General features: G+C 38.0%; 4 protein-coding genes across 4 annotated transcripts in view; 1 reads left to right on the forward strand and 3 right to left on the reverse strand.

The window, feature by feature from the left end:
- The first annotated feature begins 1383 nt into the window (after positions 1-1383).
- Positions 1384-10055, forward strand: stk35 (serine/threonine kinase 35). The gene is made up of 3 exons (XM_053482905.1): positions 1384-2021; positions 4562-5298; positions 9438-10055. Exons 1-2 carry the CDS (start codon positions 1538-1540, stop codon positions 5269-5271), a joined length of 1194 nt encoding a protein of 397 aa, XP_053338880.1. The 5' UTR covers positions 1384-1537; the 3' UTR covers positions 5272-5298; positions 9438-10055.
- Positions 10056-31328: 21273 nt separating this feature from the next.
- Positions 31329-43460, reverse strand: LOC128510793 (peptidase inhibitor 16-like). Its single transcript, XM_053483311.1, has 6 exons — positions 43165-43460; positions 40907-41052; positions 40743-40812; positions 39374-39477; positions 36733-36821; positions 31329-32949 (listed from the first exon to the last, which is right to left on the reverse strand). The coding sequence occupies exons 1-6, from the start codon at positions 43318-43320 to the stop codon at positions 32801-32803; spliced, it is 714 nt and encodes a 237-aa protein (XP_053339286.1). The 5' UTR covers positions 43321-43460; the 3' UTR covers positions 31329-32800.
- Positions 43461-48703: 5243 nt separating this feature from the next.
- On the reverse strand, positions 48704-56700 carry LOC128510092 (peptidase inhibitor 16-like). Its single transcript, XM_053482095.1, has 8 exons — positions 56454-56700; positions 53928-54073; positions 53736-53805; positions 53385-53494; positions 53091-53182; positions 51944-52018; positions 51728-51790; positions 48704-49982 (listed from the first exon to the last, which is right to left on the reverse strand). The coding sequence occupies exons 1-8, from the start codon at positions 56607-56609 to the stop codon at positions 49843-49845; spliced, it is 852 nt and encodes a 283-aa protein (XP_053338070.1). The 5' UTR covers positions 56610-56700; the 3' UTR covers positions 48704-49842.
- A 1794-nt stretch (positions 56701-58494) lies between these two features.
- Positions 58495-59222, reverse strand: part of LOC128510090 (peptidase inhibitor 16-like) — an 8988-nt gene continuing 8260 nt past the window's right edge. The window contains exon 7 of the mRNA XM_053482093.1: positions 58495-59222. This exon is cut by the window's right edge and continues 191 nt beyond it. The gene's annotated coding sequence lies outside the window, so the exon portion shown is untranslated.

Here is a 59222-nt window from a genome sequence, read left to right on the forward strand (position 1 = left end):
GGCTTAGTAGTTAACACTGTTGCCTTGCACCTCCAGAATCTGGGTTCAAATCCCGCCTTGAGTCTTTGTGTCGAGATGACAACCCGAACCGTTAAGTAACTGCCACAGAAATTACAGATATATCTCCAAGGTGGAGAGTATCTTTCACCCAATGAACCAGATGGCAATTTTTACCTTTTAGGGAAAGGATCTCTTATATCTCTAACCTTTTTGCCTTAATATACTTCTTCACCTTGTTGCTTGTGCAATTTGTGAACTGGCTGCTGTAACAAATTCCTCTTGTGATTAATAAAGTAATCTATCTATTTAACTATCTATCTTCATCTATCCAACTAGGAACCTCTGTAGTCCAACTAGGTACCGTGGAGGCCAAAGGTGATTACCATTGTATTTATTTACATTTTTGGAAAACGCAAACCATATGCACACACAGACCCGAGATGGGAATCGAACCCAGACCCTAGAGGTAAAAGGTGACAGTGCTATGAATCACATGAAGCCACTGTGCTGCTATCTATCTATCTAGCTATTTTTTAAGCCCGCACAGTTTCTACCTTAATGTAAAATGAGAACATAATGGAAAATAAAATGCCTTTCCCTAATTATAGGTTTTATTCCAATAAGTTCTTTCAACACTATCTGTAATTGGTGCATTTTATCGTATGACCTTATAATTCATGAATAATCCAACAACCAATAATTTCTAAACTTAATATTTAATAGTTTGTATTTCACAAACATTCTAAAAGAAGAAGAAAAATCACTATTGTATAAAGTTTTATTTGACACCATTACCACTCTTAATGCTGTGTGTGTGTGTGCTTGTGCAGTACACATGACCACGTGGTGGCGAGGGGTTTCATGCTGAACCGCACGTGCGCATCCGTCACGTGCGCTTCCATGTTGCTGAAAAATCCAGACCATTCTGGATGTTTCTTGCTCGCGCATGCGCGTGAGCCTCGGCTAAACCTTATTCATGTCAAATTTAAACGTAAACTCGTGCTTTTCAACATGCTTAAACTACTTGTAATGTCACGTAACTACACTACACTTTCGCGCATCCTGTTTTAAAATCAGCGCTGGAGTACGTTTGTAAATAATGCCTCCTCCCTCCACGAAGAAAAAAAATAGACTCTTCTGAATCACAGATGGACGAATACATGTATTGTGTGTGTGTGTGGGGGGGGGGGGGGTACGTAGATATGACAATTTTGAATACCTAAAGAGTTTTGTTTTTGGTATGTATTGGTATTAAAATATTAGAATTTTATTTCTTTTAATGAAAGTAATCGCGTATTTGAATGTATGTGTAAGAAAAAGCTTTAAATATTGAAGTCAGCGTCCCCTTGTTTTGTCCTTTTTGTGATCGAATGGTACGCTCCGGTGGAACCACGCCCACTTTTGGTTGCTAACGCTAGGATTGAGATTTAGAATGAACCTGTTGTTGTTTACGTTTGAGAGGCGTAAAGGGAAGAATGAAGTCGGGAAAGTGATGAAAACCGGTACATAAACATTGTTCGACATATATATAAATCTCATGGAGCTACGGAACGCGACACGGAGGCGGTCAGTGTTGAGAAGCGCGAGGCGAGGAGTGGTGAAGCGGGACGCGGGTAAAGTTCTGCGCTCGCTCCCGCTGCAGGGTAACGACGACCTCGGGGACGCGCACGCTCAAGAAGCCTGCTTCACCTTGGGCTGGTGCGGGAAGTCCAGCGCGCTGACGGCGCCGCGCTACAGCCTGATCCGGGAGGTGGGTCGGGGAAGCTACGGCGTCGTCTACGAGGCTGTGGCCCGGAAAACCGGCGCCCGGGTGGCGGTCAAGAAGCTCCGCTGCGACGCCCCGGAGAGGGTCGAGCTGGCCCTGGCTGAGTTCTGGGCCTTGGCGAGCTTGGAGAAGAAACACGAGAACATCGTCCAGCTGGAGGAGTGTGTGCTGCAGAGGAACGGCATGGCGCAGAAAATGAGCCACGGCAACAAGAGCTCCAGGCAGTACTTACGATTAGTGGAAACTTCATTAAAAGGCAAGCTCTCTCTCTCTCTCTCTCTCTCCTTCTCTCTCTCAGATTCTCTAATCTCATTCAGCTCTTATGAAACCAGCTTCCCTACGCAAAACACTCACACACTTTCTCCCTGCATGGATGAATATCTTTTTCACTTATTATGTATTAATTATTATTATTATATCTGATCTGATCTGTTTGGATCCAGCTTCCCTGTACAAAACACCTTTAAACACTCTGTCTATAGACCACCAGCCATAATGTATACCTACAAAATCACCTACATCACTACATGCATGCATATCTTATTAGTCATCAGTTATTTTTATCATTTTATCTATTTAGATCCAGCTTCCTGTTTTTTTTTTTTTTTTACTTCCTGTTTATGATGAATGGCTTTATGCAAATAACCTGTATCATGTTTCTCTTCTCTCACCCTGTATTTACCCATATAGGGGTAAATATTTTTGCACAGTAGTTCATTCACACTTCTTGTCTTGCATTGTCATGGAATGTTTTTTTTTTTTTTTGCTGTTGTTGTAATGTAGTGTTGTGTAAGCTTTCTATAACCCCAGCTAGCAGCCTGTAAGGGAACATGATGTTCCAAGCTTTCTCACTTTAACCCCTTCCTTCCTGGCTCGTACCCGTTAACCCTCCTGTCCCCCTGCCCCGCTTTTCTCCTACAGGGGGTTGTTTTGATGGCTGTTCACTCCCTCCACTCTGCCATCAAAATAAAGGGCGACAACAATGATAGTAATGTTAATCGGAGTAATTTATTATTACTATTATTGGATAAGTTGTTAAGTTTTAGGTCTTTTTGTTGAAATTGTCTAGGTAGATTTATTTGCATTTGTCTCATTTTTCTCTCATATTTCTCTTTCTCTCTCCTTTTTATATATATTTTGCTCGGTTAGGTGTGTGGTTTTTGCAGTAGCATTTATTGACCTTATTTATATTTCAGATTATGTAAGCGTCAGATTTTTTCCAGCCCTGGTCTACAAAAAGGAAAAAGGCAACCTGTGACAACCTAAACAACAGCTTAAATAACTTCAGTATTTCACGATCTGCTAAACAGAAAATGTTTGAAACATGGCACATAGTGCCTGGTTCACTGCTGCTAGAGCTGCACGATTTATCGTGTGTAAAAAGAAAAAAGAAAAAAAAATCGTGATACGGACCTGTGCCAATATATGTGTAGTGAGAGAGTTTGTCAAAAATGTAATCATTCTTTTAAAAATGTGATGATAAATAAATATTGGCGAGCATTCTTTCGTTAATAAGTCATTTATACCGTTATTTGAATTTTTATATATATATATATATATATATATATATATATACACACAGTATAAAACAGAGATACTGTTTGGCCGTTATAACAGGTGTTCCTAACCGAATGTAACAGTAGGCAGCGCATACGATGGGCAGAATTGAGAGCTGACGAAACATTTGAGTGGCTTCATTCGCAGGTAATGGTGGCACACTGGCATCAGGATCAGCACGCGGACGAAGCAGTCGGTAACACTGAAAAATTACCTATCGTAGTTTAGATACCGATCTCAATTTATTAATTTTTTTTCTGACTCAATCGTGCAGCCCTAACTGCTGTCGTCGCACTTTTAAGTTAATTAAACTAATTACAACACACCAAGACAAACCCTTGTCAGGACTGTATGTATTGTAAGATTCAAGATAAGTCCAAACATTCTGTTCGTGATCGTTGCCTTAGTAGCGTTCTGTCAGCTTGACGCTTTAGTACTGACATAATAGTAGTAAAGACCGGGCTAGACAGCTGCACACCAAAGAAAGCTCTCTCCAGAGCCGTCGGACTGGACTACTTTCTAGCCCAAAAGCCAAAAAAAAAAAAAAAAAACACCCCAAACCCATCTCATTGCTGAAGTGTCCATTGAAGATCAAACAACGTGCAATGATGGTTCAATGCATGTTCAGTGCTCTTCAGGTTCATTTTTGTGACATACAGGCTTATCAGTTTGACACCAGATATGAATTCCTCAGAAGAAAGCTTGAAGCACAAAACACACACACACACACACACACTGAGTAGATACAACTGAATTGTTTACCAAAACTTGTTGGTTAAGCCCAAAGTGTTTCTCCACCCTTCCCAACGTTCACTTGCTACTTCCCTGGGGGTAAATCTCCATTGCCATGTCAAAAACCCTCTCAAGTGTACTTCTGTTCGTTCAAGTGAAATTTTATTGCATGACATCCTGTATACCAGAGGTCTGATGTGAAAGCTGGATCTGGCGCAATTTCCTATTTTCAGTGAAAATAAACCTTAAAACTTTTCTGATTTTAATTCTAAAACTAAACCAGTCCAGCAGTTCCACCTGAGCTGTAGTCATTGCGTTACAGTAACTAATCTAGCAATTAATCTAGCAAGCCAGGAAAATTTAGAGGAATTTAGATATAGATTTCCAAGACAACACTATCATGATGCAAAGAATGTATTCATCTCATTGTTATCGTCTGTCTAAAATGTGCCATTATTTATATATATAAAATATATATATATGTTTGTTTTTTCTTGCCATTTGCAGGCGAACGAATCCCTGGTTACCTCGAGGAACCATGCTACCTCTGGTTCGTCATGGAGTTCTGCGAAGGCGGCGACCTCAACCAGTACATTCTGTCACGACGCCCTGATTCCCGAACCAACAGGAGCTTCATGAAGCAGCTGACCAGCGCCGTTGCCTTCCTGCACAAGAACAACATCGTCCACCGTGACCTCAAACCCGACAACATCCTGATCTCGCAGAAGTTCGGGACGCCTGTCATTAAGGTGGCCGACTTCGGCCTGAGCAAAGTGTGCGCCGGGCTCGGGGGATGCGTTGAACCAGAGTCTGAAGGACACGTCGAAAAGAGCGTAAACGTCAACAAGTTCTGGTTGTCGTCGGCGTGCGGTTCAGACTTCTACATGGCGCCCGAGGTATGGGAGGGCCACTACACAGCCAAGGCGGACATCTTTGCACTCGGCATCATCATTTGGGCCATGCTCGAGCGGATCACATTTATCGACGGCGAGTCGAAGCGCGAGCTCCTGGGCACGTACATCCGTCAAGGCAGTGAGATCGTGCCTGTAGGCGAGGCGCTGCTCGAGAACCCCAAGATGGTCCTTCACATCCCACAGAGACCACGAAGCTCAATGTCCAACGACGTCCGGACGCTTTTACGCGACATGTTGGCTGTTAATCCAGAAGACAGACCGGACGCTTTCCAACTCGTGCACAGGGTCACATGTGCTACATGAACCAGAGCAGTGGGAATTTCAAGCTTGGTGGGTTTTTCAAAACTTCACAAGGCATGTGAATCTTGAGTAGTGGATAGACTTCTGAAGTTTTTATCATCTTACAGTATTTGAGGTCTTTTATGGGTGGAATACAGTCCTTAGATCAGTTTCTAAAAGTTATATTAAAGCAAGCTTGGTCAGATTTCAGACCTTGTGACAGTTTCAGACAGTTTCCTGGAACCTCAGTAGATAACTCAAGTTGTTTATTAGATGTCGAGATCTACTCAATGCCACCTCCGAGATAAAAGCCAAGTACATTGGATTCATAGCGTGAGCAAGATTAGACCTCAGAGCCCTGCGTGGACTCAATTCTGTTTATACCTCACTGAGATCTGACTCATATATAGTTTGTCTGTTTGTTCGTGTAAACAAAGCAAAGCTCAACAAAGTTGTGCAGTGCTTGGACCCCTGTGAATGTTTGTACTTATCGCTTCCTGGACACTTGTAACCCAGTTAAATGTCTTCTCAAAAGATCAGGTCCGTTTTAGAGGAAGCCGCGCTACATCACTTCGCTAACGTTTTAGCCTTCCGCGGGCATGGCTGGCGTTCGATGAGTCACAGTTAACTTTAATCCGCGCCAGGCTGCACATGTCTGTCCGAGGTATGCTGCCTGACTTCACCTTGACACGTGCATTGTACATCTTCTATTCTTTTGCGGTTCAGGAATTTCTGGTGCCGCCCTCCATTATGCGTCGCCTCAATTATAAATCCAGAACGCTCATGGCTGCGGGGGACGAGTGTGTTTACAAGGCTTTTTCCCAACTCTCTCTTTCTCTCTCTCTCTCTCTCTCTTTCTCTCTCGGATGTTTGAACCTCACGACATTTCACATGTAATTAGACAAACAGGATCAGACACCTTTTGCACACGTGAACAGGCTCCCAGCTAACTTATCACGAAGATCCTACGTGTGAAACAGAAAACCGTCGCATGTTTTGTTTTGTTTTTCTGTTGTTGTTTTTTTTTTCCCAGCGTGACGTCATGTAGCTTGAGTTCATCGCTCAAAGTATGCTGCTGTTTCAAATAATAATTTCCCACTTGATCAGGATTAACCGGCTTTTACCTGAATTGTTGGCATGTGTCGCACCTTGAACACCAGGAAGAAGTCATGACATTTCGAGTATTGCAGATAACCTTCAGAAATAGTTGAGAGGCCCAGACTAGCTTTCAGATGTACCTAATGCTGAAAAAGAAATTATTGGACACGTGTTTCCGTGATAGAGGAGGTTTAAGGTTTAAACGCGTATTAAGTTTGATTTAAAGTTTAAGCTTTAAAACCTACGACATTGCCTGACACGCGCCACACTCTGAAATGCGCCTGCCTACACATCAGGGTGATTCAGCCTGCAAAAACTGAAAGTATAAATGCTCATATGTCATAGGCCACTTGCGTAGGCTTTAACTAGCCAGAAATATAAACAGATTTTTTTGTTGTTGCTCCGAATGCTGGCTGGACCTAATAAGCTTTACGTTTGGATGTACCACATACACGGATTTTCTTTCTTTTTTTTTACTTACACAGTCATGGGTGGTGTCTGATAGACAATGAGTAAAGATCTTAAGATTTTTAACAAACAAGCTGCTTACTGCCGCTTTGAACCTGTTACTACACATCAAACTGTACAAGATCTCAGTGACAAACTCTTACATGATAAAAGTTTTCTCACAGTAGACGTTTACATTTCTTTTTTTTTTGTTTTGTTTCAGTATCTCTTCAGCTGTGTTTAGCCGTGCATGCCTTCTGCCGATTAGTGAATCGTTCAAGTGATCGTCAGAGCAATTAGACCTTTTCGTCTTCATTTTTTAAATTTCATTTTTAGTGGCACTGAATCATCCTCTAATAACATGCGAGTACTTGACATCCTGCATGCTTTAAGAACTCCAGTGTCATTGCCTGGAAATATCTACGAGATATTGGCTTGTATTTGTCATCAGTAACACGTTGACGATAGCTTTTCCACTCTGGATGTCAAACATGACTTTCTTCCCTTACAATAAGGGTACATACACATAGAGAAACTCCTCGTGTCCTCTTCTTCACGCCCCGCTGTACCTCAGTCAGGACAAGCTTGTGTATGGCGGGGTGCGATCACCCAGGCGAGTGTTCCACAGGTCCAGAGGCTGGAGATTTTGACTCTGTCCTCATCAGTTTAAAGTAATTGGGACAGGATTGTGAGTGAAAGGAGGGGAACTGCAGTAGCCTATAGGAAATCCCTCCCCCTGTTCTCCATGAGACACCACAGAGCACCGATCGCTCACGCCAGGAACATTTTGTCCTCACGCAGCAATGTTTGTTATGTATAGGTCACGCCACACACCCCAGCTCTGGGCTGTGTCTGCAGTTATTTAGGCCATTTTGCTAGAGTTAAAAAGCATGCAGTTACGTAAATCCTGTGCATGTAAGCTTAGAGTGTTAGGTTTTATTTCAATATTTATATGTTATTTTTACACAGTTGTGGTAAATTTATGCTCACGTTATTTATTGTACATTTGTTTATTTTTATTTTATGAAGCTATAAAAAAAGCTTAAATGGTATTAAAAATATTATTAATATGCATTAAATTAACATCTATATAGCTGTTTTATTTTCTGTCTCACTGCAGTGTTTTGGATTATTGTTATTAATACTAATGATATTAGTATTTTTATTAAAATATGAAAAAGTAGTAAAAGTATGAAATATTTAAAATTATATACAGTACAGTCGCCACACTGACTTAAATATATTTTTTTAAATAATTATTTAAAATTACTTTATGTGCCTCTATTTAATCTTCCTCTATAATCCTGCCAATGTTGTGTGGTAGGAATGATTCTTTTTGATTTGCCATGGTTGTTTAAAAAAGTAAAAAAAAAAAAAAAAAGAGAAACCTTTTTTTTTTTTTTTTTAAATATATTATTTATAAAACATTTTGATACTAACAGAATCGGCAATACAAATCGAATCAGCACCTACCTGTAGCTATCGGGATAATATTTTATCGGCTGGTCCCTGGTGATTCCCATCTCTAGTGTGCATATAATCATCTACTTAAACTATTACTTACAGCATATAACACAGTAGTAATAATTACTATTACAGTTTTCAAGCAGTTATTGTTGGCGGTGTTAAATATATCAAATCGCTGATTTAAATTCATATATAAAAGAGTCAAATTTAAGACATTTTAAATATCTTTATCATCACTGGTTCAAAAACTCAGCATAAAAACTCCCGTATAAATAAACAACATACTTGACTGATAAATGATTCAGATTCCTGTTTTTGATTCTGATTTTAATTTAAAGCGTCTGAGCCTGACTCTGATTCCAGTTCTGATTTCGGCCCACATGATTCTGATTTTGATTCCAACTTTAATTTGTCGATCCCAACAAATAAGTTATGTAAGACAAATTCAAAAGAGTAATAATCAAATAAACAAATAATAATAATAATGAAAACAACAACATCATCGCTGTAATAGTTCGTAATCCATAATAAAAATCTGTGTTCTGTCGACTCCCTCCTGGCGGTTTGGCCCGCATGTGAACTATAGATGAACTGCTACATTTCCTCATCATAGTTTTTACTAAGAAATGAAGGCCAAATATAACCGCGTACGGCAGAAGTAAAACTATTTCGGCCTGTTTTCCGCATAGGGTTATCGCTGACTATTAATTGATACCTTTATTTTTTTAAGAATAGTTAAAAAAAAAAAAAAAACTCAACCTGAGAGTTTTGTGATCTAATTCACCACTTAACTGTTGAAAATATTGCTATTGTCTGTCTGTCTGCTCAATAACACAACGTCCAATATTACTCCTTCATCGCCAAAATTGTAAGTGGCGCTCGTGTACTTCACAAGTTAATAGATATGCGAGATACGGAGAATTACTATGCAAAACAAATAACCTGTTAACAGATCTTAAGAATATAATCGTTTTAAATTTGTTGGAACTGGATAACATTATTAATCTTATTAAAATGTGTTATGACTGAATGTACTGGTCATAGTATCACTATTATTATTATTATTACTATTAATGGTAGATTCATATTATTTTCGATGATTTTCAGCCTAAAACCGCTGAGTTATCAGATTACTTTTATTCTGTCTTAAACATCACTGTTGTTTTGTGTCTTTTCAGGTTTGAAAGCTGAACGAGCGTCCGATCGCTCAGCAGGACGGAGAAGAGAAACTAGGAATTTTAGGACTGTGAAGCATAAGAACAGGAAATTAAACTCTTCAGAACGATCGTGCCTGAGAAGTCTGGCTTCTTCGTGTCTGGCCTTCAGTGATTTCCTGGGTTTTTCCTTCTTCTCAGCACTCGTCCCAGGGTTTTTACGTTCTGTTTTGTTTCACTGTCGTATTGACCGTGCTGTTCTTCAGAACCACAGACTGGAGGGAAGACAACATGTTGCACTTTGTACTCATCTCCTCTGCACTCCTCACAAGATTACAGTGTCTGCAGATGATGACGGTCCAGATTCCAGGTTGTTCTGAAATGTTCTTGAGGATGTCGAGGACCATTGAAAGATGTACTGTGAAAGAAGTAATGTGAACACTCAATCCAGTGTGTGTGTGTTTGCGCGCGCGCAACAACTTCCTGGTTTACAGTCTCAGTTTTGTGCCTTATTTAATTTTTATTTGGCAGATTTATGAATCTGATGTTCTGAACCGAATCTTCCATCACTTTACGCGCTCGCATGCAAAAAAACAAAGGAAGAAAAAAAGGGAGTCAGATTTCACTGTTTAAGGACATTTATACTTTGTGTAGAGCTGCACCGTTCGATAAAAAATCACATCATATTTTGTGTTCAAACTTTTGATATTGCTAAATAACAGAACACAGTTATGAGAGTAAAAACGCCCTTTATTTCTCTATATGATATAATCCCCTGCTACACTAATGTACTTATCCCAGTGTTGAATACCATCAGGGTAGAAAGCTTTCTCTGCCTGCTTTACCTCTGAAACCCTGGCCTCCCAGGAACTCCTTTAACATCCCAAACATGTGGAAATGTCTACAGTATACGTCTCTCTAGTCAGGACTATACAGGGGGTTGTGACAATAACTCCTGTAATGTGCAAGTGGTGTTGGTGAATGATTGTGTGTACAGTTCTTACAGACAGATGCGCCTCCTACGCCGGTTCGTGATTTGTTCCACTCGCTGAACGTTCACTCCAGAAATTTCATTAAAGTCCCGGTTTGATTTGAACACCGCTTGTAAATAAATTTCCACATACAAATGAGCAAGCCAGAGGCGACCGTTATGAGTATGACATGACTGGGTGACACCAGTGCAATTCAGTCACTGGGTTCCAGATGGTCCAAAAGCATGATGGTGTAACCTGGAACTTGAAGAAAACTGACTTCAGTTTAATATAATGACATTATTAATATCAGCTGTTTACTGATGGAGACTTGAGTGTAGAAATGTTCAAACGAGATCTTCATGGAGAAAGCTGTTCTTCATGATAACAAATTGAATTCACACGGTGTCTGTATGGGGCCAAAGTCAGCTGTAGCAAGTGACAAGAACCCCAAAATTCTAATGGTTAAAACATCGGACCAGACAACATTTATGTATTTTTCTCGAACCTAACAATCAATCAGCGGGACGAGCTGGAGGACTGACTGCAGCTCGGACACCCTTGCCTCATCATCAGTATGTGAGCTCACTAATGCTCTGGTAGCTGCATGTCGTAAACCCTTCAAAAGTGTAGTATGACACGGGGAAATGAATCTGGAGCAAGATGTCCACATACTTTTGTCCATATAGTGTATTAACTTGTGAGCTGTATGATGTGAAAAGGGAACAAACTGACCACACCTTGAGGAGCTTTGGTTTTGGTTCAAATACTACGTGAACTCCCCTGAAACACGCTAGACACAAAGCCAGTTCTACTATTTTCTGTTCTTCATTTCTGAGCTCATGTATATTCAGAGCGGCTTGTGTATATTTATCTGGTTAACTTGTTCGATGGTTCCTACCTCATTCATTTTGTTTTATTGTTATACAGTCTCATTTCTCTCTTAATGGTTGTTAAAGAATTTGGGGGCTAATGGCGTTTGTTATGTTTTGACAAAAATGTACGAGGAATCGAATTAGGCCCGGGTTTAGGAGCGGTGTCCTAATTTCCATGACTGTAATTGTACAGTTCTGAGTTTTTCCAGATTTCGACATATCCGTTTTACGTTGCTTTCTCATCTCTGATGAAATGAATTATGCAAAAGAATGACAAATCTTTCCTTTAATTGTCCCTTTAAATGGTTGCTTTCTGAGAAGAAAAGGCTTAATGATATATCAGGTAGAAAACCCTCTTCAGTCAGACACGTGGATGGAGTGGGATATGTAAGGAAGACAAAATGCTCAGGGGAATTCTGTTTTAGGGGAAATAATCAAGATTAGAGATTGTCTTGCAATAGCAGCATGGCAGATTTGCGCTGTATTAGTTTCCTAGCTCAAGTGCTAGCTTGTTATTTAAACACACAAATAAATGACATCGCACAGGACCTGGATGATTAATAGGGCTAGAAAAAAGATTTAACCAAAGCTGATGATTTAATTTTTTTTTCTCGACACACACTCCCCTTCCTGAAGAAAAGTCCACTCCAGATCACGGTTACTGGGATCTCCTCGTGTCTTTCATCCGATGTGCAGAATATTTCAACCCGCTGTAACGTCGTGTTTTCTGTAGGCTAAGATTAAGATTCCTCAAATGAAATGTTTGCAGGTCAAACACAATTAACTGTCAAAGATCCTTAGCGGGGATAAAGGGACAAGATGGAAAAATATGTCCCGACATTTCATTACAACTGCTGTGAACAGAGAACTTACACTTCACTTACAGATACTTCTTTCCGTTCATGAAATAAAGATTTTACTTTATTGAGACTTTCAGTAAAGTCAGTATAAGATGATTTGCTAGCAATGATATTAAACACTTCAGTTTTTTTTTTGAGTATTTGTACTCAATTATCATGTACTGTTTTTTTCTATATAAATAAACTTGTCCTTTTATTTTAATTCTTGAATTCATACCTCTATTTTTTTTTATTGAATCAGCCACCTCTTCCTAAACATAATTATTTTAATTATCAATTTACCTATACTAAAAGTTCACTTAAAAATGTAAACATTTTTTTCCATGTATTTTATTAATTAATTTATTTAATGTTAATGATTATTATCACCGGTTGTGAGACACTGAACAACTTTTTAAGCTCAGTTTCTCAGTGGTGTGATAACTTTTGCCCTTGATGCTATGTGAACTATCAATATGCTAATATGCTATTATCGAGATTAAACACACATTTAGGTTAAAAAAAATAAATAAATTTGGACAACAAACAAAAAAAAAAACATTTAAATTACAGTAATAATAATAATAATAATAATAATAAATGCCACAATAATTTTTGTATTAATCATTTGTATTAAAACCAAACTAGCAAATGAAAATGACAATTTTTTTTTCATTTAATCATTAATTTATTGTCTGGTCTATAAATATTTAGATTTTTGATTTAAGAGCACTTTTGAGACTTCTAGCTTTGTTCTAAAAGTTTAACAGAACTTTGCAATAACCTTTGAGATACTACTGACATTTTATGTCGTTTATACAAGTCATTCTATGTTCAATGTTGATTCTAGGCTCAAAAGTAATTGGACAAAATTTACATTATCAGACATTTTTACATCCCTTTTAAGATTATTTAAATTACTGAGATGAAAATTGCAGTCAGTGCCTGCCTAAAGTCTGGAACCCATGGACATGACCGAATGCTGAGTTTTCTCCTTTGCCTTTGCTTTACTGCAGCTGCCTGTTTGTGGGTTTCTCTGCGTTAGGTTACATCTTCAGGAAGTTTAAAGCAGATCAGTTGGATTGAGGTCAGGTGTCTGACGCTGTCCTATAAGAACATTCTATTTTTGTGCTTTTGGGTGCTTTCATGGTAAGTTTTGTGTCGTTATCTGTCAGTACTGTGAAGAACTGTGTTCCACTGTTTTGCAGCATTTGACTGAACATCAGCAGAAAGTAGAGCTCTATACGCTTCAGAATTCATCCTGCTGATAGAAGCAGTTACATCATGACCAAACCCCGGAGACGCAGTTCCATACACGCCCGTGCCACAACACTACCTCCAACATGTTTGGTAGATGATGTGGTACGCCTTTTGCTCCTAAGCCCTTCCTTTCCTTCATATTCTTCTCTCACGGTCATTTGGGTAAATGTTACTTTTGTATCAAGAGTCATCTTTTAATCTTAGACTTTGACGATGATACTCTTACCTCCTCTAGAGTGTCTTTGACATGGCTAGACATTGTGAACAGAACCCTTTGATCACCCACTTCCTCCTTTTTAAGAACATATTTGATGGTTAATTGTGCTACTCCTAAAGTTTCAAAGTTCCTTTCTCTAATTTTGTCGTAAAATAACCAAAAACAGGCAACAACCAGCCATTAGACTGCTTCAACCCATCAGCTGTCCAATAATTTTTTAATCTGTGAAAATGGAGAGAAAAAGTGGATGTAATTCCTAAGCAGCAATTTCATTTCATTTTATTTTATTTTATTATTATTTTGGGTAAGAACCTTGAATTAAGGCTAAAAGTCCACACTTCAGTCAGATTCTGATTGCTTCAAATTCAAATCCATCCCGGAGATTTCGTAAATACACGTCCAAATACTTATGGACTGGACTATTAAAACAATTACAGATCCACTGTAACATTATTATTATTATTATTATTATTACTATTATACATTTTATTATTAATGAGTGAGTGATCTGTTGTCATGGTAACACTCCAGTTGCACCTTTTATTCTCTAAATTTCAGATTTGCTGTTTCATACCTGAATGTTGTGTCAGTGTCAGAGCTAAATCAGCGTGACCTTCATGTTCAGTCACCGTGTTCAGGAGGTCATTCTGGAGGGAAGAGCATTGGCGACGTCATGAGGCATCGAGATCGTAATGAGATTATCAGTTCATGAACTGAAGTATTCATTTATTTCCAGACATTAATGTTGGAGCTGAGAAGGGTGTTGAAGAGGATGAAGAGTGGAAAGGCTGTTGGCCCTGATGACATACCTGTGGAGGTATGGAAGTGCTTAGGAGAGGTGGCAGTGAGTTTCTGACTGGTTTGTTTAACAAGATCTTGGAGAGTGGGAGGATTCCAGAGGAATGGAGGAGAAGTGTATTAGTGCCGATCTACCAGAACAAGGGAGATGTGCAGAGCTGTGGCAATTACAGAGGTATAAAGCTAATGAGTCATACAGTGAAGCTTTGGGAAAGTTCAATTAACATCAGCTATTATAGCTGAACTGCCTCCCACCCTACACACTGTATAAATGCAGATCATTTACTGTTTTCTGTTTCACCCAAATGAGGATGGATTCCCTGTTGAGTCTGGTTCCTCTCAAGGTTTCTTCCTATTACCATCTCAGGGAGTTTTTTCTTGCCACTGTCGCCCTCGGCTTGCTCACCAGGGACAATCTGACCATTTTGATTCATACACACTTACATTCCATACAGACTTAATTCTTTTGATTGTGTAAAGCTGCTTTGCGGCAATGACAATTGCTAAAAGCGCTATACAAATAAAATTTAATTGAATTGAATAGTGGAAGCTAGGTTAAGGGCAGAGGTGAGCATTTGTGAGCAGCAATATGGTTCCATACCTAGGAAGAGTACATCAGATGCAGTATTTGCTTTGAGGATGCTGGCGGAGAATTACAGAGAAGGTAATAAAGAGTTGCATTGTGTCGTTGTGAATTTAGAGAAAGCGTACGACAGGGTGCCGAGAGAGGAGCTGTGGTATTGTATGAGGAAGTCTGGAGTGGCAGAGAAGTATGTTAGAGTGGTGCAGGACATGTATGAGAGCTGTAAGACAATGGTGAGATGTGCTGTACTGTAGGTGTGACAGAAGAGTTCAAGGTGGAGGTGGGTCTGCATCAAGGATCGGTTCTGAGCCCCCTTTTTGTTTGCTCTGATGATGGACAGGAAGACAGATGAGGTAAGACAGGAGTCTCCATGGACTATAATGTTTGCAGATGACATTGTGCTCTGTAGCGAAAGCAGGGAACAGGTGGAGGAAAATTTGGAGAGGTGGAGGTATGCTCTGGAAAGCAGAGGAATGAAGGTTAGCCACAGCAAGATGGAATACATGTGTGTGATTAAGAGGAACCCAAGTGAACCAGTGAGGCTACAGGGAGCAGAGGTAAAGAAGGTGCAGGATTCTAAGTACTTAGGGTCAACGGTCCAGGGCAACGGAGAGTGTTCAAAGGAGGTGAAGAGGCGGGTACAGGCAGGTTGGAATGGATGGAGAAAAGTGTCAGGTGTGTTGTGCGATAAAAGAGTATCAGCGAGAATGAAAGGAAAAGTGTACAGGACAGTGGTGAGACCAGCAATGCTCTACGGCTCAGAGACGGTGGCACTGAAGAAAAGACAGGAGGCAGAGTTGGAGGTAGCAGAGCTGAAGATGTTGAGGTTCTCCTTGGGAGTAACAAGGATGGATAGGATCAAGAATAAGTTTATCAGAGGGACAACCCACGTTTGATGTTTTGGAGATAAAGTCAGAGAGGTCAGATTGAGGTAGTTTGGACATGTTCAGAGGAGAGATTGTGAATATATCGGTAGAAGGATGCTGAGGTTAAAACTGCCAGGCAGGAGGTCTAGGGGAAGACCAAAGAGGAGATTTATGGATGCAGTGAGAGAGGACATTGAAGTTAGTTGGTGTGAGAGAAGAGGATAGGGTTAGATGGAGGCAGATGATTCGCTGTGGCGACCCCTGAAAGGGAACAGCCGAAAGACAAAGAAGTAGTATTTATTTAAAAAAGATCTTATTATGAAGTCCCTTCATGTACTTTTTCTATTATAAGTATAAAAATAAAAAAAAAAGTATGTATGTAAGTATGTGTTATGGTAAAGTTCCTTTATTTTATATTTAACGTTTACCCTTCTTCTATTTTTCTTCAAGTTTAAGTAGTAGTAGTAATTAAGTATAACAGTACAGTGCCTCCATATAATAATATAGTAAGTATGATATATTTCAGTGGTGTGAGGAAACAATGTATAACATGAAAAGAAAAAATCAAAATGAGGAATAGCGTAAACATCTTTTTTTTTCTAAACAGCCCAAAAAAAATTCTTTTTCTGTTCTGTACTTCCATTTTAACCGTTTTTAACAAAGATCCTTATTTTTTTTTATGATTTTACAAATAAAATACATAGTCAGATTTATTTACAAAATCAGTTGAAAATCAATCAATTATCCTTAATGACACAATTTATGTAAAGAAAGTTTGTTTCTCACATACTATTTCAGTTTATTTCTTTGTAAACACATTTATAAGACAGCAGCGCAGTCACAGAGGAATGTCCCGGCCATATTATGGTATATTAATAATTTATTTAGAAGATAAAAAGCTTTAAAAAAGAAATAGATAGATAGATAGATAGATAGATAGATAGATAGATAGATAGATAGATAGATAGACAGATAGAACATTGATTCGGTTACTATGTATACATAGAGGGAGAGGGAGAGAGAGAGGGAGAAATGGACGGAGAGAGCGAAAGAAAGTGTGTGTTTTTATGTCAACAGGAAACACAGCTTATAGAGGAGGGGCGGCCTTAGAAGCTGAACGTCCCTGAGAACAGAGTGTTCTTTAGCAGATGGAGAGCAGTTGCATGCACAACATACACACACACACACACACACACACAGAAAGAAAAATCCAGTCCCACACCTCTAACGCCAGTCTCCGATGTGAGCTACACCTGGGAGATTTACACATTCATATTTCTGTACATTTATATTTAGCACAGTGTGTCACAGCTTCTAGGTTCTCTCCATACCATGTCGGGCCACAATTCAATTTTCAATTCAATTCAATTTTATTTATATAGCGCTTTTAACAATGGTCATTGTCTTAAAGCAGCTTCACAAAAATATAAAAAAGGAAATTTATGGAAGTGTGTATGTGTGAGAAAAATGTGTGTAGATAATAATAAGATAAGCAAGCCAAGGGTGAAGGTGACAGTGGCAAGGAAAAACTCCCTGAGATGGCAATAGGAAGAAACCTCTGAAGAACCGGACTCAACAGGTCTCCTCTGGGTTCTCCAGCTTCCTCCCAAAACTATACCATTAAGTTGACTGGCTGAGACCACGCTCGTACTGGATTGTGTTTAAGAGTGCCGACATCAAGTCTAAGACCAGGATTAGTTTAGAGTCAAGAATGCAATAAAGTTCAACTAACACGTGTAACAACGAAGAAAACACTGTAGACTTTAGGATTCCTTCTTGTAAACTTAAGAAGGTCTTCTCAAACTCGAGTTCAGCAAGTGAAGTCACAACAAGAGTTAACAAAGGAGCCCTTTCTAACTTTAAACAAGTTATACTGTGGATTCTTTAGAAAAAAAAAACCCTAGGGACCTATTTTTAAAAAATGCTAAACCGTTTTTTTTACGCAAAACTTTATTATACGCCTAACTTTAGTTTCTGCTACATCTGATAAATTACTTCATATGAAAATGTTAAAACTAAAAGTTCACAATTAAAAAAGACTTTTATTATTATTATTATTATTATTATTATTATTATTATTTACTCTTACTCTTAATTGCAGACAAAATTCTGACAGAAAGTTAAATGCAGCATTAATGCTGTTGAGGTCACGACCAAGTCATGATCAAGAAAAAAAAAGTGTTTTTATTCGTTCATAACACCAAGTTCTTAGTGTATCTTTTAATGCTCTTTTTTTTTTTTTTTGCTTGAGCAACAACTTGTGTTTACAACAAAATAATATAGAAATTGTACATTTATGGCCACCTTTTCTGTTGGTCCTGTTCGCATTCAGACACTTTTACTTATTTCCAGTCTGCATTCACGTCACTTTGTGCCTCATCTTGTGCCGGGTGAATAAATGGAAATAGAAATGCTAACAACTGAAAGGTAATGGATTTTTTTTTTTTCCTCAAATGTCGCTGTCACCGTGACTCTGTTGCATCCACGTTGTCTTACCTAATCATGATATCAATTAAGGCAGGACAGAAAGGTTTTTCAATCTGCATCCTCCATAAAAAGAGGGTATAAGGGCCAGTTACATACATCCTTCAGGACATTGTGGTCTTAATGGATATCTCTTTCAAGTCAAGTAAAAAAAAAAGAAAAGCGAGTTCTCACAAGATGTCTGAAAGGTATTGCTCATATTCTCCGTCTCGCTCGCTCTGATTAGTGCCGTGAATAAAACCAGTGTATCAGTTTGAATCTTATCAAAGTCAGAATGAATCACAGAAAGCTTCTCCATCGCTTTCTGAAAGAGATGAGAAGTGCAGCGAAATGAAAAGGCGCGAACCTAATGGAGCGTGTGTATTATACGGAGCCGCCGCGTTCTCGATCCCTCGTCAGGGGGAACACAAGGGGAACGAAACGGCGCCGACTCAAACACATGGAGATTAACAAAAAAGAGGTCGGAGACCTGTGTGGCTGCAAACTTTCTGTTTGGATATCACTCTGATTATGAGCGATATTTTAATGGTAACCTTTAAAGGCGGAAACGTAAACTACATGTAAGCACAGTCGTGATGGCTCCTGAACATTCATGGAAATTAACGGGATGCCAGCAGGATGCGAGATGCATGTAAACCGTAGTGGCAGTGTCAGGCCCGTCAGAATAATGCATGTCAAGAATGACAGAAAGATTTAAAAAGATGACAATACCATCATCACCATATGATTTTTACATATACTGTGCAATAGTTGAGGTCGTTACATAAACAACTGATTTATTTATTTGTTTCTTTAAAAAAAAAAAGTTTTTGGGTGCTGATGACAACTCGGTCCACTGTGTTGCTGAACCCTTCATCACTTGTAGGAGGCTTCACGCTAACCCCATCACCAGCTCCGCGATTATCCCACATGTATGACCACATAATCTTTACCGCTGCACAGTGACAAACATCCGTGTCGAAACAGCTGTCATGAGAAGTACTTAATCTCCACCATCAACATGCAAACTAAGCTACTCAACTGTCACCATGTTTGTTTACTTTATGTAAAAAAATTCTCTGGTGTGCCCCCTACAGGAATCCCCTGGTAACTCGCTGGACTGTGGGAGGAAACTGGAGTAACCGGAGGAAACCCCGGGAGAACAAGGCGACCGTGCTAATCACTACGCCGCCGTGCTGTCTCGTATTAATGCGTGATCTTTTCTATAGAAACAACTTGTTCACAGTGACTTGCCTGACAGAGTGAAGCTATTAATCCTGGTTTAAATAATCCTAAAAGCTAAAACAGATGGATAAACATTGCTGGAATTGGGGTCGGCTTCATTAATGCAGTAATCGTAGGGCGGGAACAGGACATCCCAGAACATAGAGACCAGCTGTGTGTGTGTGTGTCTGTGTGTGTGGGTGTGTGTGTGTGTGTTTAGGCATGAGTGTTTATGCATGTGCATATTCTTGAGAGACAGTATGTTTCAGTGGGCACATGGTATGTCCTTGTACTCACACATTCATAAGATCCTTAACATCTATTAACGCTTAAAAAACAATAGCTTACCTTTTTCACTGGGTTTAGGGATTGTATCGTATATGATATTTAGACTAATAAAATATGAAACAATGACACCAACATCTTCGCGGAATTTATTACTGTTTGTTTGCATTTCATTATTTCCAGCTTCATGTCAGCCCTGTTTCTGATGCAAATATTATTATGAGCCCTAGCCACGTGACTCAGTAAAGAAAAAAATATGTTTTCGTTTTTTCTACATTTGTAACAATTTTTGGGGAGATTTGTCATAAATACATCTGTATGGTGGCCGAGAAGTGCAAAACAAAATAACAAAACTAGGGGGTGCGAGGTGTGAATTAGATACGACTAAATTAGAGAGAAAATCCAGGGAACAGGTGGAGGAAAATCTCAGGAGGTGGAGGTACGCTCTGGAAAGCAGAGGAAGGTTAGTTTAGCAAGACAGAATCCATGCGTGTGATTGAGAAGAACCCAAGTGGAACAAAACTAGGCTACAGGGAGCAGAGGTAAAGAAGGTGCAGGACTTTTAGGGTCAACGGTCCAGAGAAACGGAGAGTGTGGAAAGGAGGTGAAGAGGCGGGTTGGAATGGGTGGAGAAAAGTGTCAGGACAGTGGTGAGACCAGCGATGCTCCACGGCTTAGAGACAGTGGCGCTGAAGAAAAGGCAGGAGGCAGAGTTGGAGGTAGTAAGGCTGAAGATGTTGAGGTTCTCTTTGGGAGTGACAAGGATGGATAGGATCAAGAATGAGTCCATCAGAGGGACAACCCACGTTAGATGTTTTGGAGATAAAGTCAGAGAGGCCAGATTGAGGTGGTTTGGGCATGTTCAGAGGAGAGATGGTGAATATATCGGTAGAAGGATGCTGAGGTTGGAACTGCCAGGCAGGAGGTCTAGAGGAAGACCAAAGAGGAGATTTATGGATGCAGTGAGAGAGGACATGGAGACAGTTGGTGTGAGAGAAGAGGATGCAGAGGATAGGGTTAGATGGTGGCAGATGATTCGCTGTGGCGACCCCTGAAAGGGAACAGCCCAAAGACAAAGAAGAAGAAATCTCAAAAAAAAAAAATATATATACCTACCTTTTCCGGTTTGTTTCCCGATTTGTAATTTTGTTTTTGGTTTTGTTACTTTGTTTTTGAATTTGTTATTTTGTTTTGCACTTCTCGAGCAACCGTACATCTGTACTACTTGACTTCACTTGACTTGACAATGATCAGGGAAGAGCCGATACGACATTATCATGATACTTAGGCGCTGATTCTATATCGAAATGCTGCACATATCCTGATTCGATATTACAATAAAAAAAAAATTGCTATATAAACTTTAAATGAACAATTTGCTCCCGCCACACAGGACTAATGTGGGAATAGTTAAGAGCACCACCTGTAGGATTATAGAGGAACTTCATCATTTTACCACCTCAAATGCCAATATTAATATATTACTTAATTTTTTTTTTTCAAAACTAGATTTGGAGTTATTATGGCGATACATATACTGCTACATAAAATAATTGTAACACACATGCTACACATTTTTAAACAAATACTAAGTAAACAGAAGCAAAAACAAATATGTAAATACATTATATATACATACATATGCAGGATGTATACATCCACTATATACAGTACTGTACAAAAGTCGTGACCCCGCCCCATTGCTTCATATTTTGCTTTCAAAGTTTCAGACGTTCTTGTATTTTAAATGTAGTCTTGAGCAACAGTTCTCAAGGCTTCCTGCAGGACTTTCATATTTGTCTCTCATTTTCACTCCAGTCCCTGTATCTGAGCAGTTTCAAAGGAATGTTTGGGTTTCTTGAGCCACACAGTGACCTATGAATCATTCAAGCATAAAAAAAATCTAACTTAAGGCATGATCCAGAGAGAAACAGGTGCAGATGATGACAGATGACAAGGCTGGTGATCAGTATACTGCTGATGCTGAACGCTGAGTGGTCGAACAGACGAGAGGGGAAATGAGGTCGCTGCTGCGGTCGTTACAGAAACGACCTATACAGTATTTAAACTGCATCTTTGGGAACTTTGCGACCAATCGCAGTAAAACATTTGTTCCCATATCTTTTATTTATTCTACATAATTTAATTGTTAAACCGTAAAAAATTGCCACCTTTTTCTGTATGTTTATAATTATTTTTGAAATTTACAAATATGCAAGTTTGATCTCAATACGTAAATTGAAAAAAGTGCAACATTGAACATGATTGCTTTGACCATGAGGTTGCATGTTGTATGTAGAATATAGGGCGCTGATGAGAGTCAGTCCACTGTGTTTCTGCCCTTCAGCACTTTCACACTTGTAGGAGGCTTCATGCCAAGCCCATCATCCCTCATACACCCCCCCCCCCCCCCCCATGTTACACATCAGCCCCGTGGCTCAATCCTGACCATCTTCATCACCTTTCCCACCCACCTCTCCTCTCCTTTGTTCTCCTCTCTGCTCCAAACAGACCTGGGGCATCTCTTCGTCTCTTCTCTTCTCCATCTCTCCGAGCCATGACTCCGACTTGGTTTTAAGCTCGTGGGAGGATTAGTTGCTGATTTCAAGGTGACGCTGTTGTTGTGAAAAAAAAAAAAAAAAAAAAACCCTCTCCAAGCGAAGAAAGTCGTGATGCCTTGACTGTAGACTTACCTCACATGACCATCTGAGGACCTGAGCACGATTCGTCCCTGAGCATGAAAGCAGGAGTGCAACATCGCCCCCTAGATGTGTAAAGGCTTACATCAAGACAGACCGTGAGTTTTACGCTGAGAGAGTTGCTCTTAAGCTTTTAGACATCTAATATCTCTTTTATGGATTGTCACTACTGTCTGTCACACTGTCGGAACATTTCAATAATAAAAAAAAAATATTATACAGTGTTTAAATAATAAAAAATATAGCATTTTTACAACATGAAGTTTCTTGTCTCTGGTTCGATCCTGAGTTCCTGTGTCTCCCCCATGTCCATGTACAGTATGGGTCCTTTGTCTTGTTCCGCCAACATCCCTAAAAAATGCACTACTTTTTCCTCTAGGCGTGAACGTATGCACAGTGATGTCCTGCAGTGAAAACACATCTCATTCAGGATGTATTCCTGACTCACACATTTCAAGTGTTCCTGGAATTCACCTTGACCATCACCAGGATAAAGCTTTTACCGGAAGTGAGACAGAGTCCTTTATTGGAGTTTTAAATACATAAATGTTTCATTTATTGGCATCCTAATGGCGTTATTGTGAGCAGAAGGTCGTCAGTTCTAAACCTCAAAGGCAATTTGAATGAAAGCTCTGTTTTTGCAATTGGATTTTTGCCACATTTTTTTGATTAAAAAAGTGTCTCCTGAATCTTAGACGAAGCTCCCATACCAGAAAACATTTCTATTGCTCCATTGCAATCAAATTCTCACACCACATTCCGAACAATAATGTTTATTTCGTTTCAATCGTCTCTTCTAATATTTTAGATTCTCGTACCACACCCGACCACCAGCAGCATTTCACCCACACCTCCTGTGTTTTCTTTCTCCGTCCCACAAGAGCTATACGTTTTCCACCCTCTGCTGCAGAATTAAGCCCGTGGCATGTTTACGACCCCGGATTAGCGTATTTCTCCATGCGGAAATGCGCTGCAGTCATCTTTACGACTGAGTAAAGATGTTTTATCTGTTCATACTGCAGTCTGATCCGTCCTGTGTGCTGACTTTACACCGAGGTGCTGTTTCTCCCAAGTATGCTGCCTGATGGAGTTTTTTTTTTTTTCTTCTTTTTTTTTACCCTCTGGCCTTGAGCACGGGAGGATTAATCATCTTGGAAGAATCTTTTGTATTGAGCAAATTATTTATTTCATTAATAAAATGATTATTATTTTTTCAGAATAAAATATTCATGCTTCATGTGCAGTTGGGTTTTACTGCCTTCTTGTACTGTATGATCAGGCTTTGTTTTTTTGTGCAAAACAATGTCAAAATAAAGAATAAAAATTTTACAATAAATTTACATTTAAACATCTTTTACACAAATGAATAACTATCAAAGCACAATATTTTAAAAGTATTTAAGGGAATCGTATTTTGTTTTAGAAGACATTATTTTGAAATTATGGCCTAATTTCCTATGTTTATTTACAGCACCTGTTAATTAAATTGGACTTATTTCTGAGAATTCTTATTCATCAATCCAAACTAATAAAGTTGTATAAGAAATATCCCAAAGTCTAACCCATAAACTTAATTTTTTTTCAGCTTTGATTCTTTTGTCTGCATAATCAAATTAATATTTTTTTCCCAGCATCATCAGCTGTTAGGGGTTAAAAATAAATAAATAAATAAATAAATAAATAAATAAGTAAAAATGTAAAACATAGACACAAGTACAGGGACTTTAAACTTTAACAAATTTTAATTATAATTGTCATTTTAATATTGGAAGGATGCACCCAAGTCATGGCAAAGGATCTGAGTTGTGTGTGTGAATGTGTGGGCGACACAGAGAGTCAGAGAGGGTCGAGCGGCCTTTATAATAAGAAAAAAAGATTATGACTGATGAGTCGCACAACTACGAGGCCGGGAGATCTTAATTAACGCAGGGCAGAATCCACTGTGCGTCATTAAATCCTGAGGGGATGAAGGGAAATGACACCTAATGCACGGATCATGAAGTTTCTATTCTAGATCGTTTCTATTTCAGTAAAACAAGTGTTTTTTTCAATTTTTATTATTTTGACAGATGCATTAACCTGTCAGCTGTCAGCCTGCTGTACTGTATATTACTGTTAGTAGATCATTGGATTTCCTGAACTGAAGCTATTAACCTTTACACCACGGTGCTGATTGTCCAGATGGTGTTGATTAGTGTTCTATAACAGCTGCTCTGACACACAGTGTTCATTTAACACTTTCAACTTGACTCTCATAAACACTACCTGGGGGTTCAATTCAATATTATAAGATTCAATTCAACACTTTATACATTATGTTTTCTTTATTAACAGATTATTCCCAAAATACAATATAGTCACAATTAGAGGTGCATCTCAATAAATTAGAATTCAAAAAGTGAAACTCATATATTATATACAGTAAATTCACTACACACAGTCTGATATATTTCAAGTGTTTATTTACTTTCATTTTGATGATTATGGCTTATGAAACGAAGCCCATTCAAGAATTTGGCGGAGATTCACAAGGAGTGGACAGCAGCTGGAGTCAGTGCTTCAAGAGCCACCACACACAGACGTATCCAGGACGTGGGCTACAACTGTCACATTACTCGTGTCAAGCCACTCTTAAACCAGAGACAACGTCAGAGGCGTCTTACCTGGACTAAGAACACAAAGGTCTGGACTGTTGCTCAGTGAGTTAACATCCTCTTTTCAGATGAAAGAAAATTTTTCATTTCATTTGGAAATCAAGGTCGCTGTGTCTGGAGAAAGTGATTTAAGTGGTTTTTTATTTTTTTATTTTTATGATTATGGCTTACAGCTAATGAAAACCCGAAATTTAGTATCTCAGAAAATTAGAATATTGTGAGAAAGTTCAATACTGGAGACTCATGGTGTCTCACGCTAACCAGCTAATTAACTCAAAACACCTGCGAAGGTTTCCTGAGCATTAAATGGTCTCTCAGTCTGGTTCAGTGGGCCACAAAAGGTCACTGCTAAGGAAGCTGGCTGTTCACAGAGTGCTGTATTTAAGCACATAAATGGAGATTTGATTGGAAGGAAAAAATATGGGTTGTGAAACGAAGCCCATTCAAGAATTTGGTGTCAAGCCACTCCTGAACCAGAGACAACGTCAGAGGCGTCTTACGGTACCTGTGCCCAGGACAAAAAATGGACTGGTTACTCAGCAGGCTAACGTTTTTCTTTTTAGATGAAAGTAAAGTTTCCATTTCATTTGGAAATCAAAGTCCCAGAGTCTTGAGGAAAAGAGGAGAGGCACAGAATACAAGTTGCTTGAAGTCCACGGTAAAGTTTGCAATCAGTGGTGGTTTGGGGAGTCCTGTCATCTGCTGCTGTTGGTCCAGTGTGTTTTATCAGGTCCTAGGTCAGCGCAGCCATCTACCAAGAAGTTTTAGAGCACTTCATGTTTCCCTCTGCTGACCAGCTTTATGGAGATGCTGATTTCATTTTCCAGCAGGACTCGGCACCTGTCCACACTGCCAAAAGTACAAACACGATTCCCAAAAAGTTGTAAATAAAAACAGAATGCAATGATGTGGAAGTTTCAAATTTCCATATATTTTTCAGAATACAGCATAAATGACATATCAAATGTTTAAACAGAGAGAATGTATAATTTTAAGGAAAAAATAAGTTGATTTTAAATTTCATGGCATCAACACATCTTAAAAAAGTTGGGACAAGGCCATGTTTACCTCTTCTTTTTATAACCGTCTGCAAACGTCTGGGGATTGAGGAGACAAGTTGCTCAAGTTTAGGAATAGGAATGTTGTCCTATTCTTGTCTGATACAGGCTTCTAGTTGTTCAACTGTCTTTGGTCTCCTTTCTTGCTTCTTCCTCTTTATGATGCGCCAAATGTTTTCTATGGGTGAAAGATCTGGACTGCAGGCTGGCCATTTCAGTACCCGGATCCTTCTCCTATGCAGCCATGATGTTGTAATTGATGCAGTATGTGGTCTGGCATCGTCATGTTGGAAAATGCAAGGTCTTCTCTGACATAGATGACGTCTGGATGGGAGCATATGTTGTTCTAGAGCTTGGATATACCTTTCAGCATTGATGGTGCCTTTCCAGCTTTGTGTAAGCTGCCCATGCCATACGCACTCATGCAACCCCATACCATCAGAGATGCAGGTTTCTGAACTGAGCGCTTATAAGAACTTGGGTTGTCCTTGTCCTGCCTGTCCCAACTTTTTTGGAATGTGTAGCTCTCATGAAATCCAAAATGAGCCAATATTTGGCATGACATTTCAAAATGTCTCACTTTCAACATTTGATATTTTATCTATATGTTATTCTAAATAAAATATTGAAATTTGAAACTTCCACTTCATTGCATTCTATTTTTTTTTCACAATTTGTACAGTTTCTTTTGGAACTTTTTTGGAATTGGGTTTGTACTAATACCTGGTTCAAAGACCATGGGGTCCCTGTGCTTAATGGACCAGCAAACTCACCCAAACTAAACCCCATAGATAGTGCTGTGATAAGGAAGATGTGAGACACCAGACCCAACAACGCAGAAGAGCTGAAGGTCGCTATCAGAGCAACCTGGGCTTCTATAACACCTCAGCAGTGCCACAGACCGATCGTCTCCATGTCACGCCATGTACATATTCATACTTTTCAGTAGTCCAGCATTTCTGTGTTAAAAACTTTTTCTTTTTGAATTTATCTTAATTATATTCTAAGTTTCTAAGATACTGAAAGATATTAAAGACAAAAAAACATATAAAATATATCAGTCTGTGTGTAAAGAATCTGTACTGTATAATATATGAGTTGTACTTTTTAAATTGAATTACTGAAATAAATCAACTTTTTGATGATATTCTAATTTTTTGAAATGCACCGGTAGATTTAAAAAGCCTGTTAAGGAAAGTCAGAAACAGAACTTCAGTGATTCTGGAGAACGATTGTTGATATTTGAATTGGCGGCTAAAGGCTGACAATCTTGGGCACAAGGCGGCGGTACACCCTGTACAGGGTTCCAGTCCACTGAAGTCATACTTCAGTCTGATCCGTTTTGTGTGCTGACTTTACACAGAGGTGCATCCTGCAGTCCACACACACTATGGGTAATTTGGGAACGCCAATTAGCCTAATTAGCATGTAAAACTGGAGTATCCACAAGAAAACCAACAAGACCCGAGCACACAGACCCGAGGCGGGAATCAAACCCAGATCCTGGAGGTGCGACGCCTCAGTGCTAACCACTGCATTACACTATTTATCTCTTCCTATTTCTATCTGTCGCAGGTCTCTCTGCCGTTTAAACACAAATCTGTTATCCATTTATTGTATGTGTTAATTATTTTAGTTTATCTAAATGAATTCTCCAAATGTCCTCTCTTTTCCTGCACCAGAACTGATAATGACGCCACGTCCGCAGCGCAAGTCCTCGGGATGAATCCTGATCTATCATTCTCATTGGTTTGAGCTCTCCCTCTGCGAGATTGCCTCGGATCTGTCCGACTGCTTTCTAAATGCCAGAACATCAGTCGTGTGTGTATCCTGAGACTCCAGCACACCCACGCACCGCAACACAACAACCCGAGGTGTCAAAACACTCAGCGCTTATAAAACAATGAAGAATTATGATGGAGAACTTAGAAACCTATCCAGCACCTACGAGTTCTGAGTTTAGATTGGAAGGTGCTGTGTGAAATGGAATAGTGTAGCCAGAAAAATAAAAATAGTCCTTAATCCACACCATTTTCCTCCAGTCTAGTCAGTCTCTCAAAACTGCTTCCTGACTTGGTTGCTCTTATTCAGAGCTGGGTTACTCACATGCTTGACTGAATTTCTAAAGAAAGTTAACATGGTTTATAGGAAAAGAAGCCTGGTGCTCATCTCCTGCACGTACAGCTCACTTTAATAGTGCAACAAATCGTTTTCTTTAGTTACTTACTAGTACAAATGACCGAGAAAGATTCATACAACAAGCTAAAAAAATTGTCTAAAGCCCTGGCCTTTAAGACCATAAGTCCTGTTTGTGTCATTATACTTTTACAGACATTCCCCAACCCTCTTCTACTTCATCCACATTTCCATCCCAAATGGAAATTTCACATCTTTACAATGTTTATAATCTCGTTTCATTCCACCAGGGTTGGGTGTTTAATTCTCGCCTCTGGTCCTGTGTCTGTGGAGTTTGCATGTTCTCTCTGTAATTGTTGGGTTTCCTCCGAGTACTCTGGTTTCCTTCCACAGTCCAAATACACGTGTTGTAGGCTGACTGGCAGTCCAGATTGCCCAGAGTGTATGAATGGGTGTGTGTTTGTGACCCGAGGTGGGTTACGGTGCATCCTGCCTTGTGCCTGAAGTTTCCTGGGATACGCTCCAAGTTCCCTGTACACTTCAAAGTGCAACAGATGTTACAAATGTCCTTGCTGATGCTAACTCTAGTTGGCAGAATAACCCGTTGGCAGAAGGTAACAAAGTGCATTTACAGTGTACTTTGTTCACATATTTCACACATCTGTACTCGACTTTAATAGTCTTATTTTACGCCACTAGAAACTATACAAGTAATATCTGTACTTTCTACTTCACTACATTTCCGCATGGCGTTGTGTTACCTAACCACAGTGGTGTGTTGGATTTGAAGCAGGAGTTTTTCTACTTTCTGACTATTATGTGTAATTATCGTGACTCGCCTTTACAACGAGACGCTCCTAATAATGCAACAGAAGTGGAGATGGTTGCAGACTGCAACAAAAAAATGTACAATCAGAAAGCATATCAATAAAGAAAGGGTTTCATTACTATGAAAAAGCCTACTGAGCCTGTGAGCTAATACAAGCCACATCATTTTAACAGATAAGTAAATTTAAAGGTGACTAATTCTGTACTTTTACTCAAATAGACATGTAAATGATGGTCTCATACTTTTACTTTAGTACAATTTTCTGAACCATTTACTCATACACACACTTTTCTGGTATTGACTTCTCCCTCATCTAGCCCAGTCTAGTGTCTGCTTTATTTAATAAAAACTTGAATTTGCATTCGAACCCTGTAGGTGCCCGACAGCTAGGATTTGCTTTTGCTTGAACTGCTTTACTGAAATTTATGCATATTTTTGCCCACTTTATTGTCATTGTTTCGTTATCATAGCAAAGAATACAAAGTCTAAAGTTCAAGTGATGCCAGTAATCCAACTGATATTCTCATTTGTGTGGCTGAGACGTAGGCTCAAGAGAATAGCCGGGAAACAGTGACATTTCCATCGGGTGTGTAGTCGAACTAAATGCTAATTAGCCTTGTAGGACCGGCTTAACACTGCCATAATTTGACAAGAGGGCATCTTACTCTCGCTCTGGGTTTTCAGCTCAAGTGTTTATCAGCTCACAGTTCTTTATTTCTATATTTTGGGCTGAATAGGGCTGGTGATTTGGCTTTTGCTTAAGGGCCGACTTTAATCAGATCAAAGACAAAAAAGGTCCGCATATTATTTTCCTGCTCTGGTTGAGTTAGGGAGGTTTGCTTGTTAAATCATACGTATATAATATTGATTTCATATGAGGTAAAACAAAGGTTAGCTAAGATTCTTTTCTCCCAAATGTATGTGGGTATTCCTGAAACTGGTTGGACGTTGCATCCAGAGTTTCAGCAAGATGAATTATAGTTTGACTCGACGTGACTTTGACCGTTGGCTAAGCTTTACTCGAGCGAGTCACCGTCGATACGCCTCTGCACCTTTGACGCTCGATGCAACTCTGTCTATTTTTACTCAGTTTGACCTTTAACTACTAATTCATTAAATTATCACTTGTTCAACATCTGTGAGATATTAGTTGGAAAAAATAATAACATTAGCCGTGCCATGTTCAAGGTATAAGTTTAATTGAGTTCATGAGGGATGCTTGTGTTTTCATGAGGAACATTACATTTACCAAAATTTCCTCTTTTACCATTTGTAGTAGGCGTTGTTTGCTTAATGCCTGTACAGTTCTACCCATGGTAATTAACAAAGAATTAGCTCTAATTTCATTTTAAAGACTCAAGTGGAAACGAGCAAGCAAGCCCGATCATGGGAATTCAATTAAAAAAATATGAGGCAAGGACGTATTATGATCGCTTCCAGTTCAAAGCTAACAACGTTACTGCCTTTCTCAGTCATAGTCAGATAATAAACAGATATGGAAACTCTTCAATGCGGTCAGGTTAAGTTTTAGGTTCAAAAATGGAGAAATTGCTTCCTCATGTGTCGGCCAGGTGAATAACGAAAGGAATATGTATGTGGACACATTTTTGTTGTTGTTGTTGTTATTTAATATCCATTTTGTCCCCAGATCCACTTTAAATGCAAGGCTACACAACATCTTTTTGACTTTGCATTCATGAACACAAACAAAATATGCATAAGAATAAACAAAGACATTTTACACTAATCATGAAAGGCTTGCAAACATTGGGAGTAAAAAACATAATACTTTATTGTTCATCCTGTTTGATAAACTTCGCCCACCATTACTTTGTTAATTGGAAATTTTTTATTGCATTACATTATTATGCGTTCTGGGAAAAACTGGGGAAATGAAGATGTGTCTTAAACATTCACTTAAAGACACGTCACCCACTTGTACATTAGTAATTACTTTAACTGTTCTGCGTAGACATTAGTTTGCATTTCTGTCAATTAGGTAGTGTTGAGATGAATGGAAATGTTTCACCATCTTATTTGTCTGTGTGTGGGTGTGAGTGGCACGGTGGCATAGTGGTTAGGACTGTCTTCTTGAACCTCCAGGTTCTAGGTTCAATTCCCACATTGGGTCTGTGTGCATAGAGTTTGCATGTTCGCCCCATGCTTGGTAGGTTTCCTCCCAAAGACATGCAGATGAGGCTAACTGGCTTTCTCAAATTGCCCATAGTGTGTAAATGCTTAAGTGTATATGTATGTATGCGCTGCAATGGATTGGCACCTTGTCCAGGGTGTACCCCACCTCGTGCCCCCCATTACCCTGAACACAGGATAAAGTGGTATAAGCGGTGTGTGAGTGCTTACATCTTTATATCTCTTTAATCTAAAACTACCCCAACCTTCACTTAAAGGAGTCTTGCAGAAGGTGAACCATTATTAAGGTTCTGTCGACCCCTGCTGGATACACTTCACCATACAATATCAAATGTATAGCCCTGTTCAGAGAAATGTATTGCAGTACTGTATTTATTACTTAAGCTTTTATTACATTGTAGTAAAAAAAAAACAAAAAAACAGAACATCACTTTGTACATGTTCAAGTAATAAGTATAAGTAATTCTGACTGTATAAAATGAAATAAAATAAATGGTTTAGGGTTAGAATAACTTGTTTATCGGTGAAGTAATTTAAATGTCTAGTGATTTGATACAATGTCATAAGATAAAAAACAGATCAAAAGAACTACACACCAACAGTTAATCACAGACAGTACTTCCAAATTTCGTGTTGCCTATGACACTTTTATTCGGCTTCAGTTTATTTAATTATTTAATTTTTTTTCTCCAGGATTCCCAGGAACTCATTTAAATTTTTGAGCCTGTGTGTCATGACAAATCAGTGCATTACAGTAAAACAAGACTCCTTCCTCACAATCGATGAGCTTAAGATACAGTGCAAACTGTATACAAACAACACATTTCTATAAACTATCACAAAAAAAACATATAACTTTAAATTCATCAAGTCATACAAAGTCTTAATTGAAACATTTTGCTATTGACTTTAGATTAAATCCTCTAAACAGTATTCATTAAAATGTAAGCCTGTGTACATTCTTCTGGGAAAGTAGGCTTTTATTCTGTACAAACTATTTTAAAGACATTATAAATATGTATTAAACACTAATGTTAATATTACAGTTATGATGGAATGCGGTAAATTCAGTTCAAGCAGCTGGAGTTTAAAATGTAAAACAAAGAAACCCAACAAATCCAACAAAGGATGTTCCCGCTCTATCTCTTAGCTAACTAGCCTCCTGCATGCATTAGCACTTCTATTCAGGTTTAACCCCAATAGCTCTGTCTGTCTGGTTTTCTACCATTAAAAAACTATTAAAGGATTGTAAGTGCTTTTAAATATTTTTTTGACAGATAATATTAATTATTTTACACATGACCCTTTCGGCACAAACAAATGCAATCCTAGATAATACGTTTTTTGCTATACAAAAGCAAATGCTAATATCTGAACACAAAGCTGTCAGTTGTAAAGGTTATGAATCAAGGCAACGGGAGCTACTCAAAATGTCATCCATGATTCATGGAAATTTCCTGGAATCAACCTCTAAATCATTCAGAATATAAGAGAAGTCATCAGAACAGACAGTAGTAGTGTAGTCACTGAGAGTTTTGTAAACCCCGCTGAACCAGGAGGTCCTGTCCGAGACGTGTCTGTTGTCCTCGGGTTCATGATGGACTTCTTTGTTGAACTTTCAATTTGAGCTGCAGGAAAGATAGACAACCTTTTCAGACAGTACCTCTGTACTGAAAGTAACATGTTACAGCTAACATTATTATATCAGGGTGATCAAGTCAAACCGGGACTTTTGATTGTGCAAGAGACAAGACAATAACAAAAGAAAGTTCTAAGCGTAAAACCTCACTTTATTCCTCTATATCATCCACATCTACACTAATGGGTTTATCACTTCATGTCACTAGAATATTTTCTACCATATGCATGGTCTGCCATTTTGTGCTCTATGAATTACTGGAGTCTACTAATTAACGTGAATATGACATTTTGGGCTCTTGAATATGTGATCACTAGTTCCGGTTCTATTGCGAGTTCATTATTATGTGTGTAGTATATTGCATATTTAACTGTCAAGGTTAAAAAGTTAATAGGTAAGACATCATTATATGCTATAAAGCCCTTTATCATGCTTATTTGCTTGTGCTTTTATACCTATTTTCATACCATGTGACTGTATAAAGGGCAGCTTATCCTTTTTTTCCTCTCTGCTCACTCTTGTCTCTACTTTATATCCCTTATTGTACTTAAACTACTTCCTTTCAATGTGAATTCTTCTACTTCTATTGCTCTGGCAGACGGTCCTAACAGCCCTACCTGTACCGATTTCTATTCATCCTCTCAGCCTTAATCCCACCTCATCTGGGATTATCATAACAATTCTGACGAGTGGTTGAATAATTATACCGTGCATGCTCTCTAAAAAGGGGAAGTTAGTCCATCTGTGAACTTTTCTCTTGCTTTGTGCAGGAAGTTCTGATCAGATGATTTGGTCAAATTGTACTTTGAGCTTACTTGTTGTCTGGATTAAATTCCTCTTTTAGCCAGTCCTATGTCTCAATTTACTTCCTTAAGGACAGTTTGGTTCTAAGGGGCTTAACCTTACACTCTTTGCATGTTGATTTGATTGAGGTTTTTATACTTATTGTAATATATAATTGGTTTGATTAACATACCGTATGCACCAAAATATACAGTACTGAATACTGAGAAAATGAACAGTATAAGCTTGTTGTCATCTTTGAGTGTATTTCCTCTAAAAGAAACTAACATACACACTATTAGAGTGTTAATTTACCACAATATGCATGATGTAAGTGTTGGAAGTGTGTGTGCACTGTCTCGCTGTATACTCGCGGTGAATCATGATGAACCATACTTATGGGCCAAAATTTGCTGAGTGATGATGGTAGGATAATTATAAAGGTCTTGACTAAAACAACATGCATGAGGACTCACAAAGGAGTTTTCATTTTCTGCAATGGAAAAGTATTCGAACTAGCTACTTTTATCAGAAAGTAGTGCTGTAATGTAACTGATTACTTTTTAATGACAGTAATTTGTAATGTAATTAGTTCATTTAAAAAGTAATGTCTCCCAACACTGCTGCCGGACTTGTTACATCAAGAAATCACTTCAGTCTGACAAAATGAAGTACACTAAAAAAGCTAAAAAAAAAAAAAAAAAAAAAAGCTTCATGATTTAAAGAAATTAAAGAACAGGCAAGGAACAAAGTAATTGTCATGTATTAGTCTGAAATGGGTTAGAAAGCCATCTCTAAGGCTTTGGGACTCTACGAACGAACCACGGTGAGAGCCATTATCCACAAATGGAGAAAAGTTGGGACATTGGAGAACCTTTCCAGGAGTGGCCAGCCTCCAAGCAAAGTTACTCCAAGAGCACAACATCACATAAAAGAACCCAGAACAACATCGCAGGCCTCACTTGCCTCAGTTAAGGTCAGTGCTCACGATTCAAACAGAACAAAGAGAGTGGGGGCAAAAATGGCATCCATGGGAGATTTCCAAGACGAAAGCCACTGCTGATCAAAAATGCTTGTCTTATATTTGCCAAAAAACATCTAGATTATTCTCAAGCCATTTGGAAAAATATTCCGTGGACCGATGCGATAAATGTGAATGTTTTGGAAGGTGTGCATCCTGTTACATCAACAGTGTTTCATAAAAAGAACATCATAGCAACAAACATGTGGTGGTGGTGTGATGGTGTGATGGTCTGGGGCTTTGCGGCTTCAGGACCTGAACGACTTGCCATAATTGATGGAAACATGAATTCTAAGCTTTACCAGAAAATTTTAAGGAAGAATGTCCACCATCTTGGGTTATGCAGCAGGACAATGATCAGAAACACACAAGCATGTCCACCTCTAAAGCGCTAAAAAAACAACAACTAAATAAATGCTTTGGAGTGGTCTAGTCAAAGTACGGACAATTTAGGTCCTTACAGTTAACGGCCGTGCTCGAAAACCCTCCAATTTGGCTAAATTAAGAGTGAGCCAAAATTTCTTCTCAGTGCCAGTTATCACAAATGCATGGTTGCAGTTGATGCCACCAAGGGGGTGGCACGGCCAATTATTAGATTTAGGGTCAAATCCTTTTTCATATGGGGCCAGGCAGGACAACTTTTTTGTGATATAAAACTTTTTTTGGTGATCTGAATCATTTTTAAAGTGTGACACAAATATGCACAAAAAATCAAGAAGGGGCAAATACTTTTTTATGGCACTGTCATACACCGCAGATAGAAATGCATGATACACTTATGATCCAGATATAAATCTTCCGCTTTCTAGTAAATCTATCAAGCTAGCTCATTCATTCACAAACGATTGCCTTGTACTTTTAGTCAAATGTTCAAAGGATTTCTTGCTACAATGCTTATGTTATTTATACTTTTTGAAAAGTACTCGAACTAGTTACTTTTATCAGAAAGTAGCTTCAAAGCATGTTTAAAGCATGATCATAGAGAATTGCATTTACTACCAAGAAATTTACATACAGAAAGAACATAAACAAGTTAGTAAATCATCTTATTTCCAGCTAGGTGGCGCTCTGCATAGTATTTTTTTTTTATTACACTACCCTGTTGTTTGTTTAAATTCCTACACAGCTGGAGTGGAATGTGGGCGGGAGGCATGTAATTGGGATTTTACAACCCTGGCAGAAAATTCCAGCGTGTTAAGAGCCGCTGCAGGCTATTGTTACTAGTAAACATTTAGTCTTAGACTACAAGCACGTCGAAATCTAAACAATATTGTGTTGTTAATAAAGAAAGAACAAACTCAGCTGAATGGATCTGATGTTTAACATGATGTTCCACTTTACTACATACTTCCCCGATCTGACATGTATTATGTTTAGGGTTTATTAAGCTTGTGGTTTATTACAGTTCAGTGAATGTGTTTTGGTGTTTGGACTTGAAGCTAATGTAGCTATAAAAACCTTAAACCTGGATATGTAAATAGAGTGACGCATCAGCGCTTTAGTCCTTCAATCTGTCCAGTTCTCTTACGTCCCCTTTTCTACATTTTCTCAAACAGATCAGCCATCTTGGAGATTATTAACTAGCCGAGTGGAGCTGCTGCCATCGGCACTTCAGGGTATCAACTTCTGTATTGGACTTTTCCTGCGTATGCCGATAAACATCACTAGAAAATAACGAGTGCAAAAAATATCTTTTTTGTTTAAATGAGCTCAGTGAAAAATTTGACTGCTATCCATTTGGGATGACTGAAATTTTTTTGTACTATTAAAACCATTTCTCGATTTTTTCCCTGAAGTCTCAGCGTAATATCATTTCTTACAAAGGTATTAAAAACACAGCAAAGGTTAAAAAAGTCGTATAAAAATCTCATATTCAATCAAACATTTCAATACCAACATTGCAGTGTTAATAGGAGATTAGCATCAAGCTTATTGTAGTACAAAATAAGCATTTGGTAATAATCTTACCGCAGGCATTTTCTATACATTCAGACGTCTCCTCTGGACATTTAGAGCATGGATCTCCTTCTCTATATGGTGTTTTTCCTTCTATATATCTATAGAATTGACAAGACAAGAGGTATTAGTTTAACATTATACTGCCTTTGTAGCTGATATAAAAAGTGAAAAAAGCATTAAAAATCCTCAGAAAAGCTGTGTGTATGTGTGTGTGTGTAGAGCAAAAATTTTGAATATCATTGAAAACTTCAATTCTGATTGAAAAACACAGTATCTCAAAATATTAAAATATTCCATTTCATGTTTAAGTAAATTACTGTTTATACAGTCTACCAAATACTATGTATCTCTTGTTGTCCAGAAGATGCTTGTAGACCACCTACACAAGGTGGGTAAGGCACTGAAGGTGCTGCATTGAGGCATATTCATGAAAAGTGAAAGTAACTGAGATGTCCACAGCCTAAAGAAGACTGCCACCCCATTAAGTCAGTTGATGAAGATGAGCCATGTAGAGAATCTATGGGCTATTGTCAACAGAAAGATGACAAACACCCGACCCAACCACACAGACGAGCTAGAGGCTGCTATCAAAGCATCTTGGTTGTTCAGTAATGACTCAGTAGTGCCACAGGCTGCTCGATGCCTGTATGAGAACACATCATTTATTCACTCCAGATCAGGCTTTGTTTTTTGTGAAATCTAAGGTCGAAAGTCCATGGAGAGATAAATGATCACTCTGGTGGCATACAGGGGGAGGCAGCTCATGGGAGGTGTTAAAGGATTTGTACAGTATAAATGATCTGCATCCTACCTGTCATTGCAGGAGACATTCTCCTTCCTGTTTGGCCTTATGGAGAAAACTAAATGCCTAGCAATATGCCGAATGGTGATGTTTTGATGAGGAGCCAGTTTGTTGAGCAAATTTGAGTATGGGGTGGATGGTGTCCTGCATCGTATGTTGAAACAGCCGGCTGCAACTTTCAGGGGTGAGGTGATTTAGGGGTCAGTCTGTCCCTTTTGCAGGGGTCAAGGTGCATCTAATTCCTAATTAGTGACTAACTTGGGTGAGTTGAGGGAACTGTCGAAATCACAGTGAGACCAGTTGCAGCAGCTGAATCACTGAATTAATTACTAGGGACTATGAGAAGGCTTTGGGTTTTCTTTCATTCTCAGCCTTATTTGTGTGCTCCCACATTGTGTGATCAAACCATCTTGTCCAGCTAGTGCTATCTAATCGAGGAGTCACAGTTCAGGTGGGGTTCTTATTGGCTCAGGGGTAACTTATATGGTTATGGGGGTAGTTCTTAGCTGATGACATTTGGCCCCCATCTAATTATGATCATGGTTGGAGTCACAGTGTTTTGTTATTAGATAAGGGTTCATCCTGTCTGAGCCCTGTAAGCTTCCTTTAAAACTGTAAAACTGATCATCCTCAATTGGATTGTAGCTTAGGGCAGCTCTCTCTGTTTCAATCTTTTGTAATTGTTATGTGGAACCTAGGGGATAAGGATAAGTTGGGGTTTATTTCAGATGGACCCCATGTCTATGGTGTCCGCTGCCATTAAAAGTTACCTTGGCTCATGCTTTGAAATTATGAGCATTCTGGTTTTATCCTTGGTTATTGCTCTCTCTCTCTCTCTCATTTTATCTTAGTCTTTGGAATCTAGGGGATGAAAATAACTGGGGCTTTATCTTGGCTGGACACCGAGTCCATGGTGTTCCACATCAAGGGTTTCTTGTAGGCCAGCTTTTGTTTTGTCATGAGTGTTCCTGATCTTGTTCTTGGTTGTTCCTGATGGCAGATCTCCTTGTGTTATCTCTTGTCCCTGGAATCTAGGGGATCAGGGCAAATGAGTTTTATTCTGAATTGATGCTGGGTTCATGGTGTCTTCATGTCTATTTTTTTTAAAAACCAGATTAAAGTCATGATCATTCCAGTCCTGTTTTGTAACGGTAAGTTCTTTTTCGTCTAGTGTTGTAACGTTGCTGCTGCTCTTTTTAGTCCCTGGGATTAGCCTTGAGTCTAAATGTTGGTACTGTACATCATCAGGTCAACAATTCAAAAAGGTGGGTGGATTGTGGCGGTATAGAGCTACAATGTGTGTGGTTTGTTGGGTCTATACTTATTTGCTTAATGTCTGGGAACCATGGGCAACAGATTATGGTTATTCTATAAAATGTGTGTAGTTTTCATTTCAGGCATATGCTCATGCCGAGGCCTCATCTCATTTTCTGTTGGTCTGACATCTGGGATTGTCGCAGGTGCTTTCTGTTCCGCTTTCCGGAATCAATTGAACGCATCATGAAGTGTAATCGGATGGAACAGTGTTTCTAACCTCTTTGGTATAATGAACCTGAGTATCCTTTGTGTGTTGCGACAAGATAATTAGTAGGACATTAAAATACAGGGTAAATTTTCATTGGCATACCTACTGTACGTACTGTTAGTAGCTCTTTGCTTTCTTATTGTCAACTTCCACATTTTGGAATAATATTGAAAAATGATGTTGTGTTATAAGTGAGCAATTGTTTCATTTTCATAGATGAAAAAAGTTTTTTTTCCCTACAAAATTAAAATGTGCAGTGCTTTAGTCCTGGTATGAGCAGAACTACTTCAGATTTAAAAAAGCATGGTAAAGCATAGACGTACAGTGGGGAATAGTTGCAGACCAGAAACATGGCATTCTTCTCATCATTCAGCGTCTCGCAGAAGTGTGAGGCACAGCCAACCCTGCTGCTGTTCGCCCATACCATCTGGAACAGCCACAAAGCACGTAAAGTACAACACACCCGCAGACACTTTAAAGCATAAAGATGTTTATTAAGTAAAATACTTTTTAACCAGCATTTATTGGCTAGTTACCATGTTCTGAATAATAAAACGCTTGAGTCATAAAGTACATAGTGGAGCAGTAATGTAATTTGTCACTTAAGTACTTTTTTTTTTTTTAATCCGTACTTTAGGAAAGTATTTACAATTTTGAAATAATTAACATTAATTCAAATATCATACTTTCTACTCCAGCTATTTATGCAAAATCAGTGAACAAATATTTTGAAAGTTGTAGCCCAAAAAAAGCTTTTTCATACCGTGAAATTCTACTTTTAGTGAATCTTTGCTTTTACTCAAGTGTATAATTTAAGTCCAACATGACAATAACAGTCTAATAAGAACACTGGGCCTCAAAGTTCACTATGGATTTACAGAAAGTGTCAAGCCTTTCTTTGCACTTGTATATAGTCAGTATATCTTACATTAATGCATATTTGGACACACCCCAGTCATTTCTATTTAAATTCCAAATACTATATAAATTTCTACATTAGTTTCCATATTTCCCATATTTGTACAGCCATTATTGTCTATATTTTGTACAGCTAAGTTTATTAAATATATTTTTTATATCACATATTTAATATTTTTCTGCAGCCAAGTTTTTTTATATTTTATTTTTATTCTATTGCATAATTTCTTTCTTATTGATAATCTTGATTTTAAGGTCATGGGCGGTCGTATAAGCATTTCACTGCATATCGTACTGTGTATGACTGTGTATGTGACAAATACTGTAAAATTTGAATTTGAATATACTGTATTGTAGGTAAAACATCATCAAATGCAAATTACAAGGCACTTTCGAAGCCTTGAACAAAAGGGTAAAAAAAAAGAAGTGATGCAATAGAGTACCTTGACTACAGTAGATCCATTAAACATATATTTACAGCTAAAAGAAATTTAGGAAACTAAGGTTTTTCTGGACAGAATGGATTTTCATGGCACACACTGTATACAGTAGTTCTATAAATAGCATACGTATCTTGTATCATATCATACATAAGGTCTTGTGTACATGCTCCTGTAAATGATTTGCAAATATTTTTCTTCATAGCCCCCTTGCTCAATGGTTTGGTTTTAGACTAAATCTGTAATTAGTCCTAAATTTAAAAGAATGATTAAATTATATGTAGCTATTAAGAAATTTAGAGGCACTTACTGTAGGACTCACTTTCCCACTTACCTGTGTGTAATGTCTGCACCTTGTGTTGCAGGTTTGGGTTGCATATTCATAATGCTTGTGTTCATTAAACCTGGCAATGAAAGACAACCATTGGACAACCAGACCATATTGAAAAGGCATCGGAGGTGCAGTTAAGTCTGAATGAGCTGTGTCTTTATCCCTACCAACTAGCTATGGCTTCAGTGATGTTAAAATCACGTGTGGTCAAGAAGATGTTTTCTCCCAGTTTGTCCCTCACGTCCATGTTGTAATTGAAATTGCACCGAGCAGCGTAACGTTGAGCGATAGAACTCAGGGTATTATTCCAAACCTACATGGCACCAAACACAGAAATCAAACATGAGGCATTATTATTGTTTATGTTCCTAAAACTGATTGGTCAAAAGGTGTCAGTTCATTTCCAATAACCATGGCTGACAATACAGCATCGGCTAATCACAGGTTTGGGCATCCGGTAAGAGCTTTAAATTGGTACTGAATACACCATAAATTCGAAAGATACAAACAACTCCAAGACTGCACAAGCTTCATGTGAGCCTCAGCTGAACTTTGGAATGCGTTTTTTGCAATGAACAAGCATTGTGGAATTTGGCTCAGTTAACCAGGTGTCAAGTTTCACTGCCAGTGTGCAGAACGGGAAAACGTATAGGGAGCAAGACCTATGGAAATATACGTACATGCACCTTCATTTTTATCTACTGTAAGACAGACTTAAAAAAAAAAAAGGACTATCCCTTTAATGTTTATTCCCACAACATCCCACCACATATCCCTTATATTGTCTGCACATAAACTGTACATCTGTGCTCTCAAGTTTTGCTCAGGATTGACAAGTGTCGGCTGTACAAGCATTTTAAGGATGTGGTTCTGTTGTGCGATTGAAAATAGATGCAAAAGAATGTTGTTTTTAAATCATATTTTCTAGATTGTGTTAACATCATCTCAGTGTTCTGCTTTATGTTGCAATTCTAATTTTTCAGAAACATTGTAATACCAATTCTGTCCCCAAATCCATAATGTTGCCCATTTAACATTACCATAATGTTTTGACCTACCAAAATATTTAGCTCTTATATAATGTCGTATGACGGACATGGTTGATGCGGTAAAGTTTTCTGTAAGAAAACGTTAATTTACAGAAGATTTATGGAATAGGTTGCCATTGTTAGAGGGAAAGCTTTAATTTTGGAATTATGGAAGCGTTTTTAGTTCTGGGATTGACAGCATGGAGAACCTTCACCAACCAGCTAAAATATTAAACCAGGTGGTATTAATAGTATACAGTACATAGTGTTGTAGCCATGTGGTGTACACTAATAATGAAAATCCCCACCGAGGTGGTTTAGAGCTCACTGCAGTCGTTCATGTCTGATTCCTAAAAATCAAAAGTCGCTAATAAAGTCTGCTAACTTGCAGAAGAGAGACATTTACCAACACAACTTGCACATTACAGGAACTCAGCTGGGAGTTATTGCTACATCCCCCGTACAGTCCTGATCTCGCTCCAAGACATCATTTCCACATCATTGGGGAAGAACAGTGACTGTGTTCTGTTATTCCACACAATCAAATGTCCCTGTTTTGTCTTAAACGCTTTCCGTAGGCATAGCTTAAGCTGTTTGATTAAAAATGAATGAAAATCAATCAACCCCTTCTGACCAATCAGCTGTAATATTATGTGAAGTTCTGCCGTAAATAAAGTAAGTTTAGCATTACTAATGTATAAGTCATGCACTGAATCTTGCTTGCGCACGCACACACACATTTATCTACCGAGAATCACCTTAGGTATGTTGGCAGAGCTACATTTAAAAGAAAACAAAATGTGTAAAAAAAAAAAACGTATTTTGTCCTGAATCCCATCCAAGAAGACTTCAGATTTGAGATTTGACCCAAACACCTCGGTAAGATGCTGTAAAACCTCACATTTTATGCATTTTAGCATCTTATCAATCGAAGTCCGACCGTACAAACCTAGTCAGTTTGGCTTTACGTCCCTAGATGTGAAACATAATTAATTATTAAAACTGTAGAATTTTACAGTCTTGGCAGCCCAACTAAACTGGATGTCCACCCTTTGTATAAACAATCAAGCAGTCGTGGATAAAACGGATATTTATAGTGAATCTTTCAAGCTGGGTGATAACGCCGTAATGCTAGAATTTTAGAAACTGAAAACTAAACACAATTTCTCTCGACCGGTAGAGATGCCTCATTTTCAAAGGTGGCATGGAGACTGGAATTTCTCACATTAGATGACATTTAATTCATGCAAGCAATGTCAAGGAAGAATTTTATCTTAAATGTTCGATGAAATCCTTTAACACGTTATTTCACTAGGATGCTCGAATAAAAAAAAAAAGTTTAGCTATTATTGATTGATATTAGTGAACATGTTGGATCAGGTAGACGCGGTGCTCACCATGTGTAGCATATCAGCAGCTTTGGGACTGACCACAGAGCGGTAGTGGTTATGCAAAGCCACGATCTGATCCTTCTGCTCTTTAGTCAGCTGGCCGGACACTAAAGACAGGACGATCCAGCATAGGGCGAGGTGTAAAGCTGTTTTCCAAATCATCTTTACTCCTATTCGGGAGGTTCCTCTGTCGTCCAACTTCAGTCCAGATGTGCGAGCCTAAACACGTTCTGGAAGCTTATATGCTTCAGCGAGAGTGTGTCTGGCAGCTTTGACTGTAACTCCCACCCATATTACACTTGCTCAGCCCTCACTAGGTCAAGTTACATATTTTCTTCACACACACACACACACACATACACAACCCTGCTGACACATGTAGGGCTCGGCTGCCTCACTCCTGTCAATAAAATCCGGTTACTCACTGACATCTGCTCCGTGAATCTTCTTCCATATCGGATGTCTCAGAGCAAACAAGAGCTCACATTTGGAACAGAAATGTCACTTTCGTGGTTAGCAATGTGTGTCCTAACATCCTGGACCTGTTTCCTTCTGTCTGTGCTTTTCATAAGGAAAAAAGAGTGCGACAGATAACAAAGAACACAGTCAGATCCAATCCAATGATGTTTTTCCAGGCATTTGCTTTACTAGAGTTACTTTCATAAGTTCCTCACTATGAAGCCGCATGATTGAGCAACAGCCCGAGGCTAGCTCTTTTCCTGGCACTCTTTTTTTTCTCTCCTCAAAATCACATAGCACAATGAATTGAAGAGATCCAAGAGTTTTGTTTTAATACAATTTTTATTACTTAAAGGATCAATTGTAAACAGTTAAAGGTGTGGTTAAAAATGCTTGCTGACAACAAAAAGTGTTTATTTTCTCCAAAGCCACACCCATAGATCACATGCACTGCTTATTCTGTGTCCAAATACTATCACATGGAGTGGAGATTTCTAAGTAAGTATCAGAGACGTGTCTTAATTTTATTTTATTGACATGTCTTTAATTTAAATTTTGATTTGTTGAACATTTGTTGTGGATGTTGTTATTGGTGTTTTATCCTGCTTACATCTCCTAAAGTGATGTTTTTTTTGTTTTTTTGCTAGAAAAAAATATTTTAAAGCTGCTAGGATTTAAGGGTAATTTCAGATATTAAGATTTTTATTTATAATACAACACATAATTTTTTTTTTTCCCAATTTTCTCACTAATTTAGTCGTGTCCAATTCCTCCCCGTCACTAGGGGGCTCCCACATTAAGGCTACTACTACCATTCAGCCCGGAGGGCTGAAGACTATCACGTGTTTCCTCTGAACCAAGTGACGCCAGCCGACCGCATCTTTTCGAACTACTTAGGGGCGGAGTAACACACTCGGAGGAAAGCGCTAGCCGCTCCTTCCGCGTGCGCGAGCTCACAGACGCCCCTGATTGGCTGTAGAGCCGTGATTAATCTGGGAGCGCTAAGTACCTCCCATCCCTCCCCTCTGAGAGAGCTCGGCCAATCAGCTCTCTCTAGACCTCCGGCTGTGAGAGGTAACAGCATCACCCGGGAATCGGGACCAGCGATCTCCGGATGATAGGGGGAGCACTTTACCACTGTGCCACTCAGACAACACTTTTTTTTTTTTTTAAAGAAATCTGTTAGTGGATTTAAATCTGTAATGAAAAAGCAACATGTAACAGTGGTGAAGATACTTCAGTATTCTGCCAAAAATTCCATGGAACCTGAAGCTAGGAAATGGTTAACCCTTGGACGTAATGCATTGTGAGCACAAATGCCATCGGGAAAAATAAGGATATCAGCACCGCAACTAAAGCCAGGCTAGTCAGCATGATCATCTTCCTATTAGCAACTTATGGCTGCAAGACTTGGACAATCAAGAAGGCAGACAATAGAAAGATTGATGACGCCTTCGCGTTGTGATGCTGGAGGAGAGACTGTTGCGCATCTCATAGACTGCTAAAATCTTTAACAAAAAGTCCTAGAGCGCATCAAGCCACAGACCTTACTGGAAGCCAAGATCATTAAGCAGAAATGATCATATTTCAGCCTTGTCATGTGCAGAAATTCACATTTAAGAACACCATGCACGCCATGCACGGAATGGTCAGTAGAAGTAGGAGAAAAGGTCGTCCAACAACTCAGTGGCTCCATACTGTCAAATTCAAATCCAACAGGAGCATGGGTTAACTCAAAGAAGCAGTGGTCAATAGAACTCTGTGGAACTCATGACCTGAGGAACAACAGCACATGATAATGTTTGTTCAAATTATTTAATACTTTTAATACTATTAAATACTACTTCAATACTATTGGTGTGATAAAGTTAAAAGAACCCCAGCTAATAATCCAGCTTTTTTTTATACAGGGAAATCACGGGAAGCAGCCCTTGCAGGGAATATTGATGTATTTTAAGTTATTTAATATCTATTCAGTGGAAGGAGCTACTTAAAATGTGTCCACATAGCCTAATGTCTTTTGAACAATAATAATAATAATAATCGTTGCTTCAAACACTGAAAACATAGATTTATTTTTGGGCAACAACTACAGTATAAGAAAATATGCCAACCATTCCTTTGTGGTTTGGAAATTTGAATTGCATTGGGTTATAATCTATTCTGGAAAAAAATAAGTAAATGGAGCTGTGACTTTACCCATCACTTAAAGTCATGTCACCCACTTGTACATTAGTCATTACTTTAAATGTTCTCCATAGACATTAGTTTACATTCCTGTTATTTTTTTATTTTTTTTTTGAGAAATATATAATTTCTTTCAGATGATCCATTTCAGAACCCACCCATTTAGTTCTCAAAACTTTACTGGAAGGACTCTTACAGTCTGAGCCATTGTTATGGTAAGGTTCTGTCGCCCCCTGCTGGATGCACGTCAAAATACATCTTAATTATATAGTCCTTTACAAAGAAATTTTTTATTAGGCCCCAAACATTCTGACAGCAGAACTATAACATCATAGCTCTGATAGTTACGATACTCTAATAGTGCTGATGTCATGTGAAGGGCCCTATTGTTCTTCTAAGAATTATTTTTAACATTCTGGGCTTTTTTTTTTTTTTAAACCATGTTCAGTAAGTCATGCACACAGGTTGGATTCTGCTGCCATTAGGACGCCTGAGTGGCTCAGGGCGATGTCTTAAACTTATGCCAAAAAGTTGCTAATAACTTTTTGAGTGACATCATAGTGTGATGCTTTTTTTTTAGCGTCCAGGCCCTTTTTCTTTTTTTATATTTCTTAATAAACAAAAAGAAAATATGATTATACATATCCGATAACACTGGAACAAAACAAAACTAAACCATTCTTCTGCTAAATAGGTAAAATATTGTGATGTACAACAACAGCAAATGGGCAACATGTTCATTTAGTGATAGTAAATGTTTATTCGGTGATAGTAAATGAGCTATTATTAAGCAACAATTTTACAACATTTTACACACCCTTACAAGCTTTTAACAGTCAGTTACCTTACAGTACAACCATTCCCACACAGAACATGCCCTATATACAGTATATAACCCTCCGGGCCTCTGAGAATTTCACATCAGGCCTTTATATTTATATTTGCTGCAAATGAATCTTCTACCACTAGGTGGCAGAGTAAACTCATTTTAGCAGAATTTGCCAGGTCACACCATGTCATAACAAAGAGATGTTCTTGCAGGCGGCCATAACATCTGCACGTGTAAAATAAATCGGACCCATCTGACCATCATCCTAATCTCTTGTTCAGACAGCTCATGGGAATAGACCACCATCCTATTATATTAAGAAAAAGAATCTCAAGGTGTCCTAACAGCACAGTCACTGGCAACTTTCGAAGGTCCTACCCCTCTCTATAGTCCCTTTTATATATATATATATATATATATATATATATATATATATATATATATATATTATTAACCCCCACTCACACGAGATGATGGAGCTGATCCAAGGAGCCCAGAGAGATTGATCTAACGTGGCAGCAAAAGCTGTGTCAAGACTAATATAGTCCAACAAACAATCTCTATATTGGTTGATATTAAGATAATTCTTATTATTCCAGGTCTCCATAGCAATGCATAAAGCAATGAAAGCCATGTGCATTATATTACTTTCTATAGTAACACTATCTAGGTCGCCCAACAAGCAGACTAAAGGAGAGGCTGGAATGGAACATTTCAGACACTTTGATAAATCTTCACAAATCCCGTACCAGAACCTCTGAACAGGCCGGACAGAACCATAGAGCGTGGAAGGAATTATCAGGTGTATTGCCTTGACAGTGTAAGCAGTCTATGCTATGACCTGTATTATAGTACACTCTATGCAGGATTTTGTAGTGTATTAATTGTAAACCAGGATATCTAGGTTTTTAAACATACCTGAGACCAGAAATTATGACCCCAGATGACTAATAGATCTGCCTCCCATTTTATAAAAGGAAACGATACTGATTCATCTATTTTAGAAAGTCTTCTGTATATTTTATACAGTGATTTAGGGGTTTTGAAATTAGGAAAATCTGCCACACTTGGTAGTATTTGTAATTTGATATGCTTAGACTTAAATTTCCTTTTTACTATCTGTTCTTAATAATCTCATATTGTTTAACTAATATATCAAAAGGAATAAAGACAGTCCCTCTGAATATATGTTCCAGGTATTTAATATCTTTATAACTCCAATCTGTGAAGTTTATTATATTATTGTTGACATGATACTGATGCTTATAAAGCGTACATGTCGTTTGATGATCGAGCTAATGTTTTCGAAATCTTTATATTATTCCATAATGCCTGTTCTACATCTAGCCAAGGCTTATCTAAGGAGGAGTGTTTTAACCACCCTGAAATGTATTTAAGCCTGTTGGCTAAGAAATAGTGGTGAAAGTCCTCCTTTATCCTTGGTCTTTTGCAGCGTTTTTAAAGTAACACGTGGGAGTTTACCTTTCCAAAGGAATTTAAAGATAGATGAGTCCAGAGATCTAAACCAGGCAGATGATGGTTTGCTCGGGATCATTGCAAATAGATAATTAATTCTTGGCAGAACCATCATTTTTATTGAGACGACTCTTCCCATGAGTGATATGGGTAGAGACTTCCATCTGGTTAGATCATCTTCTACCGTCTTTAAAAGTGGGATGTGGTTTAATTTAATTAAATCTGCCAGTCTAGATGAAACATTAATACTTAAAAATTTCCAGATTGCAATAGAGTAGAAGAATTCCGGGCAGAGGAATTAATTGGAAGAACTGTAGATTTCAACCAGTTTATTGAATAATCTGAGACTCTTGAGAAGGAGTTTATTAACGTAGCGCCTTTTTAAAAGTCAGAACATCCAAAAAAAAAAAAACAGAAGGGTGGTGTGGTGTGCCCGTTGGGCGATGGCACAGGTGCTTGGGCCCGATCACGGTTGTTTTGCAACTTTATTTTATTAATTAAGCTTTTATTAGGGTACAGTGCAATAAAATCAGAACACCTTTGTAAATATTTAAATAATATTCATGACTATGAAATTACAATAAAAGTCTTAGAAACGGTTAGAATTTTTTTTTTAATAAAAGTCCTAAAAAGGGCTTAAAGGGTTAGAACAATTTGTTTATCAGTAAAGTAATTCAAATGTTTAGTAATTTGATACACTGTCATGAAATGAAAAAAAAAAACCAACATACACAAAGACAACTTTAAATGTACTGTTAAGTGTCACTGCTTTCAAATATATAAGTGAAGATGTCTAATAATACACAATACATCCAGTTATTTCATCAAATTACAGTTTAAAATATTTTTCCCAGAAATTCCAAGAACTTGTTTCCTTTCTGAGCCTCCAAAAATCAGTCCATTACAATAAATCCACACTCGTTCCACACAATCGATGAGCTTGAATATACAATGTAAACTGTATACAAACAAACACTTTCCTTACGATTTAAAATTCAATGTCATCCAGTGTCTTCATTCAAACATTTTGCTATACACTTCAGATCAAAGCATCTAAACTTTATTTATTAAAATGTCAGCCTGTGTACTATCTTCTGGGAAAGTATGCAAAGACAAAAAGTATTTTAAATACATTGTAAACATGTATAAAACACTAACGTTACTGTTATATCAGAAAAAAATAAAATGCATTCCCCTGGAGTTAGACAAAAGAGAATGCAAAGATGTGTGTATTTGTACACTCTGTGTTTATTTTATTTCTTGTGTTCTCTGTTAGTTAACTAGCCTCCATCAGCTCTGTGTGCATTTGGACCTCTTTCGAGGTTTGAACCCAGTAGCTCTGTCTGTCCAATGTTGTATTTCTACTATTACAGGATTGTAAGTGCTTTAGTGTGATTTAACCCACACACAAATACATTCTTACATGATCCATGTAATTTCTGAATATATATCCATATATATATATATATATATATATATATATATATATATATATATATATATATATATATATATATACAGTATATATAAAGCTTTTAAGTTTTTTAATTGCTTACCGGCTCTAAAACATCTGCTAATATTTGATATAAGCGCTGTTAACTGTAAAGGTGTTGTGGTGAGGAATCAAGACAACACGAGACTCTCATCTCATCATGTCATCCCTGATTCATGGAAATTTCCTGAGATTGCATGTCAGGATTGCTGGCATTATCTGTACGAGCACGTTCAAGTCATTAGAATATAAAAGAAACCATCAGCCCAGAGAGCAGTAGTGTACCCAGTGAAAGTTTTGTAAATGCCGCTGCATCCACGGGCTCCATCCAGGTTGTGTCTCTTGTACACAGGTGCACACTGGACTCCTCTGTTGTGCTTTCTGTTTGAGGTGTAGATAAGATAGGAATGCTTTTAAGTCTTAACCAAACAGGAAAGCAACATATTACGGCTAACCAAGGACGTTCAAGTCAAAACGGGATTTTTGATTGCAAAATAACAGAACACAGTTTTGAGATTTTCACTAGTGCAGAAGGTAGGTAGAAAATTTTCTCAGTGCAACAGAGCCAAAATCAAAATGCCTGTTTGACGTCTGAAACACTGGCCTCCCAGGAACTCCTTAATGCCCCAACCACGTGGAAATGAATTGAAGCGAGGTCAGGACTGTACAGGCAAAGATGTAACTGATATAACGGTTAGCTAGCAGGTGAAATTTACTTAAGGAATTTCATATATCCAAAATTATATATCATAATAGCAATAGCATTATTTTATTTACCTTTTATGTATAATTAACTCCTTTTTTTAAAAATATTTTTTACAATTCAGAATGTGTTTACATTTATGGACAACTAAGTTTGGACCTGTACATCAGGTGGGGCGAGCGGTGCACTAAGCATTATCAGTTTGGGGACACTGCCTTGCTGTAAGTTCATTGAACCGTATGCACTTATGCATTTTATTTGCACCTTTATCAACCTGAGATCTTTTAATGATAATTACATATACAGTACTGATTGAAATGCTTAAAGTAAAGCTGACTGACTGACTGCATTTCCATTTTTTACTTTGTCTGAACACTTAGAGATATATATTTTTTTGGATTAACTATTTTTGTCCACTAGGCGGCTCTAAACTTCTAATAATTAAACGTACCCGATGTAGAAGGAACTGCACCAGAGCAAATACATATACAGAGGTATCTCAGCATACAAATTTAATCTGTTTAGGAAGTTCTCAAGGTGAAATTTTGTATTATGAAACGCTTTTCCCCATAGGAACTAATGTAAATGCAGATAATCCGTTCCAGCCACCCAAACATATTACCAATTTTACCAATTTCCAACACTATAACCATATGTTTACATATAAAAACAATCAAAACATTTAGAAAAGACGTGTAAATGAGGTAAAATATGAAACCTTGCTTAACCTCAATTTATGATTCCTGCTGGCACCAGCTGCTTTAAAAACCAAACTAAAAGCGGCTCCCTTTTCTTTTTACTACCATCCTTGATAACATACTTGGTGCTATGGTTTGCACAAAATGCAAAAAAAACCAAAAACATTAACTTCTTTCGATTGGCATCCACATGACTTAGCCGCCGTTCGATCGGCTTGGTTTGTTCCACCTATGTGCCAAAAATACTTCGTAAGCCGAGGCAAATTTCTTGTTTTTAAGGTGAAAATTCCTGAGGCTGGGTGTTAGTATGCCGAGGAACCACTGTATTTACAAGAATCAATCAGCAATATATTAAAATAAAATAAAAAGTCTAATTCATGAAAAGTCTAATATATGATAATATAAATAATGTAAAGATATGTGTGAGTAAAAAGCAAAATCCCATAAATATAAACATCTATTTATTACATACTTATTTATTAGATATATGGGTTAAAAAAACAACACCTTTCCAACAGTTTTTGACTAATGATACAAAGTTAGTAACCTAATCGATCCAACAGCTTCCCCTCCGACGCCCTGCATCAGGGTGCGCCACAAACACACCATGTGCTGACCCTTCTCACAATAACAGTATTAGTTTAAGCCTCATCTTAATTATTATAGCTAAATTTATTTGAAAATAGACATATTGATTTCCCATTGGCAACATATAGTGATCTTACCATCATCATTATCTGTTGTGGTATCCTCTGTTTCTGAACCGGGAGTTGTTGGAGTAATGTCATCTGTGTGGAACAATTATGGTCATAAAAATATAATATACAACATGCAGAGTGGATAAAACAAGGTAAATCACACAAGTTAACATACAAGTGCAAGAAGACTTTTAGTGAATTTTTGTGATCTTTAAAAAGAAATCATTTTCACTTTTCACTTACTAGTACTTGCGGTTGTGTAAACAGTAGAAGGTGCCTCTCCACTACCACTGCCACCACCAGAATACGTATCCTCCCCTGAAAAAGTGATTTTAATTGTTTTAAATTTAATGTATCTGTGAGCAAACAATAACACTAAGTACAATTTAATGTAAAATCAAGAGATAGTCAGATTTATCTGGATTTGTCAATGTTGTTTTCTAATTTGTTATTTTATTTCCAGATCTTTTTTTTCTGGATTTGTTATTTTGTTTTCGCTTCCTCATTTTGTTTTTAGTTTTGTAATTTAGTTTTTTTTTTTTTTGCTTTTTTCATTTTGCTTTTGTTATTTTTTTTTTGAATTTGTTATCTTGTTTTCAGTTTTGCTATTTGGTTTTTAAATTTTGTTACTTTTTTTGGTATTTAATTTTGTGTTTAAATTTGTTATTTTATTTTCAGTTTGTTACTTCGTTTTTGGATTTGTTATTTTGTTTCATTTTTTTTTTTCTTTTTCTTACAGACAGCTGTACAGTGGCCAAGAAGGCCTGGATTTGTTGTTGTGTTTTCTGATTTGTTATTTTGTTTCCAGAATTGTTTCTCTGCTTTTTGAAATTTATTTTGTTCTGGATTTATTATTTTATTTTTGGTTTTGTTTAACTGTGCTAACAGTAACAGCGTTCCCATGCAGCGTCAATAATTCTTACAGAAGTAATGAAAATACAGAAAAAGTCCAAAAGATAGCTCTTGCATCTCTAAATTCACAATTAATTGAGTACACAGTAAGTGCATTTCACTTTGCAGTGTTAACAAGACATTATGCTGACTTACTCACTCATCATCATTACCGCTTAATCCTGTATTCAGGGTCGCGGGGGGCCTGGAGCCTATCCCAGGAGACTTAGGTCATGAGGCGGGGTACACCCTGGGCAGAGTGCCAATCCATCGCAGGGCACACAGACATACACACACTCATTCACACACTATGGGCAGTTTGAGGACACCAATCAACCTAACCTGCATGTCTTTGGACTGTGGGAGGGAGAACATGCAAACTCCATGCACACAGATCCCATGCAGTGCTAACCACTACACCACCGTGCTGCCATAGACATTATGCTAAGTATTAACATTTATGTAGCACAAAAGAAGACTTTGGCAGTTTCGATCTTACTGCAGGTGTTTTCTATACATCCAGTCATCTCCTCTGGACATTTCGAGCATGGATCTCCTGCTTCATATGGTTGTACTCCCTCCACATTTCCTCTAGAAATGAGACATGAGATATTTACATTAAGCGTGACTGTCATTGCCTGTACTGTGTGTGTGTGTGTCTGTGTGTGTGTCTGTGTGTGGTAAACATTCCAGTGCTGTTACTGTATACTCTACACCAGCCCTCATTAATGCCCCTTATCCAATCAAATTGCTTGCTCAGAACTACCTGTTGTATAATTAAGCATAGACATACGGTGGGAAATAGTTGCAGACAACAATCATGGTGTTGTTATATGTGGACCCTTCAACTGTCTTGCAGAAATGTGATGCACAGCCGACCCTGTTGCTCTTCGCCCACACCATCTAAATCAGCCACAAAACACACAAAAAACATCATGGTTCATATACATACTGTATACACCTAGCTACACATTTATAAAGTAATCATGCTTTTATATTTGCATTTATTGCTTGGTTAACATGCACTGTGTAACCAACAGTTAAACTAAATCTATAATTAGTGCTTAATTAATAGAAATTATTTAACAGTATGGTATAACTATTAAGACATTCATAATCACTCAGCACTCACTTTACCACTTACCTGTGTGTAATGTCCGCAGATATTTTTGCATGTTTGGTTTGCATATACATAATCTTTGTATTCATCAAACCTGCCGATGAAAGACAATCTCATTGAAGAACCAGACCCATCTTACATTATTTTAGCAACATTATTTCATCCCACACAAAGAAACACCATGGGTGACATAGTGAGCCATGGCTTTATCCCTACCATGCAGCCATGGATCTGTTGATGTTTAGATGACCGGTGGTGAGGAAGAGGTTTTCTCCCAGTATGTTTCTCACAGCAGGATTGTGATTCCAAATGCACAGAGCAGCGTAACCTTCAGCGATAGAACTTAGGGTATCATTCCAAGTCTACATGGCAACAAAGACACAATTTAAATATAAGCCATTATTATTGTTGTTCTTGTTCCATTTAAAATTAATCCACACCTTCTGACCAATCAGAGCGCTGTAATATCATGGTATGTAATGCAGTAAATAACACTAGCCTAGCATCACTCCTGCATAAGTCAGGCATTGAATCTTATTTATCTTATCTTATTAAAATCTTATCAAGGGTGACGGCGACAGTGGTAAGGAAAAACTCCCTGAGATGGCAATAGGAAGAAACCTTGAGAGGAACCAGACTCAACAGGGAACCCATCCTCATCTGGGTGATAACAGATAGAGATGATATAACACCATGTGTGTTATGCAGCTGAAAGTACGGTATAACAGAAATTCTTTAAATTAACATGAATCCAGTTCAGCACAGGGATGAGTCAGTAGGTGCAGAGGGCAGATGGAGTCTGGATTACTGGGAGCACAGGAGCAGGATGGTAGCTCCAACCATCATAAAGCAGAATTCAGCTGGAGCTGGTCCTTCTCTGGATGCCTCAGGATCCTCGCAGGGTTGGCCTTTGTCTACTGAAGCTGCTACGATCTCCAGATGCCTCGGGATGGGTAGAAAAGTACAGAACAGAAATTGTACACCTACAACAGATCTACACGTAAATCTTCTGGTATGGTCACATCATAGCCAGAAATGTCAGTTATTTACTCGTGTGTGCTGATTTTGCACAGTTTTATTTGTATGATAGACAATTTTAAGACATCATTACTTCCCCAAACTTGGCCAATTTTATCGGACTGTTTTGGTGTTCAAATCCCAGAACTGCACTATAACCATCAACTTTATGAGAGATCCAGAGTTTATCCTGAGAATAAATACCTGGCTTGTAGTGGAAACACATCCTGGATGAGATGTCAGTCCAGCATAAGCTCTCCTCATAGGCATTCATTCACATCTAGGGGAAATTTAGTGTATCTAGAACGAATGACATGTCCATGGAGTTTGCATATTCTTCCTGTGATTGATGGGTTTCCTCTGGGTACTCCGGTTTCCTCCCACAGTCCAAAAACATGCAGATTAGATTAATTGGCGTTCCTAAATTGCCAGTTGTGTGCGAATGTGTGTCTAAATGTTGACCGTGCTACCTCAGTCATAAAATGGGAAGAAATATAATGATAATCACCACTTGCCTAAAACGGTCCCTAGTTGGACTACAGAGGTTCATGGATGGATGGATGGATGGATGGATGAAGAAAATCCATACATTTTACTGGGGTGTCTTTGGAAGGCTGAAGCAAACCAGAAAATCCAAATAAAACTTGGATATAATATATAATAAAACACGGACATGTGAAGCTCCACAAAGAGTAATTTAAACTCAAGAGTGAATTTGGGACCCGTGGGATCAGTCATGGCAATGCTACCGCTGCTAGATTTATGAACCACCTTTTTAATAGTCTTAATCTTGCTTGTGAAAATTACTTTAGTCTCATAGTTGATGTGATATAAAAATGTCGCCCACACAGCCAAGATTCTAAAACGATCAGCTCCTGATTTGAGAGCAGCAAACTTTAGTTGATGTAGCCAAGCTACAGTTTTCCATCCAACAACTGGATTTTGCATTACCGCCCAAAAACTTTTTGGCTAGCCTTACTTCCATGTTTGACATCAACAAGGAGCTTTCAAAAATTCCCTTAGAGGACCATCTGCAGAACCCTCAAGGGAACCTGGAAACTTGACTTCCAAACTAAAAAAAAAAAAAGCAAAGAAAAAACTAATGGGAGAATGCCAGAATACTTGAATTTTATAGGCTGAGATTTTCAGACTCAGCCTTATTTTTCTAAGGTGGCATGAAGAATGTTTCCCAGGTACCCACAAAGTTTGGACAGCCCTTCTAGTTCAATGATTTTTATTTTGTGTGTGTGTGTGTGTGTGTGTGTGTGTGTGTGTGTGTGTTGTTTTTTTAAAACACGCAGGTCAGCTGTTTTGGAACAGTTTCTGCAAGAACTGCATTGTCAAGTGCTATTGCGCAACCCCTCAAGCTCCATGATGAAACTGGCTCTTATGAAGATCTTCCCAGGAAAACAAGACCAAGAAGGAAGTTCATTTAGAGGTACCAGCCTCGGAAATCACCAATTAATAAACAGCACCTCAGATTAGAGCCGTTACGAAGTATTTACTGAGCAGAAGTATCTGATACATCTCAATATCAAGTGTCTAAATGAGATTATTGTGTATTTTGGACGCCTTCAGCATCGTTTTACAGTGTAGAGAGGAACAAATATCAGAAACGAGCATGGAGTTAGAAGGTGTGACTGATAATGAATATAAAAACCATAATACACCAAACAACAAGCTGGTTACATTAGTGAACATGTTGGATCAGGTAGACGTGCTCACCATGTGTAGCATATCAGCAGCTTTGGGACTGACCACAGAGCGGTAGTGGTTATGCAAAGCCACGATCTGATCCTTCTGCTCTTCAGTCAGCTGGCCGGACACTAAAGACAGGACGATCCAGCATCGCGCGAGGTGTAAAGCTGTTTTCCAAATCATCCTTACAGAGCAAGAGTAATCCTTTTAGGGAGGCTCCTCTCTCATCCTACTTCAGCCCAGATGTGCACATCTGAACGTGTTTTGGGTAGTGTACAGTACACACTTCAGCAAGTGTGTGTAGAGCAGCCTTGACTGTAACTCCCACCCATATTACACTTGCTCAGCCCTCAATAGGTCAAGTTACATATTTTCCTCACACACGTCCACGACCCTGCTGACACATGTAGGGCTCGACCGGCTTGCTCTTGTCAATAAATTCTGGTTACTCACTGACATCTGCTCCATGAATTGAATTTTATATCAGATGTCTCAGAGCAAACAAGAGCTCACATCTGGAACATAAAAGTCAATTTTTTAGTTAGCATAGTGTGCCCTAACGTCCTGGCCCTGTTTCCTTCTGTGTCTGTGCTTTTATAAGAAAAGGAATGTGACAGATAACAAATAGTACAGTCAGATCCAATCCAATGATGTTTTTCACACATGCATTTGCTGTAAGTAAAGTTTCTTTCATAATTTCTTCACTATGTAGCCACAGGATTTAGCAGAATTAATGAAGGCTAGTGCTTTTTGGACCTTTTTTTTAAAAATAAAAAATTACATAGTAAAATAAAATATACCTATGATATAACTGTTAGTAGTTAACAGATTATGGGCCAAACTTCGCTAAAACAACATGCATGAGGAATCACAAAGGAGTTTTAATTTTCTGCAATGGAAAAGTACTCGAACTAGCTACTTAAATCAGAAGGCAATGCTGTAATGTTGTAACTAATTACTTTTTAATGTCCCAACACTGGTTATATATATATAGGGGGTCTATATATACGCACACATTGAATGTGTAATCTGAGATTTTTTCTGGGAGGAGTTTGCCAAGAGAAAATTTTCTTCTCTCCAAAAGTCACACCCATAAATCACATTCACATGAAATGATTACAGTATGCTGTGTCCAAATGCTAGCACAAGAAAAGAAGAGTTTTGAACTGATAACTCAAGTAGAAACATCTTGTTTGGCTAGATGGTTTTGATTCAGAACAATTGTTGTTGTTGTTGTTGTTTTTATCTGCTTCTTATATTGTAAGGCTTATTTTTTGCTGAGTGCATTTTATTTTAAAGTTGCTAGATCCTGAGAATTTTAGTTTAATATTTATTTTAAATATGTTTTACTTTTTTTTTTTTTTTTTTAAGTATTAAAAAAATTGGTAATGCTAATAAAAAAGCAACAGGTGGCAGTGGCAAGGAGATGACCCAAGGAACAACAGCGCAGTTATAGTGAAATAAGAGCCATGGCACAGACTATTATACATCTGCTTTAAAATTATTGGTCTGATAAAGCTCACTGCATAATCATTTTGAATAATTTGAAGAGAATTCAGAAAAAATGTCATCAGTCTTTTGAAAAGAGTTGCAGGATGACCTGAAAACAGCAGGATCAAGAAGTGCACCACAATGTAATCTAATGAATCTTTTTAAATTTAGCATTTAAACGAATCAGAAGCCATTTAAAGCATTATGCTTTGGTCAAATAAAGAGGTTTTTTTTTTTGCCATAACAAAGCTAATCATGTTTGGAGAAAGAAGGGTTGAATGTGTGTGATCTCATAAACACCACAGATATAGTAAAGCACGAGGGTGGGAGCATCAGGATATAGAGCCCGAAATAGTGCCGGGGTATTACATACTGTACAGTATGATTGAATTGAGTGATGTGGATTTGGTTCATAATGGAACTGTGGGTGAAAGACAAGTGATAACAGTAGTACTGGTACCAACTTCTATTAATTATAGGGACAGTAGCACAGGACAGTCTTTACAGGATGTATAGAAAAGATGAATTCTGTTGTGAAATCATTTGAAATATTAAAATAATACAAACTACACTTGGATGACTGTTAATGTACTTCTTGTTTAATTCTAATAAAACACACATGGAACATGTTTTATAATTTTTTACAGCAATAATAATAATTTAATCATTTATTTAAGCATGAATAATGCATCCCAATAATTCCAGCATTTATTTCATGTACTAAGGTAAAAAGTGCTCAGTGATAAAGAGTTTACATCATTGTAAAATACAATCATGAATTTTAAAGTAGTAAAATGACATAGGAGGATATTGAACTTTCTGTAGCCCGACATTTCCAGATGATTTATTTCACTGAGTGAATTATTTTTCAGGATTATATTTCTGGCATCAGTGCATTACAGTCAAAAACAACATTTCTTCCCATTTATCATATAAAAGTTAAAATATAATACAATCTGTTTATAACATACATTTAATGTACATATATAAATATATAAGTATGTACGTATTGACATGTTTGTAGAATAAATAATTATAACAATACGACGATTCTGAACAATAATGAGCTTGAAGTGAAATACCCAGTTTTACCAAGTGTGAGGTTATACGTAATATTTAAAACTAGTGTATTTCTGAACGTTTTATACATTAAATGTGTACAGTAAACATTTACAGGGTGAGTTTGTAATCCAAGTCACTGACATTATATACATGACACATAACACATAAAGGACACTAATACCTAAGGTAAATGTATAAATTATTCATCAGTAACCTGGGCTTGACCTTGATTTATTGCTCCTG

Source organism: Clarias gariepinus, chromosome 22 (assembly GCF_024256425.1).
Source record: "Clarias gariepinus isolate MV-2021 ecotype Netherlands chromosome 22, CGAR_prim_01v2, whole genome shotgun sequence".
In the NCBI taxonomy this organism is placed as follows: Eukaryota; Metazoa; Chordata; class Actinopteri; order Siluriformes; family Clariidae; genus Clarias; species Clarias gariepinus.

Excerpts from the sequence above, each read along its gene's own strand:
- stk35 (XM_053482905.1), top strand. The coding sequence starts at position 1,538 with ATGGAGCTACGGAACGCGACACGGAGGCGGTCAGTGTTGAGAAGCGCG. Across the intron at positions 2,022-4,561 it reads AGTGGAAACTTCATTAAAAG|GCGAACGAATCCCTGGTTAC; the intron begins GCAAGCTCTCTC and ends TGCCATTTGCAG.
- LOC128510793 (XM_053483311.1), bottom strand. The coding sequence starts at position 43,320 with ATGATTTGGAAAACAGCTTTACACCTCGCCCTATGCTGGATCGTCCTG. Across the intron at positions 39,478-40,742 it reads GGTGCAGACATTACACACAG|ATGGTATGGGCGAACAGCAG; the intron begins GTAAGTGGGAAA and ends TGGCTGTTCCAG. Across the intron at positions 36,822-39,373 it reads GTCTGCAACTATTCCCCACT|ATATATAGAAGGAAAAACAC; the intron begins GTACGTCTATGC and ends TCAATTCTATAG.
- LOC128510092 (XM_053482095.1), bottom strand. The coding sequence starts at position 56,609 with ATGATTTGGAAAACAGCTTTACACCTCGCGCGATGCTGGATCGTCCTG. Across the intron at positions 53,183-53,384 it reads GTCTGCAACTATTTCCCACC|AGGAAATGTGGAGGGAGTAC; the intron begins GTATGTCTATGC and ends TCTCATTTCTAG. Across the intron at positions 49,983-51,727 it reads CACAACAGATAATGATGATG|AAAGCACAACAGAGGAGTCC; the intron begins GTAAGATCACTA and ends CACCTCAAACAG.